The sequence below is a fragment of the Nerophis ophidion genome, linkage group LG07 (assembly GCF_033978795.1).
Source record: "Nerophis ophidion isolate RoL-2023_Sa linkage group LG07, RoL_Noph_v1.0, whole genome shotgun sequence".
Classification (NCBI taxonomy): domain Eukaryota; kingdom Metazoa; phylum Chordata; class Actinopteri; order Syngnathiformes; family Syngnathidae; genus Nerophis; species Nerophis ophidion.
In genome coordinates, this window is record NC_084617.1 from 19,209,559 (window position 1) to 19,281,647 (window position 72,089).

Sequence of the window (72,089 nt, forward strand, 5' to 3'; positions counted from 1 at the left end):
GCTAATAAACAAGCCTTGCCTTTACCGGAAGATGTGCGCGTGACGTCACGGGTTGTAGGGCTCCTCATATTGTTTATAATGTGAGCCTCCAGCAGCAAGAGTTATTCAGACCGAGAAAGCGACAATTTCCCCATTAATTTGAGCGAGGATGAAAGATTCATGGATGAGGAAATTTAAAAGTGACGGACTAGAAAAAAAATGTAAAAAGGCGATTGCATTGGGAGCGATTCAGATGTTTTTAGACACATTTACTAGGATAATTCTGGAAAATCCCATATCTTTCTAATTTGTTGCTAGTGTTTTAGCGAGTTAAATAGTACATGATATTTGGAAGGGTGTGTCCACGGGTGTCTTGACGCCAGTCTCTGAGGGAATTAGTCACGGAAGCTGCAGCACGACAGAAGCTCCGCTGATCTCCGGTAAGAGGCGACTTATTTCCACAAATTTCTCACCGAAAACTGCCGGTCGACATGTAGTCGGGATCCATGTTCGTTTGACCGCTCTGATCCATAGTAAAGCTTCACCTCCGGGAATTTTAAACAAGGAAACACCGTGTGTTTGTGTGGCTAAAGGCTAAAGCTTCCCACCTCCATCTTTCTACTTTGACTTCTCCATTATTAATTGAACAAATTGCAAAAGATTCAGCAACAAAGATGTCCAGAATACTGTGTAATTGCGCAATGAATAGAGATGACTTTTTGCCGCAAGTGTTGCTGCGCTAATATGACCCCTCCAACCCGAGACACCACACACACGCGTCATCATTCCGCGACGTTTTCAACAAGAAACTCCGCGGGAAATTTTAAATTGCAATTTAGTAAACTAAAAAGGCCGTGTTGGCATGTGTTGCAATGTTAATATTTCATCATTGATATATAAACTATCAGACTGCGTGGTTGGTAGTAGTGGGTTTCAGTAGGCCTTTAAGAAAACATAATTACCATATTTTTTGGACCAAAGGGCGCACCGGATTATCTTATACACAGACCATAATAATACTTGTATGCTGAAGCACAGTACAATCCATCAAGCAGTGCTGCTTCATAGCTTACCAAAGTCATACTAAAACATTTTGACAGATTTTTGAGCACCGTGTGTAAGTTCTATATTTTCAATGGAACACATTGTTGTTTACTTGTTGTATCTCTTGTGTGTGACTGCCATTAAATTGCAGTCTACACATATCTCTTATGTTTGACTGCCATCTACTGGTCACGCATAATTACACCATAAAGTTAAAGTTAAAGTAGCAATGATTGTCACACACACACTAGGTGTGGTGAAATGTGTCCTCTGCATTTGACCCATCCCCTTGATCACCCCCTGAGGGGTGAGGGGAGCAGTGGGCAGCAGCGCTGCGCCCGGGAATCCTTTATGGTGATTTAACCCCCAATTCCAACCCTTGATGCTGAGTGCCAAGCAGGTAGGCAATGGGTCCCATTTGTATAGTCTTTGGTATGACTCGGCCGGGGTTTGACCTCACAACCTACCGATCTCAGGGCGGACACTCTAACCACTAGGCCACCGAGTAGGTTAAAAACCAGATAAAATAGCTTCGAGGTCGGTAAGCAAAACCAGAATTATTCTGTATATTAGGCGCACCCGGTTATAAGGCACACTGTCGAGTTTTGAGGGGAAAAAAGGATTTTAAGTGCACCTTATAGTCCAGAAAATATGGTACGTGTTGCAAAAATTCAGTTTTTATGGAAATATTTGTAATATTTTCAGAAGAAAATTGGAGCATTATGATAATATAGTGACAGCAATTTACATTTGTTTTATATTTTTGCATGAATAGAGTTGCAATAATAAAGTCTGAATATGTCAGATTTTTTAAGCGGAAAATTATTTGTAAAAATTGACATCCTTCCTCGGTGTACAGATTTGGAACAAGAAACGTTGGAACAATAAAGGTCGTAGCACGAAATGTCGTCGAACAAACCGTCGTAGCACGAAACGTGACAAAAAAAAAAACCTAACAAGGAAGGCGGAAACATTGTAATATTGTAAAAAAGAAACACACAAGGTGTCGTAACATAAAACATTGTAACACAAAACGTCGTAACACAAAACATCCATCCATTTACATTGTGACACAAAACGTCATAACACAAAACGTAGCGCGAAACGCCGTAGCACAAAACGTCATTGAATGAAACGTTGTAGCTAAGTAAGTTGTAACACAAACTGTTATACCACAAAACACGGGAACATAAAAGGTCGCAGCATGAAAAGTAATAACGAGGTGGCACAAAATATCACAAGAATATTCGTAGAATGAAACCCCAATAAACAACTACCACTATATTTGTGGTATCATCCAAAACTAATGTAAATTATCAACAACAAAAGATAAAGTGATTATTACATTTTAACAGAAGTGTAGATAGAACATGGTGAAACAGAAAATGAGCAGATATTAACAGTAAAGGAACAAGTGGAATAATAATAATTTTTTACAGTTTGTACCTCATAATTTTGACTAACTAGAATGATAAATTACACAATTTGTTACTGCATACGTCAGCATATAAATTTGAATCATTTGTTTGTTTACTTACTACTAAAAGACATGTTGTTTAGTATGTTCACTATTTTATTTAAGGACGAAATTGTTCTTCGACTGCAATAAGAAACATATGTTTTGTCATGACTTGGACTATGGTGCAGTTTGTTTTCCCATGGTGCAAATCGACTGGACTGGACATGGCGTGAAAATAATGACATCTTTTAATTAATCACTCAAAAAAAGGAACAAACGAAAAGCGCTCACAGAGGAGGTACAAAAACTTGACTCTGAAAACAAAAACTTGCACAATGGCAGAACTATGAACAACCAAAACGAAAACACTTACTGTGACCGAGAAAGAGCATGGATCATCGGCATGGATAACATGGGTGTGTAGGAGGTGGTAGAGGGTGATGTCGCCAGGCTGACTGCCTGGCAACTACAGGCTTAAATAATGCTGGGGTGATTAACAGGTGCATGAGTCCAAATGAACCAGATGCATGACATGACAGGTGAAAACTAATTGGTAGTCATGGCGACAAAGCAAACAAGAATGCCCAATGAGTCCAAAACCAAACAGAATGTGACCACAAAACATGACATGTTTGATTTACTGTAAGATTTGTTGTTAAAATAAAGCCAATAATGCCATTTTTGTGGTCCCCCTTATTTAGAAAAGTATCGAAATACATTTTGGTACTAGTACCGGTACTAAAATATTGGTGTCGGGAAAACACTAATATGTAGATGTTGATTTTGATTGTTGTTGTCAAAAGAGAGCTGATGCTCAAATTAAAGGTGCACTGTTGTTGCATTCTGGGACTTCAATTGATGGTGTTTTTGTTTTCTAGGCTGAAATCCAGAAAATATCCTCGCCCTGCTGCTTCTTATCGGGTTAATCGTTTTGGTCGGTCATTATTTCATGTCAAAAAGCTGACAAATGAACAGAATAGTGTCTATTTCTCAGATGACAACACTGTGTATGTTTTGCGCATCTTTCCGGCGTAATTAGACGACGGTGAGAGCCCTTGAGCTTCGACACGAGCCTTTACTATGCAAATGTTTCCGCTGGAGGGGGATTAGCTGTGCCGGGGAGTCAAAAGTGAGCTCAACCTCTGACGGCAGGCCAAAGCGGAGAATCCACTTCACGTTCCTTTAATTAAAATATTAATAATTTGCTGGAGCCAGGCAAACAAACTGCGCTCCTGGCAAGCATATGCTACTTTGCACATAACAAATTGCCTACTTCCCAGGAACACATCTGCAGCCGCACAACTTCCCAAACATAATTAACCTCGGCTTGCACTGATCCCGAATAGAACGACAGAAAGGCAAACGGAAAAGAAGGTCGGCTATGTGAAGCACGCAGGAGAACTCTTGTCTTTTTCATGGAACCGCTCAGGCTTTTTCTTCTTTTTTCATGTACTTTGCCACCTTGATACTTCAATGAATTCTGCTGATGTTGGCAGCGTGGAGATTCCTTCTTCTCTGCGAGCAAATGATCCTTCCTTTATGGTTTCTGTCTTCCGAAGAATGCGTCTAATTGCAAGAGAGGATACTTGGCCTCTGTCCCGTAGGCCCGCGTGAGGAGCTGTTAAATAAAGGTGGCGTGGAACCTTGGGAGATATTGCTTGGCCTCCACTCCGCCAGACACTTCATTAGGTACACCTTACAAAGACAATAACTGTCACTTTGATGAAGGTATTCCTTTAAAGGTCCCCTATTATGCAAACGGGACTTTTTAATGTGCCTAAAATGTGTCCCTAGAGCCCGTTTATGAGCTTCAAACGTGAGGAAAATCTATCATCTATGGATGGGTGCCGTTCACATTTGAACCGATACAGCACTAATTAACGGTACCTAGAAATTGATACCATTACTCAACTGTTTATTGTTTGGTAATAAAATTATTACCAAATAATTAGTTGATTGTGATAACTGTGCTGACCACTTGTTATATCTTATTTTATTATACAATTTGCAATGCACTTCCAAGACATTATAGAGCAATACTGTATAGGATATATATGTATATATACTGTATATGTATAAAGGTTTTGTTGTACTTGTGCAATAAAGACCTATCCTACATATATATATATATATATATACATATATATATATATATATATATATATATATATATATATATATATATACACATGTATACATACATATGTGTATATATATGTATGTATGTGTAATATATACATATATATGTGTATGCATGTATATATTATATATACATGTGTATGTATGTATGTATTATATATACCAAGGGTCGGCAACCTTTGCCACTCAAAGGGCCATTTTGACCCGTTTCACAAACTAAAGAAAACAATTGGAGCCGCACCCATTCTCAAGAATTTCTACTGGTGGTCACCCATTCAACAATAATAAGGGCGTGCCATGAGGCCATTGCCTTTGACACCTTCTACAACATGGGCAGACAGCTTGCCAGTCCAGTAACATGCTGTACGTGGCTTCCGCAGATACACGTACGAGATTGCAAGGCATACTGGGTGATACAGGTTACACTGAAGGTTGTGATATAAATAACTTTAACACTCTTACCAATATGCGCTACACTGTGAACCCCCACCAAACAAGAATGACAAACACATTTCTGGAGAACATCCTCACAGTAACACATTATAAACGCAACATAACAATTACCCGGAATGCCATGCATCCATGACTCTTTCAGGCTGTATTATACACCCCGCTAACATCAAGGATGCGTATAGTTTCATACCACTCACTCCCAGTGCTGGGCCGGTCAGACCACAACCTTGTTTACCTCAACCCCTGTTATGTGCCTCTGGTCAAAAGACTGCCTGTGACCAAAAAAACAGTAATAAGGTGGTCAGAAGGGGTCCAAGAGACACTACAAGGCTGTTTTGAGGTAACTGACTGGCAGGTGCTCATTGAGCATCATGGAGAGGACATTGACGGGCTCACAGAGTGCATCACAGACTATATCAACTTCTGTGTTGACTCAAATGTCCCATCAAGGATGGTCACCTGCTACCCAAACAACAAGCCGTGGGTGACCAAGGACATCAAAGCCCTACTGAATGCGGAGAAGAGGGCATTGAATGCTGGTAACAGGGAGGAGGTGAAAAGAGTTCAGGTGCTGCTGAAGACCAAACTCAGGGAGGCCAAGGAGAACTACAGGAGGAAACTGGAAGGGAAGCTGAAGGATAACAACATGAAGGCGGTTTGGAGAGGTATGCCGACCATCACCGGCCTCAAACCATCGGGGGGCGGGGGTGGACGGAGAAAAAGAGAGGGCCAATGAGCTAAACCAGTTCTTTAACAGGTTTGACACAGTGGCTCCGGCAAGTTGAATGGGTCAAAACACTACTTTCTCAGGAGGCTAGGATCCTTCAACGTCTGTACAAAGATGTTGAAGATGTTCTACGAGTCGGTGGTGGCGGGCGCCTTCTTGTACGCCGTGGCCTGCTGGGGCTGCGGGCTGAGCGTGAGGGACACAAACAGACTGGACAAGCTGGTAGAGAAGACCAGTAACGTGGTGGGAGTAGAGCTAGACTCTCTGGCGGTGGTGTAAAGAGAGGAGAAGTTTGGCAAAACTCCTAGCCATTATGGACAACACCTCCCACCCACTACACTCAGACCTTGCGGAGAGAATGAGCATGTTCAGTGGAAGGCTCAGACTCCCAGAATGCAACACGGAGCGACACAGGAGGTCCTTCATACCGACAGCCATCAGACTGTATAATGCATATGTTCCTTGACTGCACTTAAATGTAGAATATATTTATATTATTCATATATTATATATAATATATGTTATATATGATTTAACATCATTATTGTCTATTGTGAGCGAACTGTGGTGCTGAATTTCCCCCAGGGATCAATAAAGTACATTTTATTCTATTCTATTCTATCATCACCCTCATTTGTTTTCTCTACTTTAGAACGAAGAGGTGGTCGCTTTGAAAGTTGCTTCTTTTCATGTCAATAAAAGACACCCCTTTGTAAACAGGTAGGCTTCACTACATATCTTAAAACATGTCAGTCAACTACGCGCGTGGGAGCAGTTGCCTTGAATATTCAGATTTTCCTCAGTATGGAGTAACGTTTTTGCCTTAAATTGAAACGGCAGATTTGGAACACTGAAAAGTATATTTTGAAGCCACATACATACTATTTTGACAATAAATTAATCTGAAGTGAAAAATGTAATTGTTTGAGCGGATGTAAATGAATTTTGTCCTTAATTAATGTGTCTGCAGGTTTGCTATTATCCAGATTAAGGTACCATAATTACTGCTGTCTGTGCAGGCAGAACACCATGTTGTTGTTGTGGTTGTTATTCCTCATTCATTGACTCCATTAGTGATGAATCAATACTTCCGGGATAATGTAACAGGTGATCTAATTGGATACCAAACAGCCAATCAGACCGCACGTGTCCAGATACATCATCCCGCAACCATTGTGTGACAAGTCTCCAGCCGTCATCGTGTGGGTTTCCGTGACCATCGACGCAAGACGCATGGTAGCAGGTTTGACTCCCATTTATTATTTCAATGAATGAGGTTTCTTGCCAGTTTAGTCGCGCCCTTTTCTAGCGCGCCGTTTCTTCCGGCTCGTCACGGCGCACCTTTCGGAGGTTGGTAGCTGTGTCTTCCGCGGGGGCTCATCTTGTTCTGGGTCGATCTCGTCGCTCTCGTGGTCTTTGTTGTCCGTGGTTTCCTCTCCTACTTCTGCCGCGATTGTTCCTCCTTCTCCCCTTTTATACTGCAGCAGAAGATGCAGAGATTGAGAGCAGGTGTATCGCTTACGCACCTGACTCGGCTTGCTGCAGCGTCGCTCCGAGTGCGCCCCGCCTCTCCTCTCCGCCGCATGCTCCGCCTCCTGGCCGCCATCTCGGGTAGGACCGCTCTCTGTCCTATCCCGCTGTCGGCTAGTCGGCTCCGTCTCTCCACACATTGATTCCCGGCTAATAGAGTCAATGAATGAGGGACAACAACAACAACAACAACATGGTGAAGCATGACCACCTAGCTAAGTTGTTTTATTAATTTGGTTATTTGAACCTTTATGGGTGACATTTTATGAAAATAATGAAGTTATTTGTGCAAATTTGTCCACAATGTAAGAAGTGATCTAACTGGAGACCAAACAGCCAATCACAGCGTACATTTGTACATTACCGTGCGTCGGTTGAGGTGGGCGTGGTTGGGGGAGCGGGGGTGTATAATATAGCCTGAAAGAGTCATGGATGCATGGCATTCTGGGTAATTGTTATGTTGTGTTTATGTTGTGTTACTGTGAGGCTGTTCCCTCGAAATGTGTTTGTCATTCTTGTTTGGTGTGGGTTCACACTGTGGCACATATTAGTAAGAGTGTTAAAGTTGTTTATATCACAACAACATGGTGAAGCACAACCACATAGCTAAGTTGTTTTATTAATTTGGTTATTTGAACCTTTATGGGTGACATTTTATGAAAATAATGAAGTTATTTGTGCAAATTTGTCCACAATGTAAGAAGTGATCTAACTGGAGACCAAACAGCCAATCACAGCGTACATTTGTACATTACCGTGCGTCGGTTGAGGTGGGCGTGGTTGGGGGAGCGGGGGTGTATAATATAGCCTGAAAGAGTCATGGATGCATGGCATTCTGGGGAATTGTTATGTTGCCTTTATGTTGTGTTACTGTGAAGATGTTCTCCCGAAATGTGTTTGTCATTCTTGTTTGGTGTGGGTTCACACTGTGGCACATATTAGTAAGAGTGTTAAAGTTGTTTATATCACAACAACATGGTGAAGCACGACCACATAGCTAAGTTGTTTTATTAATTTGGTTATTTGAACCTTTATGGGTGAAATTCTATGGACATAATGAAGTTATTTGTGCAAATTTGTCCACAATGTAAGAAGTGATCTAACTGGAGAACAAACAGTCAATCACAGGGTACATTTGTACATTACTACAAAAGAGAAACAATTTACAGTGACGTTATAACAGGTTGCATATGCTAGATGAACAATTGTTTTGAATTTTTGTAGGCTGAAATGTGAACATTTCTACTGACACATGATATGAATGTTCTTTTTTGTAGTTTGTAAGTAAATATTGAAGAGTTCCGACCTATCAATTGTTTAACAGATTGGAGTGCGGTCATGTGACTATTTGAGACAAGGTTGGAGACATGTGACAGACGTGTCTCTAAGGACCCAAAGTACATAAATGCCATCCATCCATCCATTTCCTACCGCTTGTCCAAATGGTAAATTGGTTGTACTTATATAGCGCATTTCTACTTTTTTTTAAGGAACTAAAAGTGCTTTGACGCTATTTCCACATTCACCCATTCACACACACATTCACACACTGATGGCTGGAACTGCCATGCAAGGCGCTAACCAGGTTCCCATCAGGAGCAATGGGTGAAGTGTTTCGCTCAAGGACACAACAGACGTGACGTGGATGATAGACGGTGGGGATTGAACCAGGAACCCTCAGATTGCTGGCACGGCCACTCTGCCAATTTTGCCACGCCGTCCACCGCCCCCCTGCATCTTTAAATAATAAATAAATATAATGGTCCGGGGTAGTCTTGAGTTCAATCCCGGGCTCGGGATCTTTCTGTGTGGGGTTTGCATGTTCTTCCCATGACTGCGTGGGTTGCCTCCAGGTACTCCGGCTTCCTCCCACCTCCAAAGACATGCACCTGGGGATAGGTTGATTGGCAACACTAAATTGGCCCTAGTGTGTGAATGTGAGTGTGAATGTTGTCAGTCTATCTGTGTTGGCCCTGCGATGAGGTGTCGACTTGTCCAGGGTGTACCCCGCTTTCCGCCCGAATGCAGCTGAGATAGGCACCAGCACCCCCCTGCGGTCCCAATAGGGACAAGCGGTAGGAAATGGATGGTATAATAAACAACTGTAGCGATTGGAATGGAACTCAATGTAACAGAGTAAAAGTTTATTTTTCACAAAAATACTCAAGTAAAACATATGTTACATTAAAACTATTTTGAGAGTATTACGTGGACCCCGACTTAAACAAATTGAAAAACTGATTCGGGTGTTACCATTTAGTGGTCAATTGTATGGAATATGTACTGTACTGTGCAATCTACTTTTAAAAGTTTCAATCAATCAAAGTTTCAATTCATGTGAAAAGCGGATAAAGTACACAATAGCACTTCTTGGAGACTGATTGATTGAAACGTTTATTAGTAGATTGCACAGTACAGAACATATTCCGTACAAATGACCACTAAATGGTAACACCCGAATAAGTTTTTTAACTTGTTTAAAGGGGAACATTATCACCAGACCTATGTAAGCGTCAATATATACCTTGATGTTGCAGAAAAATATGTTTTGACCATATGTTTTTTTAACCGATTTCCGAACTCTAAAAGGGTGAATTTGGCGATTTAAACGCCTTTCAATTGTTTGCTGTCGGAGCAATGACCTTTCACCCGTGACGTCACAGCATGAAGCAATCCGCCATTTTCTCCACCACATTACACACACCAAGTCAAATCAGCTCTGTTATTTTCCGTTTTTTCGACTGTTTTCCGTACCTTGGAGACATCATGCCTCGTCGGTGTGTTGTCGGAGGAACACGATCAGGGACGGATTCAAGTTGCACCAGTGGTCAAAAGATGCGAAAGTCCCTCGTTTGTTCTGCACACTGTACCGACGACAGCGATGCTACGACAGAGATGGCAAGAATGTGTGGATATCCTGCGACACTTAAAGCAGATGCATTTCCAACGATAAAGTCAACGAAATCACAAAGGTGAGTTTTGTTGATGTTATTGATTTATGAGGAGTGTGCTAATCAGACATATTTGGTCACGGCATGACTGCAAGCTAATCGATGCTAACATGCTATTTAGGCTAGCTGTATGTACATATTGCATCATTTTGCCTCATTTGTAGCTATATTTGCATCCAGCCTTTCCCTCCACCCACATTTAAAGCCAAACAAACACATACCAATCGTTGGTTAGAAGGCGATCTCAGAATTCGTCCGCGCTTCCTCCCGTGCCGCTGTCTGTCGTGATATGGCTCAATAACTTCAGTTTCTTCTTCAATTTCGTTTTTGCTATCTGCCTCCACATTCCAACCATCCGTTTCAATACATGCGTAATCTGTTGAATCGCTTGCGCCGCTGAAATCCGAGTCTGAATCCGAGCTACTATGCTATACCTTTCTGTGCTATCCAATCCAATCCACTTTATTTATATAGCACATTTAAACAACAATAATGTTTCCAAAGTGCTGCACAGCCATGTTAAAAAACAATATTAAAAAAATAATATTGTGCTCCACCAATGACTGAATAAAAACAAAAAATAAAAAAATATAAAACCAATATATAAAAAAAAACAATATAAAAACAAATATGATTAAAAACTATGTTAAAGGGTAAAATCAATTAAAACAGTAAAATATAAAATCAAAGTGTATAAAAAACACAGAGGACAGAGGACCACACAACTCACGTAGTGTTAAAAGCCAAAGAATAAAAGTGGGTCTTAAGACAAGACTTAAAAATACTCCACTGTGGAAGCAGTTTGAACATGGAGGGGCAGAGTGTTCCAGAGCTTAGGGCCGACCACAGAGAAGGCCCTGTCTCCCCTGGTCTTAAGTCTGGTCTTGGGCACCACGAGCTGGAACTGGCTCTCGGACCTCAGAGCGCGCGCAGGAATGTAAATTTGGATGAGGTCCGAGATATATTGAGGTGCCAGTCCATGTAAAGATTTAAAAACAAACAGCGACATTTTAAAATCAATTCTAAAATGAACAGGGAGCCAGTGCAAACTCTGAAGAATTGGGGTTATATGCTGGCGTTTCCTGGCCCCTGTTAAAAGTCGTGCTGCCGCGTTCTGGACTAACTGCAACCGGGAGAGAGCTTTTTGGCTAATGCCAGCATAAAGTACATTGCAGTAGACCAGGCCACTTGAAATAAAAGCATGCACGACTTGTTCAAAAAGGTTAAAAGATAAAAACGGTTTAACCTTTACTAAAAGACGAAGGTGATAAAAACACGATTTTAAAACGCCATTGACTTATTTGTCTTGTTTAAAATCGCTGTTTGTCTCTGGTGGCTTCACGCAGTGACGTCAAAGGACAACAGACGGGTGGATATAATGACGGTTAAAATCAGGCACTTTGAAGCCGTTTTTCGGGATATTGCGTGATGGGTCAAATTTTGAGAAAAACTTTGAAAAATAAAACAAGCCACTGGGAACTGATTTTTATTGGTTTTAACCCTTCAGAAATTGTGATAGTGTTCCCCTTTAAGTCGGGGTCCACGTAAATCAATTCATGGTAGACACACACCTTGTTCGCATTGAAGCCACACACAAAACCTCACGTTCCTAGTAGGGCTTCCTAAAGCACTTTCAACACACTCTGACACTTATTTCGACGGTTAATGTAATAATCCAGCACAAAATCATGTTTTATGTTGCTATATATCATATCCTTGTTCCATCGTTCGGCGAGTCCATCACAGTGAATCATCCTAAACCAAGCATCAGGCATCCATAAAGGACTTGACTACTCTGTCTCACTGTCGTTGTCCATTTACTATTTTTCTTCTTCTTCTGCTTCTTGCTGCCGCACAGCGGTCTGATCTGGCCTGCGGCGCACGGCTGGCGGGTCCCGGCGGAGATGTCGGCCTAAGCTGGCGGGTCTGAAGTGATTATGTGAGTGCCGTGGTAGAGATTCCTTCAGGGCCGGTGGGAGACCCGAGCGCCATTTGTTGACAGTCTCAATGAGAGCCAGGTAGGAGGAGATGATGCAAACACACAATTAAAGGCCTACTAAAACCCACTACTACCCACCACGCAGTCTGGTAGTTTATATATCAATGATGAAATATTAACATTGCGGCCTTTTTAGTTTACTAAATTGCAATTTTAAATTTCCTGCGAGTTTTTTGTTGAAAACGTCGCGGAATTATGTCGCGTACGCGTGACGTCACTGACTGTCAGGAAATATTAGCAGCTGCACCATTCGCGGCTAAAAGTCGTCTGCTTTAACCGCATAATTACACAGTATTTTGGACATCTGTGTTGCTGAATATTTTGCAATGTGTTCATTTAATAATGGAGACTATAAAGAACAATGCTGTTGGTGGAAAGCGGTGTATTGCAGCTGTCTTTAGCACCGAGACACAGCCGGTGTTTCTTTGTTTGTTGTGAAGCTTTAACACGGAGCGGTCAAGCGAACATGTTTTCTCTACGTCAACCAGCATGTTTTTGGATGGGGAAATTGTGATATATATCTTACCGGAGACATCAGTGGATTATTCGTCGTCCTGCAGCAGCTGTTTAAAAGGCAGCTGTGAGCTTGGCTCCTCGGCTTCTCTCTGAGACACTTCGTGTTCACCGCAGCCATCCGACCTCGAAGTATGTCTTTACAATCTTTAAAATCTCACTAAAACACTATTAAAACAATTAGCAGATAAGGGATCTTCCAGAAATATCCTAGTAAATGTGTTTAATTACAATGCTGAGAACAATGCTGTTGGTGGAAAGCGGTGTATTGCAGCTGTCTTTAGCACCGAGACACAGCCGGTGTTTCTTTGTTTGTTGTGAAGCTTTAACACGGAGCGGTCAAGCGAACATGTTTTCTCTACGTCAACCAGCATGTTTTTGGATGGGGAAATTGTGATATATATCTTACCGGAGACATCAGTGGATTATTCGTCGTCCTGCAGCAGCTGTTTAAAAGGCAGCTGTGAGCTTGGCTCCTCGGCTTCTCTCTGAGACACTTCGTGTTCACCGCAGCCATCCGACCTCGAGGTATGTCTTTACAATCTTTAAAATCTCACTAAAAAACTATTAAAACAATAAGCAGATAAGGGATCTTCCAGAATTATCCTAGTAAATGTGTTTAGTTACATCTGAAACGTTCACACTGCCGCCGCCCGGAGCAGTCGCTTTTTTTTGTGGTCGGGGGCCTTGTTGGGGGCGTGGTTAAGAGGGGAGGAGTGTATTTACATCTACAATTCACCAACTCGAGTATTTAATACATATATATATATATATATATATATATATATATATATATATATATATATATATATATATATATATATATATATATATATATATAAGAGGCTTCACGGTGGCAGAGGGGTTAGTGCGTCTGTCTCACAATACGAAGTTCCTGCAGTCCTGGGTTCAAATCCAGGCTCGGGATCTTTCTGTGTGGAGTTTGCATGTTCTCCCCGTGAATGCGTGGGTTCCCTCCGGGTACTCCGGCTTCCTCCCACTTCCAAAGACATGCACCTGGGGATAGGTTGATTGGCAACACTAAATTGGCCCTAGTGTGTGAATGTGAGTGTGAATGTTGTCTGTCTATCTGTGTTGGCCCTGCGATGAGGTGGCGACTTGTCCAGGGTGTACCCTGCCTTCCGCCCTATTGTAGCTGAGATAGGCGCCAGCGCCCCCCGCGACCCCGAAAGGGAATAAGCGGTAAAAAATGGATGGATGGATATATATACGAAATACTTGACTTTCAGTAAATTCTAGCTATATATATTTATTATATATATAAATAAAAGAAATAGTTGAATTTCAGACGGCACCTATCACATACACAGCAGTAAAAACACAGTTGTTCTACTACTGTTCTGTGCTTGCTGGTTACTAAAAAAACAACGACAACACTTACCTTTCACTATTTGAGTAACCTTTGTTCTGCCATTTATTTCTTCATTTTGCTCGGTGTAATATATTGGGTTGGAGTCAATAACCAGGCGAGGTGATGAAGTTACGTCTCTTTACTTTGGGCTTCAGAACAGACTCCCTCACTTGCCGTCAGGTGCCCAACACCACGTAAATCATTGGCCGATCCAGAAGCAACCCCATAACGCTATAGCCAACATTCACCAGGAGATGGCAACAGACAACATAGAATGACTCTATTACAGACGGCGTCGCCATGGCTGTAACTTCCTCGTTCTTCCGCTTCGTCTCCTTGTGTGTGCATTTTTTATTGAAATCCATAGATGTTGTAACGTGATTGGGCAGGCAAGCTGTTTATATAGTGGGAAAGCGGATATGGAAAACAGGCTGTCCCCACTCAGGTCCGCAAGGAGCTGAAGGGGGCGTGGCCTCCAGCTCCAGCTGAATTTCGGGAGATTTTCGGGAGAAAATTTCTTCCGGGAGGTTTTTGGAAGAGGCGCTAAATTTTCTCCGAGAGGGTTGGCAAGTATGATGTAAGTTGTTGTGCCAAAGGTTGGTCAACTTGACGATCATTAGCTGTGTTGTTAGCATTCCTCTACCCGTATTGTCATTCTACGTCGCGCCACGTCAAAGGCTGACCGATGTCGGGATGCATTTTTGACGAGGCAGTAGGTAATGATGAAGAGCATCAAAAAGTCGGTCAAACTGAATGTGACGGTGAGGATGGAGTAGCGGCAAGATTAGCCGCAGTGTTGTTAGCATTGTTCCCTCTGAACGAAAGTCCCACTTATTCGGTCGCCACAACATAATCAATCAATAAATCAAACTTTATTTATAGAGACCTTTATCACCAATGTCTCAAAGGACTGTGGTATATAAATGAGGGCATTGTAATAAACATACATACAGATACATAAGACTTCATTTAAAATTGTTATCGTGCAAGCATGCTATCTTTACCATGCTAAAGCTTTGCAGCAGCATTTTAGTTAATTTAATTTGTATAAACCTAAAAATTATGGATTTTGATATTTGGCGACATCTTACATGTATGCTAACTTCTCCTGGGTCAGCATGCTAACGTTGTGATGCTAAAATTTGCTATTAGCATTTTTGCTCATTTTATTTGCTAACGTAAGCATACCAGCATTTTATGCTGGCCATTTTTGCTTAAGAATCATGGCTTTTGATATATGGCGCCATCCTAAAAATATGCAAACTTTTCCAATGGTGTCATGCTAACATTAGCATGTCAGCGTTTTATGGTAGCATTTAGGCTTATTTTGAACATTTAAACCAGGCCTGGGCAATTATTTTACTCGGGGGGCCAGATTTAGATACAAAAGTATGTCTGGGGCCCGGTATATCTATTTTTAGGAACACTAATAAAAAAAACTCACAATAATGATTGAAAGCTAAAAACGTTATGACAGACCGCCTTAAAAAAACAGAATGGAATTTGAATTTTTTTTAACTGAATGAGACACCCAGAATATACATGAAAATAAAGAATGTGGGATTTACAATATTAACTATGAATGATAAAACACTGAATATTGACAACATATTTTACAATCAACCGAAATCCATCCAAAATGCAAAAAATAAAAATAGAAATAAACACCTACAATCTGAGATATCTCATAGTGACCATAATCACTAATTAGATGACCAGAGTAACTATTGTAAAGTGGGGCAAAAAAGTATTTAGTCAGCCACCGATTGTGCAAGTTCTCCCACTTAAAATGATGACAGAGGTCTGTAATTTTCATCATAGGTACACTTCAACTGTGAGAGACAGAATGTGAAAAAAAATCCAGGAATTCACATTGTAGGAATTTTAAAGAATTTATTTATAAATTATGGTGGAAAATAAGTTTTTGGTCAACCATTCAAAGCTCTCATTGTTGGAAGGAGGTTTTGGCTCAAAATCTCACGATACATGGCCCCATTCATTCTTTCCTTAACACGGATCAATCGTCCTGTCCCCTTAGCAGAAAAACAGCCCCAAAGCATGATGTTTCCACCCCCATGCTTCACAGTAGGTATGGTGTTCTTGGGATGCAACTCAGTATTCTTCTTCCTCCAAACACGACGAGTTGAGTTTATACCAAAAAGTTCTATTTCGGTTTCATCTGACCACATGACATTCTCCCAATCCTCTGCTGTATCATCTATGTATCCTCTGAGGTAAATATCAAAATAAACTTTTTCCACAGGCTAGTAATACATTTGCAAATAAAATAACAATAATGAATGAATCAAACATTCAAGCCTTGAAGTAGCAAGAGAACGTGCATGAGTAAAACGTTAATTATTGCTGGGGGGGGTGTTATATTGTAGCGTCCCGGAAGAGTTAGTGCTGCAAGGGATTCTGGGTATTTGTTCTGTTGTGTTTATGTTGTGTTACGGTGCAGATGTTCTCCCGAAATATGTTTGTTATTCTTGTTTGGTGTGGGTTCACAGTGTGGTGCATATTTGTAAGATTGTTAAAGTGGTTTATACGGCCACCCTCAGTGTGACCTGTATGGCTGTTGAACAAGTATGCATGCATTCACTTGTGTGTGTGTGTGTGTGTGTGTGTGTGTGTGTGTGTGTGTGTGTGTGTGTGTGTGTGTGTGTGTGTGTGTGTGTGTGTGTGTGTGTGTGTGTGTGTGTGTGTGTGTGTGTGTGTGTGTGTGTGTGTGTGTGTGTGTGTAAAAGCCGCATATATTATGTGACTGTGTTGGCACGCTATTTCTATGTAGAAAAAGAGGACGAAATGACAGGTTGTAGAGGACGCTAAAGGCAGTGCCATTAAGGCACGCCCCCAATATTGTCGTCCGGGTGGAAATGGGGAGAAATTCGGGAGAATGGTTACCATGGGAGATTTTCGGGAGGGGCACTGAAATTTGGGAGTCTGGGAAAATCGGGAGGGTTGGCATGTATGAGTATTAGCGGTGAATGTGGTGTTACAGCGGCGCCGCCGCTGTATAATACCGGAGGGCCAGCTGTAATGTTAATTTCATATTGCCTCAGGGGCCAAATTAAATTACAGGGCGGGCCAAATTTGGCCCGCAGGCCAGAGTTTGACACCCATGATTTAAACCAAAAATGTCTCCATCTTGCAAGTATACCAACTGTCCCTATTATACCAACTGTCTCTAGTATACCAACTGTCCCTATTATACCAACTGTCTCTGGTATACCAACTGTCTCTGGTATACCAACGGTACCTATTATAAACGGCTTATGTTAGCATGCTAATGTTTTACACCAATTCTTTAGCATTTTTTTTTTTTTTTTTTATGTTTAAACCTAAATATCAAGGTTTTTGATACTTGGTGTCAGCCTAGAAATATTCCAACTCCTTTGATGTTATAATGCTATTGTTTTTTGCTAGCAATTTAATTTAAAAAGCATGGCTTTTACCATGTTGCCATGCTAACATTAGCATGTTACAGTTTTATGCTGGCATTCAAGCTCACGTTGGTCATTTAAACCAAAGATTCCTGTTTTTTTAAATCGGTGTCCCTCTTGCAGGTATACAAACTATTCCAATTACAACAAGCTTACGTCATCATGCAAATGTTTTATGCTAACGTTTTAGAATAGAATAAAATAGAATAGAATGGACTTTATTGTCATATTTGCATATAACAAGATTAAGGTGCGGTAGTGGAAACACAAATAAATCACACAAGTAGCAATAAAGATAAAAAATAAGGTATATTGAATTATTTGTTACAAGTTCTTAGCTACCTTTGTATGTTTACACCCAAAGCTCATGGATTTTGATACTTGGCATCAATTTAAAAGTGTGCTAACTTCTCCTATATTAGTTTGCTAGCGTTAGCATACAAGCGTTTTATGCTAGTCGTTTTTGGTTAACAATCATGGTTTTTGATACTTGGAGCCATCCTAAAAATATGCTAACTTTTCCAATGGTGTCACGCTAACATTAGCATGTCAGCGTTTTATGGTAGCATTTAAGCTTATTTTGATCATTTAAACCCAAAATGTTTCCATCTTGCAAGTATACCAACTATCCCTATTATAAACAGCTTATGTTAGCATGCTAATGTTTTACGCTAATTCTTTAGCATTTTTATTTTTTTATTTTTTTATGTTTAAACCTAAATATCATGGTTTTTGATACTTGGTGTCAGCCTAGAAATATTCCAACTCCTTTGATGTTATAATGCTATTGTTTTTTGCTAGCAATTTCGTTTAAAAAGCATGGCTTTTCCCATGTTGCCATGCTAATATTAGCATGTTACGGTTTTATGCTGGCGTTCAAGCTCACGTTGGTCATTTAAACCAAAGATTCCTGTTTTTTTAAATCGGTGTCCCTCTTTCAAGTATACAAACTATTCCAATTACAACAAGCTTACGTCACCATGCAAATGTTTTATGCTAGCTTTTTAGAATAGAATAAAATAGAATAGAATGGACTTTATTGTCATATTTGCATATAACAAGATTAAGGTGCGGTAGTGGAAACACAAATAAATCACACAAGTAGCAATAAAGATAAAAAATAAGGTATATTGAATTATTTGTTACAAGTTCTTAGCTACTTTTGTATGTTTACACCCAAAGCTCATGGATTTTGATACTTGGCATCAATTTAAAAGTGTGCTAACTGCTCTTATATTAGTTTGCTAACGTTAGCATACAAGCGTTTTATGCTAGTCTTTTTTGGTTAACAATCATGGTTTTTGATACTTGGAGCCATCCTAAAAATATGCTAACTTTTCCAATGGTGTCACGCTAACATTAGCATGTCAGCGTTTTATGGTAGCATTTAAGCTCATTTTGATCATTTAAACCCAAAATGTTTCCATCTTGCAAGTATACCAACTGTCCCTATTATAAACGGCTTATGTTAGCATGCTAATGTTTTACGCTAATTCTTTAGCATTTTTTTAATTTATTTTTTTATGTTTAAACCTAAATATCATGGTTTTTGATACTTGGTGTCAGCCTAGAAATATTCCAACTCCTTTGATGTTATAATGCTATTGTTTTTTGCTAGCAATTTCGTTTAAAAAGCATGGCTTTTCCCATGTTGCCATGCTAATATTAGCATGTTACGGTTTTATGCTGGCATTCAAGCTCACGTTGGTCATTTAAACCAAAGATTTCTGGTTTTTGAGACCTGTGTCCATCTTGCAAATATACAAACTGTTCCCATTATAACAAGCTAAAGTCACCGCGCAAACGTTTTTTGCTAGCTTTTAAGCTACTTTTGTACGTCTACACCTACAAATCATGGCTTTCGATACTTTGATACTAACATTTTATGCGAGCATTTTTGCGCATTTTTATTGATGGCTTGTGTGGATGTAGAAGGCCGTCGTTCGCATTGAGAGAATGACGCAGTAACTGAGAGCCCGTAGTCCTTGTGTAATGTACACTTTATAAGCAGTCTAATTGAAGTGCAAATTCAATAGTCCCTCATCAGCCATAGACCGGCTGCAGCCGTCAGTTAATTAAAACATCACCACGCTGAGCTCCTCGGTCTGGCTGGAGTCGTGTGACATTATAAACAATACAGAGCTCGCACCGTACATTGGGCTGTGAGAGAAGGCAAACAGGTACAATGGACGCTCGCAAATCTACTCAGTCGCAGCTTGTTGAAGTGCATGCATTCATTTATTGGATCGTGCGTGTGTGTGTGTGTGTGTGTGTGTGTGTGTGTGTGTGTGTGTGTTCTTGTATTTCTACCCTTCTTGAGACAACAAGGAAAAGTACCTTCAATATATGGACAGGTGAACAAGTTAGGACCGAAATCATGGTCCCAATACTGAAAACCAGGGCCAATTAGTAGAGTCTGTGAACATTGCTCCAAAGTCAGGATTTTTTGTTGATTTAAAGGCCTAATAAAACTCACTACTACCCACCACGCATTTTGATAGTTTATATATCAGTGATGAAATATTAACATTGCAACACATCAGTGTTAATTTTGTTGACGAATTTTGTGGACTAAGACGATGACGAGGTGTATTGACATATTCGTCAACGAATAAAAACGAGACGAAAATGTCTGCCAGAGACGAGATTCAATTGGAACTCATCTCGTTAGGAAGAGGCGGGAGGAGTTGGGAAGAGAACCAATCAGAGCGACGTGGTAAGGAAGTTACGTAGACGTAGTTTGCGTTTGAGACTGACCCGGGAATGCGCTGCAGAAGACAACATGTCAACGCCGGGGAGGAAGAGGAGAGAGGACATATGGGGAAATTTTATATTTGACGTCAAAAATAACAAGACGCAGTGTAAGAAATGCAGCGCGAGGATTACGGGGAAAAACACAACAAACTTGAAGCGACATTTACAGTCGAATCACCCCGAAATCCACACACAGGCAAGCATTTTCCACAACATACAACTCACTCGACGTTATCCCGTTTATTACACGGCTTACTCGTGAAATACTAAATTTGAGACATGATTTTCATCAAAATATGACTTGTATCGGTGATTTTTCCGCTGTTTTGCTTTGACTTTCAGAAATTGAAGGGAAAGTTTACATATTACTTAGTCGACTAAATCCACTGTAGTTTTGGTCGACTATAATCTTGTGATATTTCGTCAACTAAAACTAAAGCAATTCAAATAACTAAATTATGACTAAAACTAAATTACATTTTAGTCAAAAGACTATGACTAAAACTAAATCAAATTTTGTTGTCAAAATTAACACTGCAACACATGCCAATACGGCCTTTTTAGTTTACTAAATTACAATTTTAAATTTCCCGGGAGTTTCTTCTTGAAAACGTTGCGTAGTGATGACGTGTACGCGTGACGTCACGGGCTGTTAGGATATATGAGCGCTGCACACACACACACACACATACGTGTTTGGGTGACATATGAGGACTTATGACAAAAACGTGACATATGGGGACATGCCTTTCCAATGGTCCTGCAGGCCTGGGAATCAGACGGTTAGTGAACCAGAATTTTAGAAACACAGTGGTCTATTGAGATTTTTGCAACTCTTTTGTTTTTTTCTGAACCTGATTTTTATGGTACATATGAGGACTTGTCAGGTTTAGGTGCCATATGAAGACCAGAGTGTTTAAGATTTCAAGTTTATGTGACATATGACGACCATGACGTCACAGAGTGTTTAAGATTTCAGGTTCATGTGACATATGATGACCATGACATCACAGAGTGTTTAAGATTTCAGGTTCATGTGACATATGATGACCATGACGTCACAGAGTGTTTAAGATTTCAGGTTCATGTGACATATGATGACCATGACATCACAGAGTGTTTAAGATTTCAGGTTCATGTGACATATGATGACCATGACATCACAGAGTGTTTAAGATTTCAAGTTTATGTGACATATGACGACCATGACGTCACAGAGTGTTTAAGATTTCAAGTTTATGTGACATATGATGACCATGACGTCACAGAGTGTTAAAGATTTCAGGTTCATGTGACATATGAGGCTAATGACATCAGAGACTTAACAAAACCACCTGAGTTGGTTTAGTTGATGTGTTGTCATTTTAAAAAATCCCAATCCCATGCTACTGTAATCTAAAACCAAGAAGAGTTTAAAAGAAACATGGGTATAAATGTAATTGTCGACTAAGTGTAACTGAATTGTTTTTGTGGATTTTGTCGCTAAGAATTATCTGGAATAAATACAAAACGCTTGCTGTTTATTTTGCTTTTTTAATTGCTGGTAACATACTCAAACTACCACAGAAGATGTGGGAAAACATTTTTTTCCCCTTTTTTTAATATAATTCTGTTATGGATGTAGTACTTGATGGCAAGCCAATCTCTGTCCTGTAGAGCTACTAGTTCTTTATGGAGGCAGGCTTCACAATCTTTTTTACCTGGTACTTTGTTGCCAGTTACAAAATGCAACATGTGTCATTCAACTGCTTCCACTTCTTCCCCTTTGCAGCTGTCATAAAGGAGACAAAATACAATTTCTTACTGAAGGAAAAATGACTATAACACAGTGAAAAGGTGCAAAACGTAATATAATATTCTAGTAAATGATGTGGATTATTTATTTACCCCGCTTTGGAGTGGACCAAGTGGAAGAAGCTTGAGACATACCTACTTCCAGCGATTTGTCCTGCTGTCAATCTGAAAGGAAGAATTAGAAAACTGTAAAAGTAAACATTTAACATATTGTGCTTTGTGAAGCAGCGGAGTATATGTGTTGTCCGTCTATTTATCAATAATGCAGACAAGGAGTGTTGGCTGAGTTCTTAACATTTACTTTCAGAGCCTGCATATCACAACATACAAGATGCCGTCATGGCGACACAACCTATCCCGGGCTACCGCGCATGCTCGTCACTCCTGTTGCATGCTGGGTAGGGTAGTTCTTTTTTCCCCTGGCTCATAACATCACAATATAGTACCATGTATATGCGTTCAGTTTATCAAAGCACCAAGCAAACAGATATGGTCATAATTATTTTAAGTCCACTACGCAGAATAAACACAACATTATTAATATTGCTACTACGGATAATTTGATCAAAAATTCCCTAAAACAGCCCACTACCTATAATATAAGTTTTTTAAACATAAGATCCCTGATAAAAAAAAAAATGTTTCTGCTGTTACCTCAGAAATTGCCTGTTCAGATGTTATGATTGTGGCTCAGATATTTGTATGTAGATTATATTTATTTTCCATAACAAACAGGATAACTTAAATACCCTGGCAGTGGCAATAAGCTTAAATGTTTGTATTTACATTTTTGGAGTTGATTTTCATAAAATTTGCTATTTAACTGCTACTGTTTAACAAGGACTGATTTAAATTGTGTTTGCACAACAAATGTTTTGGCGCTTTTGTTCATGTGGGAGAATATTCCAATAAAGGTGCACTACACACTACTTTTGAATTCATTATTGGGCTTTGCGTATACAATGCAGTTAATCGCGATTAATAAGAGAAATAGTGCGATTAACTTCGATTAAAAATGTTAATCATTGCCCAGCACTAATATATATACAAACCCCGTTTCCATAAAAGTTGGGAAATTGTGTTAGATGTAAATATAAACTGAATACAATGATTTGCAAATCCTTTTCAACCCATATTCAATTGAAAGCATTACAAAGACAACATATTTGATGTTCAAACTCAAACTTTTTTTTTTTTGCAAATAATAATTAACTTTGAATTTCATGGCTGCAACACGTGCCAAAGTATTTGGGAAAGGGCATGTTCACCACTGTGTTACATCACATTTTCTTTTAACAACACTCAATAAACGTTTGGGAACTGAGGAAACTAATTGTTGAAGCTTTGAAAGTGGAATTCTTTACCATTCTTGCTTGATGTAAAGCTTAAGTTGTCGTGTTTTACGCTTCATAATGCGCTACACATTTTCGATGGGAGACATGTCTGGACTGCAGGCGGGCCAGGAAAGTACCCGCACTCTTTTACTACGAAGACAAGCTGTTGTAACACGTGGCTTGGCATTGTTTTGCTGAAATAAGCAGGGGCGTCCATGATAATGTTGCTTGGATGACAACATATGTTGCTCCAAAACCTGTATGGACCATTCAGCATTAATGGTGCCTTCTCAGATGTGTAAGTTACCCATGCTTTGGGCACTAATACACCCCCATACCATCACACATGCTGGCTTTTGAACTTTGCGCCGGATGGTTATTTTCCTCTTTGTTCCGGAGAACACCACGTCCACAATTTCCATATATAATTTGAAATGTGGACTCGTCAGACCACAGAACACTTTTCCACTTTGCATCAGTCCATCCTAGATGAGCTCGGGCCCAGCGAAGCCCGCGGCGTTCCTCTGTCTTGTTGATAAATGGCATTTGCTTTGCATAGTAGAGTTTTAACTTGCATTTACAGATGTAGCGACCAACTGTAGTAACTGACAGTGGTTTTCTGAAGTATTTCTGAGCCCATGTGGTGATATCTTTTACACACTGATGTCGGTTTTTAATGCAGTACATCGCTTACGTGCAGTGATTTCTCCAGATTCTCTGAACCTTTTGATAATTTTACGGACCGTAGATGGTAAAATCCCTAAATTCTTTGCAAAAAAAATGTTTAGCAGTTTTAACATCCAATATGTTGTCTTTGTAGCATATTCAACAGAATTGGGGTTGAAAATTATTTGCAAATCATTGTATCCTGTTTATATGTACATCTAACACAATTTCCCAACTCATATGGAAACGGGGTTTGAATGTATTTATATAAATATAGCCTATTATTTGCGCACTATTTACAAGTTATGTACCAAAAACACGACCACCGAAAAAATACTTTGATCAATGAAAACAGCGCTGCAAAAACCGGCTGTAAACAAGAGGCACTGCATTTTCTGAATTGAAACACTCATTTTAAAGCTTTGACATTAACATTTTAACACACACTAATCTGGTTCAGAAAATATGAGGACCTTATATGAAACACACTTTCTTGGTTCAAACAATATGAGGACATGACGAGTGCTCACATGTAGAATTTATGTTGTTGACTTGTAACATCTCCTGTTTTGCTAAACATGAGTTCCAAACTCCCTACTGACTAACATGGATGTACCCTTACGAAAATGTTGTCATATAAACTGATCTGTGAGAGATTAAAATTAAATGTCTTTCAAAATATAGGTTGGGTCAAATTTAGAGCAGATATAGTAAAAATAGACATGTAATAACCTGTTGGAGGGATGAAGTCGGTTTATGGCTGTCATCTGAATCTAGAGAATGTTGAGATAGAACCTCAACAGTTGGTTTCTGCAACAAAACACAAAAATATAATGTCATAACTAATTAATTATAACATTCTCACCACTTTTTGTTGATAAAAATCTGAGCATACAATGCCAGATAAAGGGTAAAGATTATTACAGAGTTTCAGCTCTTAGACAATTCATTAAGAATGTAACACACACAAAAATCTGGTTCAGAAAATATGAGGACCTGAATTGAGACACTCATTTTAAAGCTTTGACATTAACATTGTAACACACATTTTCTGGTTCAGAAAATATGAGGACCTTATATGAAACACACCTAAGTCTTTCTTGCTTCAAACAATATAAGGACATGACGAGTGCTCACATGTAGAATTTATGTTGTTGACTTGTAACATCTCCTGTTTTGCTAAACATGAGTTCTAAACTTTCTACTGACTAACATGGATGTACCCTTGCGAAAAAGTTGTCATATAAACTGATCTGTGAGAGATTAAAATAAATAAATGTCTTTCAAAATATAGGTTGGGTCAAATTTAGAGCAGATATAGTAAAAATAGACATGTAATAACCTGTTGGAGGGATGAAGTCAGTTAATGGCTCACATGTGAATCTGGAGAATGTTGAGATGGAACCTCAACAGTTGGTTTCTGCAACAAAACACAAAAATATAATGTCAGAACTAATTAATTATAACATTATCAGCACTTTTTGTGGATAAAACTCTGAGCATACAATGCCAGATAAATAGTAAAGATTATTACAGAGTTTCAGCTCTTAGACAATTAATTAAGAATATAAAACACACTAAAATCTGGTTCAGAAAATATGAGGACCTGAATTGAGACACACATTTTAAAGCTTGGACATTAACATTGTAACACACACTAATCTGGTTTAGAAAATATGAGGACCTTATATGAAACACACCTAAGTCTTTCTTGGTTCAAACAATATAAGGACATGACGAGGGGTCACATGTAGAATGTATGTTGTTGACTTGTAACATCTCCTGTTTTGCTAAACATGAGTTCCAAACTCCTTACTGACTAACATGGATGTACTCTTACGAAAATGTTGTCATATAAACTGATCTGTGAGAGATTAAAATTAATAAATGTCTTTCAAAATATAGGTTGGGTCACATTTAGAGCAGATATAGTAAAAAATAGACATGTAATAACCTGTTGGAGGGATGAAGTCAGTTAATGGCTCACATCTGAATCTGGAGAATGTTGAGATGGAACCTCAACAGTTGGTTTCTGCAACAAAACACAAAAATATAATGTCAGAACTAATTAATTATAACATTATCAGCACTTTTTGTGGATAAAACTCTGAGCATACAATGCCAGATAAATAGTAAAGATTATTACAGAGTTTCAGCTCTTAGACAATTAATTAAGAATATAAAACACACTAAAATCTGGTTCAGAAAATATGAGGACCTGAATTGAGACACACATTTTAAAGCTTGGACATTAACATTGTAACACACACTAATCTGGTTTAGAAAATATGAGGACCTTATATGAAACACACCTAAGTCTTTCTTGGTTCAAACAATATAAGGACATGACGAGGGGTCACATGTAGAATGTATGTTGTTGACTTGTAACATCTCCTGTTTTGCTAAACATGAGTTCCAAACTCCTTACTGACTAACATGGATGTACTCTTACGAAAATGTTGTCATATAAACTGATCTGTGAGAGATTAAAATTAATAAATGTCTTTCAAAATATAGGTTGGGTCACATTTAGAGCAGATATAGTAAAAAATAGACATGTAATAACCTGTTGGAGGGATGAAGTCAGTTAATGGCTCACATCTGAATCTGGAGAATGTTGAGATGGAACCTCAACAGTTGGTTTCTGCAACAAAACACAAAAATATAATGTCAGAACTAATTAATTATAACATTATCAGCACTTTTTGTGGATAAAACTCTGAGCATACAATGCCAGATAAATAGTAAAGATTATTACAGAGTTTCAGCTCTTAGACAATTAATTAAGAATATAAAACACACTAAAATCTGGTTCAGAAAATATGAGGACCTGAATTGAGACACACATTTTAAAGCTTGGACATTAACATTGTAACACACACTAATCTGGTTTAGAAAATATGAGGACCTTATATGAAACACACCTAAGTCTTTCTTGGTTCAAACAATATAAGGACATGACGAGGGGTCACATGTAGAATGTATGTTGTTGACTTGTAACATCTCCTGTTTTGCTAAACATGAGTTCCAAACTCCTTACTGACTAACATGGATGTACTCTTACGAAAATGTTGTCATATAAACTGATCTGTGAGAGATTAAAATTAATAAATGTCTTTCAAAATATAGGTTGGGTCACATTTAGAGCAGATATAGTAAAAATAGACTTGTAATAACCTGTTGGAGGGATGAAGTCGGTTTATCGCTCACATCTGAATCTGGAGAATGTTGAGATAGAACCCCAACAGTTGGTGTCTGCAACAAAACACAAAAATATAATGTCAGAACTAATTAATTATAACATTAACAACCACTTTTGGTTGATAATATTCTGAGCATATAATTATACATAAACAGTAAAGATTATTATAGCGTTTTAGCTCTTAGACTATTATTTAAGAATGTAACATTCACTAAAATGTGGTTCAGAAAATATGAGGACCTGGATTGAAACACTAATTTTAAAGCTTTGAATTAAACATTGTAACACACACTAATGTGGTTCAGAAAAATATGAGGACCTTATATGAAACACACTGAAGTCTTTTTTAGTTCAAACAATATGAGTACATGACAAGTGATCACATATAGAATTCATGTTGCTGACCTGTAACATCTCCTGTTTTGCTAAACATGAGTTGTAAATTCCACAGACTAACATGGATGTACGCTTAAAAAATGTTGTCATATAAACTGATCTGTGAGAGGTTAAAAGGATTAAATGTCTTTTGAAGTATAGGTTGTGTCAAGTTTTTAGCAGATATAGGGCAGCACGGTGGAACAGGGGTAAGTGCATGTGCGTCACAAATCGAAGGTCCTGAGTAGTCCTGAGTTAAATCCTGGGCTCGTGATCTTTCTGTGTGGAGTTTGCATGTTCTCCCCGTGACTGCGTGGGTTCCCTCCGGGTACTCCGGCTTCATCTTACCTCCAAAGACATGCACCTGGGGATAGGTTGATTGGCAACACTAAATTGGCCCTAGTGTGTGAATGTGAGTGTAAATGTTGTCTATTTGTGTTGGCCGTGTAATGAGGTGGCGACTTGTCCAGGGTGTACTCCGCCTTCCGCCCGAATGCAGCTCAGATAGGCTCAAGCACACCCCGCCAACCCAAAAAAGGGACAGGTAGTAGAAAATGGATGGATGGATGGATAGTAAAATAGTCAAGTAATAACCTGTTGGAGGGATGAAGTCGGTTTATCGCTCACATGAATCTGGAGAATGTTGAGATAGAACATCAACAGTTGGTGTCTGCAACAAAACACATAAAAATAATGTTAGAACTTATTAATTATAACATTATCAGCACTTTTTGTTGTTAACATTATGAGCATATAATGCCAGATAAATAGTAAAGATATTTATAGAGGGTTTCTGTCTCTTGTCCCGCTCATGTCTTGAGATGAACTTCCCTCGGTACTCGACCACAAAAGAACCTTTTTAAATTGATGCAAGAGCAAATACACCATATCCTGATAAAACAGTTTATCAATTAACAATGTTTGGAATATCTGTTTTAAAAAGCAATAATAATAGTCGTTACTTGACTAAAAATTATATTACAAACAGAATTACTCTTTCATAAATGTAAATAATTATTAAATTAAGTACAAACCCCGTTTCCATATGAGTTGGGAAATTGTGTTAGATGTAAATATAAACAGAATACAATGATTTGCAAATCATTTTCAACCCATATTCAGTTGAATATGCTACAAAGACAACATATGTTTGCCTGTGTATCGGCTGGGGACATCTGTGCGATGCTGATCCGCCTCCGCTTGGGATGGTTTCCTGCTGGCTCCGCTGTGAACGGGACTCTCGCTGCTGTGTTGGATCCGCTTTGGACTGGACTCTTGCGACTGTGTTGGATCCATTGTGGATTGAACTTTCACAGTATCATGTTAGACCCGCTCGACATCCATTGCTTTCCTCCTCTCTAAGGTTCTCATAGTCATCATTGTCACCGACGTCCCACTGGGTGTGAGTTTTCCTTGCCCTTAGGTGGGCCCACCGAGGATGTCGTAGTGGTTTGTGCAGCCCTTTGAGACACTAGTGATTTAGGGCTATATAAGTAAACATTGATTGATTGATTGATATTTGATGTCCATCCATCCATCCATCATCTTCCGCTTATCCGAGGTCGGGTCGCGGGGGCAGCAGCCTAAGCAGGGAAGCCCAGACTTCCCTATCTCCAGCCACTTCGTCTAGCTCTTCCCGGGGGATCCCGAGGCGTTCCCAGGCCAGCCGGGAGACATAGTCTTTCCAACGTGTCCTGGGTCTTCCCCGTGGCCTCCTACCAGCTGGACGTGCCCTAAACACATCCCTAGGGAGGCGTTCGGGTGGCATCCTGACCAGATGCCCGAACCACCTCATCTGGCTCCTCTCGATGTGGAGGAGCAGCGGCTTTACGTTGAGCTCCTCCCGGATGGCAGAGCTTCTCACCCTATCTCTAAGGGAGAGCCCCGCCACCCGGCGGAGGAAACTCATTTCGGCCGCTTGTACCCGTGATCTTATCCTTTCGGTCATGACCCAAAGCTCATGACCATAGGTGAGGATGGGAACGTAGATCGACCGGTAAATTGAGAGCTTTGCCTTCCGGCTCAGCTCCTTCTTCACCACAACGGATCGATACAACGTCCGCATTACTGAAGACGCCGCACCGATCCGCCTGTCGATCTCACGATCCACTCTTCCCCCACTCGTGAACAAGACTCCTAGGTACTTGAACTCCTCCACTTGGGGCAGGGTCTCCTCCCCAACCCGGAGATGGCACTCCACCCTTTTCCGGGCGAGAACCATGGACTCGGACTTGGAGGTGCTGATTCTCATTCCGGTCGCTTCACACTCGGCTGCGAACCGATCCAGTGAGAGCTGAAGATCCCGGCCAGATGAAGCCATCAGGACTACATCATCTGCAAAAAGCAGAGACCTAATCCCGTGGCCACCAAACCGGAACCCCTCAACGCCTTGACTGCGCCTAGAAATTCTGTCCATAAAAGTTATGAACAGAATCGGTGACAAAGGACAGCCTTGGCGGAGTCCAACCTTCACTGGAAACGTGTCCGACTTACTGCCAGCAATGCGGACCAAGCTCTGACACTGATCATACAGGGAGCGGACTGCCACAATAAGACATTCCGATACCCCATACTCTCTGAGCACTCCCCACAGGACTTCCCGAGGGACACGGTCGAATGCCTTCTCCAAGTCCACAAAGCACATGTAGACTGGTTGGGCAAACTCCCATGCACCCTCAAGAACCCTGCCGAGAGTATAGAGCTGGTCCACAGTTCCACGACCAGGACGAAAACCACACTGTTCCTCCTGAATCCGAGGTTCGACTATCCGGCGAAGCCTCCTCTCCAGTACACCTGAATAAACCTTACCGGGAAGGCTGAGGAGTGTGATCCCACGATAGTTGGAACACACCCTCCGGTCCCCCTTCTTAAAGAGAGGAACCACCACCCCGGTCTGCCAATCCAGAGGTACCGCCCCCGATGTCCACGCGATGCTGCAGAGTCTTGTCAACCAAGACAGCCCCACAGCATCCAGAGCCTTAAGGAACTCCGGGCGGGTCTCATCCACCCCCGGGGCCTTGCCGCCGAGGAGCTTTTTAACTACCTCAGCGACCTCAGCCCCAGAAATAGGAGAGTCCACTACAGATTCCCCAGGCACCGCTTCCTCAAAGAAAGACGTGTTGGTGGGATTGAGGAGGTCTTCGAAGTATTCCCTCCACCGATCCACAACATCCGCAGTCGAAGTCAGCAGAACACCATCCGCACCATACACGGTGTTGATAGTGCACTGCTTCCCCTTCCTGAGGCGCCGTATGGTGGTCCAGAATCGCTTCGAAGCCGTCCGGAAGTCATTTTCCATGGCTTCCCCGAACTCTTCCCATGTCCGAGTTTTTGCCTCCGCGACCGCTAAAGCTGCACACCGCTTGGCCCGTCGGTACCCGTCCACTGCCTCCGGAGTCCTATGAGCCAAAAGAACCCGGTAGGACTCCTTCTTCAGCTTGACGGCATCCCTCACTGCTGGTGTCCACCAACGGGTTCTGGGATTACCGCCACGACAGGCACCAACAACCTTGCGGCCACAGCTCCAATTAGCCGCCTCGACAATAGAGGTTCGGAACATGGTCCACTCGGACTCAATGTCCCGCACCTCCCTCGTGACATGTTCAAAGTTCTCCCGGAGGTGTGAATTGAAACTCTCTCTGACAGGAGACTCTGCCAGACGTTCCCAGCAGACCCTCACAATGCGCTTGGGCCTGCCAGGTCTGTCCGGCATCCTCCCCCACCATCGCAGCCAACTCACCACCAGGTGGTGATCGGTAGAAAGCTCCGCCCCTCTCTTCACCCGAGTGTCCAAAACATGAGGCCGCAAATCCGATGACACAACTACAAAGTCGATCATGGAACCGCGGCCTAGGGTGTCCTGGTGCCAAGTGCACATATGGACACCCTTATGTTTGAACATGGTGTTTGTTATCGACAAACTGTGACGAGCACAAAAGTCCAATAACAAAACACCACTCGGGTTTAGATCCGGGCGACCATTCTTCCCAATCACGCCTCTCCAGGTTTCACTGTCGTTGCCAACATGAGCGTTGAAGTCTCCCAGTAGGACAAGGGAATCACCCGGAGGAGCACTTTCCAGTACTCCCTCGAGTGTACCCAAAAAGGGTGGGTATTCTGAACTGCTGTTTGGTGCGTAAGCACAAACAACAGTCAGGACCCGTCCCCCCACCCGAAGGCGAAGGGAAGCTACCCTCTCGTCCACTGGGTTGAACTCAAACGTACAGGCTTTGAGCCGGGGGGCAACCAGAATTGCCACCCCAGCCCGTCGCCTCTCACTGCCGGCAACGCCAGAGTGGAAGAGGGTCCAGTCCCTCTCGAGAGAACTGGTTCCAGAGCCCTTGCTGTGCGTCGAGGTGAGTCCGACTATATCCAGCCGGAACTTCTCTACCTCGCGCATTAGCTCAGGCTCCTTCCCCCCCAGTGAGGTGACGTTCCACGTCCCAAGAGCTAGCTTCTGTAGCCGAGGATCGGACCGCCAAGTGCCCTGCCTTCGGCTGCCGCCCAGCTCACAATGCACCCGACCTCTATGGCCCCTCCTATGAGTGGTGAGCCCATTGGAGGGATGACCCACGTTGCCTCTTCGGGCTGTGCCCGGCCGGGCCCCATGGGAACAGGCCCGACCACCAGGCGCCCGCCATCGTGCCCCAACTCCGGGCCTGGCTCCAGAGCGGGGCCCCGGTGACCCACGTCCGGGCGAGGGAAATCTGGGTTCATTTCGTTGTAATTCCATAGAAGTCTTTGAGCTGCTCTTTGTCTGATCACTCACCTAGGACCTGTTTGTCTTGGGAGACCCTACCAGGGGGCATGAAAACCCCCAGACAACATAGCTCCTAGGATCATTGGGACACGCAAACTCCTCTACCACGGTAAGGTAGCAGCTCAGAGAGGAGTGATATTTGATGTTCAAACTGATAAACATTTTTTGGTGCAAATAATCATTAACTTTAGAAATTGATGCCAGCAACATGCAACAAACAAGTTGGGAAAGGTGGCAATAAATACTGATAAAGTTAAGAAATGCTCATCAAACACTTATTTGGGACATCCCACAGGTGTGAAGGCTAATTTGGAACAGGTGGGTGCCATGATTGGCTATAAAAACAGCTTCCCAAAAAATGCTCAGTCTTTCACAGGAAAGGATGGGGCGAGGTACACCCCTTTGTCCACAACTGCGTGAGCAAATAGTCAAACAGTTTAAGAACAACCTTTCTCAAAGTGCAATTGCAAGAAATTTAGGGATTTCAACATCTACGCTCCATGATATCATCAAAAGGTTCAGAGAATCCGGAGAAATCACTCCACGTAAGCGGCATGTCTGGAAACCAACATTGAATAACTGTGACCTTCGATCCCTCAGACGGCACTGTATCAAAAACCGACATCAATCTCCAAAGGATATCACCACATGAGTTCAGGAACACTTCAGAAAACCACTGTCACTAAATACAGTGTGTTGCTATATCTGTAAGTGCAAGTTAAAGCTCTATTATGCAAAGCGAAAGCCAATTATCAACATCCAGAAACGCCGCCGGCTTCTCTGGGCCCGAGATCATCTAAGATGGGCTGATGCAAAGTGGAAAGGTGTTCTGTGGTCTGACGAGCCCACATTTCAAATTATTTTTGGAAATATTGGACACCGTTTCATCCGGACCAAAGGGGAAGCGAACCATCCAGAATGTTATCGACGCAAAGTTCAAAAGCCAGCATCTGTGATGGTATGGGGGTGCATTAGTGCCCAAGGCATGGGTAACTTACACATCTGTAAGTTACCCATCTGTTTGGAACAACATTTGCTGCCATTTAAGCGCCGACTTTTTCATGTACGCCCCTGCTTATTTCAGCAAGACAATGCCAAGCCACATTCATCACGTGTTCAGCTTCATAAAAAAAGAGTGCAGGTACTTTCCTGGCCGGCCTGCAGTCCTATCAAAAATGTGTGGTGCATTATGAAGCGTAAAATACGACAGAGGAGACTGAAGCTCTACATAAAACAAGAATGGGAAAGAATTCCACCTTCCAAGCTTCAACAATTAGTTTCCTCAGTTCCCAAACGGTTATTGAGTGTTGTTGAAAGAAAAGGTGATGTAACACAGTGGTGAACATGCCCTTTCCCAACTACTTTGGCACGTATTGCAGCCATGAAATTCTAAGTTAATTATTATTTGTAAAAAAAATTATTCCGTTTGGATTTACATCTAACACAATTTCCCAACTCATATGGAAACGGGGTTTGTAATTAATGTGTTACTTGAAAAAGAAAAGTTTTAAATATCTAGCATATGCAGTTGAGAGACATTTCATGAGAGCAGAGTGTGTGTGTGCCTTTAAAAAGCTGTGCCTTTTGCCAAGTGACGTGGGACTTCAGCGCCCAGACATAGCAGAATAGTTCAGCTGTATTTTTTAGCTTAGCAGTGGCAGTTAAGATAGTTCTGTTGAATGTTTTTGTTTGTGTGTGGATGAGGCCTCTTTCTATTTGATATCGTGTTCGTAATTACTTCCGGGGGTTGCTTTCATTAGTAAAAAGATATTACCTGCACTAACCCTTTTGTGCTTCTAACGCTGTCTTGTTGACATACAATCACATCAAAAGTAGCATGCCACATTACATAAAACGCATCGTAACAGCGTTGTAGCGTACATAAAAGTTATTAGCTTACTCGTTACCGGTAAAAGTAACAGCATTAGTAACATCGTTTTCATATACCGCTGTTATACCATCCATCCATCCATCCATCATCTTCCGCTTTTCCGAGGTGGGGTCGCGGTGGCAGCAGCCTAAGCAGGGAAGCCCAGACTTCCCTCTCCCCAGCCACTTCGTCTAGCTCTTCCCGGGGGATCCCGAGGCGTTCCCAGGCCAGCCGGGAGACATAGTCTTCCCAACGTGTCCTGGGTCTTCCCCGTGGCCTCCTACCGGTTGGACGTGCCCTAAACACCTCCCTAGGGAGGCGTTCGGGTGGCATCCTGACCAGATGCCCGAACCACCTCATCTGGCTCCTCTCCATGTGGAGGAGCAGCGGCTTTACTTTGAGTTCCTCCCGGATGGCAGAGCTTCTCACCCTATCTCTAAGGGAGAGCACCCCTACCCGGTGGAGGAAACTCATTTGGGCCGCTTGTACCCGTGATCTTATCCTTTCGGTCATGACCCAAAGCTCATGACCATAGGTGAGGATGGGAACGTAGATCGACCGGTAAATTGAGAGCTTTGCCTTCCGGCTCAGCTCCTTCTTCACCACAACGGATCGATACAACGTCCGCATTACCGAAGACCCCACACCGATCCGCCTGTCGATCTCACGATCCACTCTTCCCCCACTCGTGAACAAGACTCCGAGGGGCCATAGAGGTCGGGTGCATTGTGAACTGGGCGGCAGCCGAAGGCAGGGCACTTGGCGGTCCGATCCTCGGCTACAGAAGCTAGCTCTTGGGACGTGGAACGCTGTTATTCCAAACACTTCTAATTAAAGCCATATAATACAACCTCTATTAGACTGTAAGGAAATTATCCAAATGAGATGTTGATACAGTTACCATTGATATGATACATAACAAGACATACCTTTCCAATCATTGATCCACTGGGCCTTAAAACAAGACTTGTCACATCCAGATCAAATAAACTCGGTAGCTTCAGCCTCAGGATTACGTCTCGCTCTTCTTTTGGGCACGATGTCTATATCATGTGTTGATGCGCCTAACAAATCCACACATAAAAATGAAAAAAGTCAGTGACGCAGAAATAAAACAAAGAACCAAACCCTTCAAAAACTGTTAAATTTAGGATCAGTGCAGACATGAAGCTTCTCAAACAAAGTACTAATGTAACAATATCAGTAACATGCCAAGTCCACAGTGCTTATCAGATTGACATATTTGTATTTGAGAAAAAGTATAAACAATTTGAAGAACTCTAGTCTGTCTTGTTTAAAATTAAGAAAAGGTTTACTTGCATAGTGATCAAGGGTGATGGGTCAAATGCAGAGAATAATTTCACCACACCTAGTGTGTGTGTGACAATCACTGCTACTTATAATCTTCCATGCAACTTTAAAAAAAAATTTTTAAATGCCTTGGCCTTGGCCCAGAACTGAAATGCTTAATTTGACCTCATAAAATCAAATCTGATTGCAATTAATAACAACAAACATTTAACTGTTGTTTACAATGAACTATTTTCCTATGTTAAAAAACATTGGTCTATTTAATTACGTTAAACTTCATTTTATGCTCACCTGATTCAACCATGCTGCCGAAGACTGTCAAAGATGGTTTGTGGCCAAGATAGATGTCCCCCTCCGGTGATGCAGGTCCCGGAAGTGCTGTTCACTGAGCGCTCTGTTGTGCTCAAAATCGTGTGTGAAGTTTTGTATTTCGATTATAAATGGTCCTTTTGGAAAACCCTTTTTATATATATTCAATATTAAGTGTGATACGTGAGCTGTATAACTTCCATGAGGAAAATAATTAACTAGTGATTTAGCCATCTGTTAGGATCAGACATCATCCAACGGCCAATCAGGCGGCGCCTAACTGAAAATTGGACCAATCAGACGCCGAGACTCTTCACAGTGGGCGGAAGTAACCATCTTGAATACAATGTGAAGTGAATACCTCCAAAAACAATCCCCAATTGAATCCAAAATTTGTCCCAAAGATAAAAATACCAAAATCATGTGCTATTGTAACCATTTGAAAATATTGAATACTGTATGTAGTTTGAATTCCATTTGAATTATCGCCTTTGTCTCAATCAAGGTTGAAAGTTTTTTTTCAGGCACATTTAAAGTAATTATTGTGCGGCATTGTATTTTAGACAACAGAATAGAAAAAAGCCCAATACAGTAAAATACTGAATCAAACCGATTAAATCATCACCATAATCCCTTTATTATTGATTGTCTAGCCCAAATCCTCTCCAGATAAACCAAATGAATAGATAAAACTAACATAAAAAAGGTTGAGATCATCAGATCAGTTGAAAATGTGTTACTTGATTTAGATTTCAAAAGTATGTTCATTGCTGTAATGATTATATGTTTTTCAAATGTTGGAGTGTGTGAGTTTCTGCCCCACACGACATATGAGGACATATGACATATGAGGACAAGTGTGTGTGTGTGTGTGTCATAATAGCAAAGATGGCCACTAGGGGCAAAATCGAAAGTGACCCAAAAAATTACACACACTTTCACACACTTTTTCTGAAAATTTGACAAATGAAGACTTTAGAGATTTTTGGTCTGGGAACATGCTGGGAGGGTCTAGAACACGATAGCATTGCGGGAAATATGGGGACATGGAAAATGTCCCCATATTTCAACAGGTCCTCATATGTAAGGTGAAATTTCATAAAAATGTCCCCATATGTCACTTTGACAAACGCACACACACACACACACACACACACACACACAGCTAAAAGTCGTCTGCTTTAACCGCATAATTACACAGTATTTTGGACATCTGTGTTGCTGAATCTTTTGCAATTTGTTCAATTAATATTGGAGAAGTCAAAGTAGAAAGATGGAGTTGGGAAGCATTAGCCTTTAGCCACACAAACACACGGTGATTCCTTGTTTGAAATTCCCGGAGGTGAAACTTCACTATGGATCGAGCGCGGTCAAGCGAACATGGATCCCGACCGAATGTCAACCAGCAGGTTTCGGTGAGAAAATTGTGGTAAAAAGTCGCTTCTTACCGGAGCTTGCGCCGTCCATAAAGCTGCCGTCGACTTCCCTGAGACACTGGCGTCAAGACACCCGTGGACACACACCTCCGACTATCAGGTACTGTTAAACTCACTAAAACACTAGCAACACAATAGAAAGATAAGGGATTTCCCAGGATCATCCAATTAAATGTGTCTAAAAACATCTGAATCCGTCCCAAAGCTATCACATTTTGTTTTGTTTTCTAGTCCGTCGCTATCAATATTCTCAAACACGAATCTTCCATCCTCGCTCAAATTAATGGGGAAATTGTCGTTTTCTCGGTCCGAATAGCTCTTTTTATTGGAGGCTCCCATTAAAAACAATGTGAGGATGTGAGGAGCCATCAACGGGTGACGTCATTGTCTGCGACTTCCGGTAAAGCCAGGGCTTTTCTGTCAGCTACCAAAAGTTTCGAACTTTATTGTCGATGTTCTCTACTAAATCCTTTCAGCAAAAATATGGCGATATCGCGAAATGATCAAGTATGACACATAGAATGGACCTGCTATCCCCGTTTGAATAAGAAAATCTAATTTCAGTAGGCCTTTAATGTGCATACAAAAGTAAACATTGACAGGTGCAAAGGCAGCAATATATGATAAAACAAGACGGCAGCTAAAGAAGGACTTCCCAATTCATCCCCGAAAAAACCCGCCATGTGAACAACTGATTTTACGACTTCCGGTGCTGACGTAAGACAACCCATATGTGACCATAGGATGAACAAAAAACCTACGGTACTAAGACTATGGTGGCTGTTAACAGTTCTTCGACAGCTTGGTCGGCCAAAGTGCGGCACAAGGGCCATCTGTGGTCCGTGTCCCGTTCGTTATCGGCCTTAAGTACATTACAAAAAAAAATAAAAAATACTCGATAATGAAATATATCAAAATGAGGGTGGTCCTAAAAAGGAAGGATTTTTTTCAAATTGACTGTTTGTCAGTTTTAAAAGTCAACCTATGGTCAACCTATGAAATAACAAGTGTGTGTCAAAATTAGAAGTGCTCCCCCTCTGGCCAACATATTTCGCCCCCTTAATAATAATAGATATGTAGATAGAAACATACTGTACCTTAATTACTTGAAGTAAATAATGAAGATTAAAAACCAAATACAAATAAAAAATAAAGATGAATTAAATGGTAAATGGGTTATACTTGTATAGCGCTTTTCTACCTTCAAGGTACTCAAAGCGCTTTGACACTATTTCCACATTCATCCATTCACACACACATTCACACAGTGATGGTGGGAGCTGCCATGCAAGGCGCAAACCACGACCCATCAGGAGCAATGGTAAAGTGTCTCTCTTAATTACACAACGGACGTGACGAGGTTGGTAGTAGGTGGGGATCGAACCAGGAACGCAGTCACCTAATTCTCTTAAATCTTTCTAAAGTCTTTTTTCTCACGATATGTCAACTTTTTCTCTTAGAAAATTGGGACCAATTTCTCATATCCTCTCTTTCTGTAATATTACAATATTTTCTCGTAAAACTTTAAAAATGTTGGCAATGTTATAATGATAATCAGTTTTTTTTACTTGGCAAAATGATGACAAAAGTCCTTATTTCTTTTTGAAAAAGTGTCACTATTTTACAAAAAAAAAAAAAATGGCAATATAGTGATACAAGTCAGTTTTATACAACACATGTCACCATTTTGCATTAAAAAGTAATAATTTTACATAAAAAATAAGTAATAATTTTTCTATGTAAAATTATTACCGATAATCACATTTTTTTATTTGGCAAAATTATGAAAAAAGTCCTTATTTTTTTCTTGAAAAAGTGTCACTTTTTTACAAAAAAAAAAAAAATGGCAATATAGTGATACAAGTCAGTTTTATACGACACATGTCACCATTTTGCATTAAAAAGTAATAATTTTACATAAAAAAGTAATAATTTTTCTATGTCAAATTATTACATTTTGCATTAAAAAGTAATAATTTTACATAAAAAAAAGTAATAATTTTTCTATGTAAATTTATTACTTTTTAATGCAAAATGGTGACATGTGTCATATAAAACTGACTTGTATCACTATATTGCCATTTTTTTATTTTTTTTGTAAAATAGTGACACTTTTTAAAGAAAAATTAGGACTTTTGTCATCATTTTGCCAAGTAAAGAAATCTGATTATCATTATAACACTGCCAACATTTTTAAAGTGTTCTTAAAAAAATGTGACTGTCATTGAGTAGAATTCCAACTTTTACCATTACATTGCACAAATGTTCAGTTTTTCTTGTAAAATGTAAAATTACAACTTGTATTAGAATACTGCCAAAACTCTAAGGTTTTCTTGCGAAATTGTGACCTTTTTCCTGTGAAATTCTAACTCATTTTCCACAACAAGCTTTTTTATATTTCCATAGTATGTATACCATATTTCCTTGAATTGCCGCCGGGGCGGTAATTAATTTAAAACCTCTTCTCACTCCTGCGCTTACTAAAGACATGCGGTAAAAGTAAGCATGGGCTAATTATTTTAAAACCTCTTCTCACTCTGGCACTTACCAAAGGTATGCAGTAAAAATTTCAGTGTGATGTGAGCTTGGACCTTAAATCCTACTGAATATCTCTTAATCATCTTCCCATTATGCGATTTCAAATTACCGGTATTAAAATCAGCCTCCTCCATTTTGAAAATGATGACAGGGGAAGTGTCACGAGTTTGACCAGGCGGTAATACTAAGCATGCGCTAATTATTTTGGGAAGCGAGTTTGACCCGGCAGTAATTCCAGGCAGGCGCATACTATATGCCCTGCGGCAATTCAAGGAAATACGGTATATAATGGCGAATTGTCCAGGGTGTACCCCACCTTCCGCCTGATTGTAGCTGAGATAAGCCCCAGCGCCCCCCGCAACCCCAAAGGGAATAAGCGGTAGAAAATGGATGGATGTATATATTATTAATGTTGTAAATACAAATAATTATATATCTTCAAAGGGTGGTCCTAAAGGGGTAGGCAGTTTCTGGAAGTCTCAAGAAGGTAACAAATACAAGTAAAGTGTGTGTGTGTGTGTGTGTGTGTGTGTGTGTGTGTGTGTGTGTGTGTGTGTGTGTGTGTGTGTGTGTGTGTGTGTGTGTGTGTGTGTGTGTGTGTGTGTGTGTGTGTGTGTGTGTGTGTGTGTGTGGGAGCGAAGCTTGCAGCTTTAATTAAACTCTCTGCTTTCTCTCAGCGTATCCCCTCAGAGCCGACCACACGCTTATTTTATTTATAATTGCATTAAACTCCAGAGCCCGGCCTCCGCTCGACACGGCGCCAAACCGAGACAGGCGGCGCCAGGACCACCGGGTTACGTTTTCAAGCCTTTCACTCCCCACACACCCCAAACTGCCTAACGCCTGGTCGGGAAGAAGAAAGTGGAAAGGAGTCAAGACGTGGTGTAAAAGTGTAACAAGGAATCGTCCCGACAGGAGAAAGATGGCGTGGGGGAAAACAATCCAGGTGTCCTCTTTTCTGCTGCCAGGTCCCTCCTCCGCCTTTTTCCCCCCCTCGCTCGCCTTAAATAATACGTCCCACAGGGTTGACTTTTGGACGAGCATCACAGCAAATCTGCTCTTCATCCCGAGTGCTTTTGTTCACGTCAGATGATCTGAATCTTCAAAGGATGATGAAAAAATATATAATTTACATTAATTCTCTTCTTTTTTTGCAGTCGCCATGAAGGCCGACACGGGTTGACTGCGGGGACTCGGTGTGTGCGACTCGGCTTCTCAAGGCCCGATCGGCTGCTAAACCACACTGTTTTTGCCAAATAAATCTTTTTTCACTGAGCTGCAATGACAGTGGCTTCACGGTGGAAGAGGGGTTAGTGCGTCTGCCTCACAATACGAAGGTCCTGTAGTCCTGGGTTCAAATCCAGGCTCGGGATCTTTCTGTGTGGAGTTTGCATGTTCTCCCCGTGACAGCGTGGGTTCCCTCCGGGTACTCCGGCTTCCTCCCACTTCCAAAGACATGCACCTGGGGATAGGTTGATTGGCAACACTAAAATTGGCCCTAGTGTGTGAATGTGAGTGTGAATGTTGTCTGTCTATCTGTGTTGGCCCTGCGATGAGGTGGCGACTTGTCCAGGGTGTACCCCGCCTTCCGCCCGATTGTAGCTGAGATAGGCGCCAGCGCCTCCCGCGACCCCGAAAGGGAATAAGCGGTAGAAAATGGATGGATGGATGCAATGACAGTTTAAAGGCCTACTGAAACCCACTTCTACCGACCACGCAGTCTGATAGTTTATATATCAATGATGAAATATTAACATTGCAACACATGTTAATACGGCCTTTTTAGTTTACTAAATTACAATTTTAAATTTCCCGCTGAGTTTTTTTATTGAAAACGTCGCGGAATGATGTCGCGTGTGTGTGACCAGCACCACTTACGGCTAAAAGTTGTCTCTTTTCATCGCATAATTACACAGTAATTTGGACATCTGTGTTGCTGAATCTTTTGCAATTATTTCAATTAATAATGGAGACTATACAGAAGAATGCTGTTGGTGCAAAGCGGTGGATTGCAGCTACCTTTAGCAACCGAAACACAGCCGGTGTTTCTTTGTTTGTTGTGAAGCTTTAACACGGAGCGGTCAAGCGAACATGTTTCTTTACGTCAACCAGCAAGTTTTTGGATGGGAAAATTGTGATATTAAGTCGGCTCTTACCGGAGACTTCAGTGGATTATGGGACCTCCTCCTGTAGCTGTCAAAAAGGCAGCTGGTGATCTTGGCTCCTCGGCTTCTCTCAGAGACACTGGCGTTCACCGCAGCCACCCGACTTTGAGGTATGACTTTACAATCTCACTAAAATACTATTAACACAATTAAGAATTATCGTAGTAAATATGTCTAATTACATCTGAAACGCTCTCACTGCTGCCGCCAGGAGCCGTTGCTTATTTTATTTATTTTTTTCTTCACTCTAACTTTCCTCATCCACGAATCTTTCATCCTAGCTCAAATTAATGGGGAAATCTTCGCTTTCTCGGTCCGAATAGCTCTTGCCGTTGGAGGCTATGATTGTAATCAATGTGAGGATGTGAGGTGCTCTACAACCCGTGACGTCACGCGCACATCGTCTGCTACTTCCGGTAAAGGCAAGGCTTTTTTGTTAGCGACCAAAAGTTGCAAACTTTATCGTCAATGTTCTCTACTAAATCCTTTCAGCAAAAATATGGCAATATCGCGAAATGATCAAGTCTGACACATAGAATGGACCTGCTATCGCGGTTTGAATAAGAAAATCTCATTTCAGTAGGCCTTTAATTTACTAGGTGGTGATCAGCCATAAATACCCCCTCTAGTGGTCAGTTAGAGTAAGTACAACTCGATTTGCCGCTCAGTTTCTCGTTATATTTCGGACCGAATGATACAGATGTCAGAAAAGTTCCAGTTCACTGCGTTGCAATGACAAATTGATCCACTAGATGGCGATCAGGCTTGTATTTGTGCTAGAAAGTTGGATGTTAGCCCCCAGGCTGGGCGATACTACACAATTTGGTATTGATACGATACCAAGCAGATACAGTTCCTGTGTAACAGATACTTTTTAAACTTGAAAAAAAAAAAGTGTATTAGATTAAGTCTTATGTTCAAAACCCAAAACCAGTGAAGTTGTCACGTTGTGTAAATGGTAAATAAAAACATAATACAATGATTTGCAAATCCTTTTGAACTTACATTCAACTGAATAGACTGCAAAGACAAGATATTTAACATTCAAACTGAAAAACACAATACAAGGAAATGGGATAAGATTGCTATGGTATGAAAAGGGGTAGGATTAAATAAACTCAGCTTCGTCCAACTCCTTTTCGAACGTGCTGTAAGGAAACAACGGGAAATATGTGATGCATTACATTGTATCGTACGCATGCTTGAAATAAACTGAAACTGAACCAAAATTTGAGACCAACTGCTCTAAACCAAGGGTGTTTAACTCATTTTAGACAGGGGGGCCACATGGAGAAAAATCTACTCCAAAGTGGGCCGTACTTGTAAAATCACGCCACGATAACTTATGAATAAAAAAAACTTTAGATTCTTTTCGTTGTTTAAAAATACTGACAAGCTCATTCTGAAAATGTACAAATCATAATGTTGTTGGGTTTACACGTACATGTTGTACTAGTATTCAAACTTTATTTGTTGTTATTTCTGTTTTCTAAATAAATTAAGTCTCAAATGGGGGTACTTGAAGGTATGCCAAGGGGTATGTGAGATTTTTTTTAAAATATTCTAAAAATAGCAACAATTCAAAAATCCTTTATAAATATATTTATTGAATAATACTTCAACAAAATATGAATGTAAGTTCATAAACTGTGAAAAGAAATGCAACAATGCAATATTCAGGGTTGACAGCTAGATTTTTTGTGGTCATGTACCATAAATATTTATTTTTTTGTCAAGAAATGTTTGGAATTAAGTTAATGAATCCAGATGGATCTCTATTACAATCCCCAAAGAGGGCACTTTAAGTTGATGATTACTTCTATGTGTAGAAATCTTTATTTATAATGGAATCCCTTGTTTATTTTTCAACAAGTTTTTAGTTATTTTTATATCTTTTTTTCCAAATAATTCAAGAAAGACCACTACAAATGGGCAATATCTTGCACTGTTATACAATTTAAAAAATCAAAAACTGATGACATAGTGCTGTATTTTACTTCTGTATCTCTTTTTTTCAACCAAAAATGCTTTGCTCTGATTAGGGGAAACTTGAATTAAAAAAAAAGTTCACAGGGGGTACATCGCTGAAAAAAGGTTGAGAACAACTGAATTAAGTGATAATGTTCATCAGTCAACTCATTGGTGTTAATTTTCAATCTATCAAGATGAAAATAATATCAAAATCAAATTACAGGATGTTATATATGTAGTTTGATCATTTTCCTTGACAGGGGTGGCTTATTTTGTACATATGTAGCGTCAGGGGCGTCGCCAGACAGATTTCACTGGGGCACGTGCCCAACTGTTTCACCAATTTTCACCAATAAATAAAAACGCTTCAGAGTTTTAAGTCTTCATAACATAGACAACAGCGCATGGTATGGTAATTGATTGCTACTGTATTCACTCCACGTAACAATGAGCACATGGCTAATTAATATGGTAATTTATTCACGTGTGGATGGGACTTCAGTTGAGAGAGAGAGAGAGAGAGAGAGAGAGAGAGAGGATGAGATTCACTGCTGAGGTAGGTAACGTTAGCCAACAGCGATTTGTTAATTACATTATTTTGATTTTGATTTGACTCAAACTGTAACTCCTAGATGGATTTAAGAAAGTTATTCGCCCGCAGCAGTGAAGAAGCAGCAGGAATGAGAGATGTAAGTGAAGTCCTCGCTAGCTAGGCAACATCATTGTCTTAAGTTGATGCTAAGTTAGCTAACGTTATTCCTTGTATCAAGACAAACATATTCATTTGCTGTACGAGCTGTCGGGGGAATTTCCAATGAACATGAAACATAATGTTGGTTATTGTCTGCTGGTTCTGCATCAATGATGATTTGGAGTAAGCATGTGTGAGTTGAGTGCTTCTTAAATGGTTTATCTTCAGGAAGAAAAACATTTTTCCATGTCATCAAATCGTGAGCCAAATTTTTTAATCATTCAAGTTTATTTCACATAAAAATAGCACAGTAGACTTGTCTTGTTAATCGGTGTGACTTTGACTAAAATAATCTTGTTTTGTCTGTCCAGAGTGATTGACCACTTTTCAAAAATGAAAACGAGACGTTACAGTTTACTTCTCAGAAAATGATTCCCTGAACAGACACACAACAGTTGTTCATTTATTCTACTACTGTGGCTTGATTGTTTTGTGTATATTTTATAGTTTTGTGTATCTGAAATAGGATTAGCCACATTGCCATAAATGGAAATTAAATATAAAAAAAAACAGAGATGTAGAGGTGCTTTTTTTTTTTTTTTTTTACTTTTGTAGATGTTAAATTTGCAAATGATTACTGCAATAAATATTTCAAAAAGATTCATTGCTCTTCCTTTTTGCTTTTACCAGTAGCAGTTTAGAAGTCTGGAGTAAAAAAGTGCACAAGTAGGTCAAATGCATTAGTTAATTTCAGGTGGTTAATCAAAGATCCATACAACATAATCTGAAATGATTTCATAGTTTAAAGCACTATTTATGTATTTTTTATGATAAATAAGTGCTAAAAATGTTTTTGTTTGCGCGCTTTGCACGCTCACATGAATTATTTGTGCCCCAGGTGTGCCCCAGGTGTGCCCCAGTACAGTATTAGGTCTAGTGACGCCCCTGTGTAGCGTCATCTACAAAGATACAGAGAACTGCTATTGTGACATCTAGTGGACACATTAAGAACGGCAATTACTTTTGTTAAGAATTCTCCATGTTATTTACGTTTCAAATACTTTATTTTGAAGCATTTCTTGACAGTGTCACTTCCGCTTCCTTCCTGTAGGTGTCACTTCCGCTTCCTGTTCGACGTGTGTTAATATGTGCTGACTTGTTTCTCTGTTATGATTAATCGGTGCTCTAGTCCTTGACGATGTGAGTATGTTAATTATTATATAAGAATCATTTAGTTTATTAATAGACATCACTGTGTTTGTGTGACATTTACTGGGGTTTTATTAATATCATTAGTGCTGTGTTGTCAGAATGCTACGAGCTAACATCTCCCTGTTTAGCATAGCATTGCTGCTACTATAGCATTGCTGCTACTAATGTGGCTAGCTCATGTGCCATTGTGAAAATGCAGTATATTATGTCTCTAGTACTTTACTTAGAGCATATCTATAGGCATAATATATATATATATATATATATATATATATATATATATATATATATATATATATTGTTGTTTAGATAAATTACATAAATGTTGATGGGTGTTTGTTTGTGGTTTACAGATACTAGCTGCACCTAATATAACCCAATATGCACCATTAAAGTTGGAAGAGTCTAAATGATGACCGTGTGTTCTCTGACCGGAACCCCAACGTGGTCAATATCCAAAAAAACCAGTCGCAGAGTTTAATACTCAACAACTTTCATTCAAAAACTTCAGGTTCATTTTTATACTTAGAACATCCATCCCGCGGGCCGGATAAAACCTATTCACGGGTCGTACGTTTGAAACCCTCTGCTCTAAATGCACAAAGAGAATAAATATCACAACAATTTTCTGACTCGGTGTCGATATTGATGATCATTCAGTATGTGGGATCACGTGAGAAGAGCGGCGTGAAGTTAAATGGAGGAAGCTGATGCGAAAGAAAAATAATTAGAGTGTTGGCCTTTTCAACCACAGCCACTTGGCAGTTGTAGAAAGACGCAACCTTTCCTTTACTTTGTAAAGTGTGTGTGCGTTGGTTTGTGTGCCCGACTGTCTCCTGGATGCTTGTACAGGAAGCGTAAGTCAAATTTAAACGCTGAGGCTGACGAAGGACAAACCGCCCGGGTCCATTCATCTTGGTCCTGCGGGTTAAATTATCCAACGCCATGTTTGGGTCCTTTTTTTTTTCCCCCCTCATGCGCGGAGAGTCCCTGTTTTCATTTACTACAAGACGCGGCCATTTGGTTTATTTACGGGAGGCGCTGGCGGAGCCGCTGGGAATAGGCGGCGAGCCAATGGAGGAGGCCCGAGCTAATAGATTGTGACAGCCGGCGAGTCGTACAGGCCACTCAGGCGTCGTAAAGCTGTCGCAAGTCGAACCTCTAAATTTGTCCCAATAACCTGCTGACTTTTCCCGCCACGCCGGCGGCCCTCGCTACTTTAAAGTGACACTGCATCGCTCGGGTCACTGTCACAACTCGTGGCCCCACAGGACTAATACCTTAGACTCCTGGGAGCTTTTTAACAAACTCAGAACTACAGTCCACAAACTAAGCAGACATAAGATTTTTTTTTTAAATGACGACCGCAAATTTCGGGCTATATAGCACAGCGGTATTTAAGCCACACACACTAAATTTTAGAATCAATAAATATCACATATACTAGCCATGCCGGACCATAAGTCGCGGACGTAACAACAAAAATGTAAGCTTTTTGGCCGCAAAACCCAGCAATGTGTTTGGATGGGAAAAAGTGAGGCCTTTAATCCCCCAACACCATACCTACTGTCAAGCATGGTGGTTGTGGTATTATGCTCTGGGCCTGTTTTGCTGCTAATGGAACTGGTGCTTAACAGATGTTAAATGGGACAATGAAAAAGGAAGAATACTTCCAAATTCTTCAGGACAACCTTAAATCATCAGCCCGGAGGTTGGGTCTTGGGCACAGTTGGGTGTTCCAACAGGACAATGACCCCCAAACACACCTCAAAACTGGTAAAGGAATGGCTAAATCAGGCTGGAATGAAGGTTTTGGGATGGCCTTTCCAAAGTCCTGACTTAAACATGTGCACAATGCTGAAGAAACAAGTCCATGTCAAAAAACCAAAACATTTAGCTGAATTGCACCAATTTTGTCAAGAGGAGTGGCCAAAAATTCAACCAGAAGCTTGTTGAGGGCTACTAAAAGCGCCTTATTGCAGTGAAACTAGCCAAGGGACATAACCAAATATTAACATTGCATACAAACATAAACATACATATTTATGTATACGTGTGTGTGTGTGTGTGTATATATATATATATATGTATATTTATATATATATATATATATATATATATATATATATATATATAAACATACCGTATTTCCTTGAATTGTCGCAGGGCATATAGTATGCGCCTGCCTGGAATTACTGCCGGGTCAAACTCGCTTCGCAAAATAATTAGCGCATGCTTAGTATTACCGCCTGGTCAAACTCGTGACGTCACGAGTGACACTTCCCCTGTCATCATTTTCAAAATGGAGGAGGCTGATTTCAGTACTGGTAATTTGAAATCGCATAAAGGGAAGAAGATTAAGAGCTATTCAGTAGGATTTAAGGTCCAAGCTTACATCACACTCAACATTTTTACTGCATGCCTTTGGTAAGTGCCGGAGTGAGAAGAGGTTTTAAAATAATTAGCGCATGCTTACTTTTACCGCATGCCTTTGGTAAGCGTAGGAGTGAGAATAGGTTTTAAATTAATTAGCGCCCCGGCGGCAATTCAAGGAAATATGGTATGTATATATGTATGTAATGTGTGTGTGTGCGTATATATATGTATACATATACACACACACACACACACACACACACACACATATATATAAACAAGTGTGTGTGTGTGTGTATACAGTATATGTATTGTGATAGCAAAATTACTTATACTCGCTTAAATAAATGATCTTCTTTCAACTGGGTGCCAAAAGTTGTTTATTGGGCTCAGGAATGTGACACTTAGCCAGAGATCTCTTTTCTGATCAAGCTCTGTCTCCTGTGTCTTTGATGTGACATGTGGACTCCAGTTGACCGGGCATATGTGTCATCTATTCTTGACCCCCCTCTGGGCTAAATTGGTCCCCTTTCCTGAGTGACCCCCCTCCTTCTGGGCAAACGACACCCTCTCCCCTTCACAGGACCTTGGGCATTCATTCCACTGGGGTACTGTATGTTAATGAGCATGGAGGGTGGAACTTCTGAGAATGTATAATTGTCATGACATATTCCAAGGCAGGTAGAACAAGCTGGAACGAGCGGATGTGTCCTTCTTGTTTGTTACTTTAATAAATCATTTTAAAGCTATTTGTCACTAAAGGATCGTCTCTAAGAAATTTCCACGACAGTATACATATATACACACACATATATACATTACTATATGGAAAAGTGTGTGTGTGTGCGTGCGTACGTGTGTGTATATAAAAAATACTGAACTCGTCAAGCGTTACGATCCTATCACAGTCGGTAGAAAGAGAGGTTTAACAACATAAACATAACGTCGTCTTTAAGTCCTAAGTGCTCTGCTAATCAATTAGCTGCTTTATGATCATTCATGTTTGCGGGGACAGTAGCAGCAACATAAGGCCCGGACGTGGCGTTTAAACCTGTTGTCTGCTTATTTACGGCCCGCATGTGTTTGCTGCGCATAAATGACACTTCTTGCTTTAACGAGTGCCACACAAATGAATGTTCTTCTCTCCACTCACTCTGCTGATTATGAGCTGCAATCTCCGTGTCTAATTATATCAATCAGCGGCGGCGTGGCTAGCAGGCACGCGTAATGCCGCCTATTCCCACTGCATGCATATACATGACGCGCCTATGGGACTCTGCCGTGGTTATTTCATATTTATTGTGCCTGATATTTGACCAAAAAAACAGCATCTGCTAAATGTAGTTTTGATGCACATTTGAAAGACTGATCAGCTCCACATGTTCGTTCAATTTGATCGATAACATCTTGGACGCATGATCAGTAACATGTTATTGTTAGCATGATAAAAGTTAGCTTGCGGGAAATAATTAAACATTTGACTCTGAGATGCATACAGTGGGGCAAAAAAGTATTTAGTCAGCCACCGATTGTGCAAGTTCTCCCACTTAAAATGATGACAGAGGTCTGTAATTTTCATCATAGGTACACTTCAGGGCTTCACGGTGGCAGAGGGGTTAGTGCGTCTGCCTCACAATACGAAGGTCCTGCAGTCCTGGGTTCAATTCCAGGCTGAAGATCTTTCTGTGTGGAGTTTGCATGTTCTCCCCGTGAATGCGTGGGTTCCCTCCGGGTACTCCGGCTTCCTCCCACTTCCAAAGACATGCACCTGGGGATAGGTTGATTGGCAACACTAAATTGGCCCTAGAGTGTGAATGTGAGTGTGAATGTTGTCTGTCTATCTGTGTTGGCCCTGCGATGAGGTGGCGACTTGTCCAGGGTGTACCCCGCCTTCCGCCCGATTGTAGCTGAGATAGGCGCCAGCGCCCCCCGCGACCCCAAAAGGGAATAAGCGGTAGAAAATGGATGGATGGATGGTACACTTCAACTGTGAGAGACAGAATGTGAAAAAAAATCCAGGTGTAAGAATTTTAAATAATTTATTTGTAAATTATGGTGGAAAATAAGTATTTGGTCAACCATTCAAAGCTCTCACTGACGGAAGGAGGTTTTGGCTCAAAATCTCACGATACATGGCCCCATTCATTCTTTCCGTAACACGGATCAATCGTCCTGTCCCCTTAGCAGAAAAACAGCCCCAAAGCATGATGTTTCCACCCCCATGCTTCACAGTGGGTATGGTGTTCTTGGGATGCAACTCAGTATTCTTCTTCCTCCAAACACGACGAGTTGAGTTTATACCAAAATGGATACATGGATGATACAGCAAAGGGTCAGATGAAACCAAAATAGAACTTTTTGGTATAAACTCAACTCATCGTGTTTGGAGGAAGAAGAATACTGAGTTGCATCCCAAGAACACCACACCTACTGTGAAGCATGGGGGTGGATACATCATGCTTTGGGGCTGTTTTTCTGCTAAGGAGACAGGACGATTGATCCATGTTAAGGAAAGAATGAATGGGGCCATGTATCGTGAGATTGTGAGGCAAAACCTCCTTCCATCAGTGAGAGCTTTGAATGCTTAACCAAATACTTATTTTACACCATAATTTACAAATAAATTATTTAAAATTCTTACACCTGGATTTTTTTTCACATTCTGTCTCTCACAGTTGAAGTGTACCTATGATGAAAATTACAGACCTCTGTCATCATTTTAAGTGGGAGAACTTGCACAATCGGTGGCTGACTAAATACTTTTTTGCCCCACTGTACATCCAAAATTCCAGGTGCAGGCTGAGAGAGAAACCATATTTTGATTATTTTGTATTGTATGGAAAAATTGACACAAAAAAAAAATCCTTGAAGTCCTTGAAAAAGCTGTTATGCTAACAGTTAGCACACTGGCCAAATAGTGTCTAGTAACAAAGTATTCAACTACGCCTGCAAAATTACAAACTCCAAAACCAGTGAAATTGGCACGTTGTGTAAATCGTAAAAAAAAAAAAAAAAAAAAAAAAGAATACAATGATTTGCGAATCATTTTCAACCTATTTTCAATTAAATAGACTGCAAAGACAAAATACTTAACATTGTAACAGGAATTTTTTTTGCAAATATCAGCTCATTTGGAATTTGATGCCTGCAACATGTTTCAAAAAAGCTGGCAGAAGTGGAAAAAAAGACTGAGAAAGTTGAGGAATGCTCATCAAACACTTAATTGGAACATCCCACAGGTGTACAGGCTAATTGGGAATAGGTGGGTGCCATGATTGGGTTTAAAAGCATCCATCCATCCATCCATCTCTACCGCTTATTCCCTTTGGGGTCACAGGGGGCGCTGGTGCCTATCTCAGCTACAATCGGGCGGAAGTCGCCACCTCATTGCAGGGTATAAAAGCAGCTTCCATGAAATACTCAGTCATTCGCAAAAAAATGATGGCGCGAGGGGTCACCACTTTGTAAATAAATGCGTGAGCAAATTGTCCAACAGTTTAAGAACAACATTTCTAAACCAGGGATTGCAAGGAATTTAGGGATTTCACCATCTATGGTCCGTAATATCATCAAAAGTTTCCGAAAATCTGGAGAAAACACTGCATGAAAGCAGATATATTACGGCCGTTTGATTCCTGAGGCGGTACTGCATCAAAAAGAGACATTGTGTGTAAAGGATATCACCACATGGGCTCAGGAACACTTCAGAAAACTACTGTCAGTAACTACAGTTTGTTGCTACATCTGTAAGTGCAAGTTAAAACTCTATTATCTACTCATCTTAAAACTCATTTGTATACTCTAGCCTTTAAATAGACCCCCTTTTTAGACCAGTTGATCTGCCGATCCTTTTCTTTTCTTTTTCTCCTCTGCCCCCTCCCCCTTGTGGAGGGGTTGGGCGGGGGGGGGGGGGGGGGGACAGGTCCGGTGGCCACGGATAAAGTACTGGCTGTCCAGAGTCGGGACCCAGGATGGACCACTCGCCTGTGTATCGGTTGGGGACATCTCTGCACTGCTGATCCGCCTCCGCTTGGGATGGTTTCCTGTTGGCTCCACTATGGACGGGCCTCTCGCTACTATATTGGATCCACTTTGGACTGGACTCTCACCGTTAGGTTAGATCCACTATGGATTGGACTTTCACAATATCATAATAGACCCGCTCGAGATCCATTGCTTTCCGTCCCCTGGGGGGCGGGGGGGGGGGGGGGGGTTGCCCACATATGCGGTCCTCTCCAAGGTTTCTCACAGTCATCATTGTCACTGTCACAGACGTCCCATTGGGTGTGAGATTTTCCTTGCCCTTATGTGGGCTCTACCGAGGATGTCGTTGTGGTTTGTGCAGCCCTTTGAGATACTTGTGATTTAGGGCTATATGAATAAACATAGATTGATTGGTTGATTGATTGATACTATGCAACGCGAAAGCCATTTATCAACAACACCCAGAAACACCGCCAGCTTCACTGGGCCAGAGCTCATGTAACATGGACTGATGTAAAGTGGAAAACTGTTCTGTGGTCTGACGAGTCTACAGTCTACTGTTTTTGGAAACTGTGGACGTCGTGTCCTCCGGACCAAGGAGGAAAAAAAACATCCGGATTGTCATAGGCGCAAAGTTAAAAAACAGCATCTGTGATGGTATGGGGGTGCATTAGTGCCTAAGGCATGGGTAACTTACACATCTGTGAATGCACCATTAATGCTGAAAGGTACATACAGGTTTTGGAGCAACATATGTTGCCATCCGAGCAACATTGTCATTGACGCCCCTGCTTATTTCAGCAAGACACTGCAAAGCCATGTGTTGAAATAGCGTGGTTTCATAGTAAAAGAGTGCGGGTACTAGACTGGCCTGCCTGTAGTCCTGACTTGTCTCCCACTGAAAATGTGAGGTGCATTATGAAGCCTAAAATATGACAACGGAGACCCCGGACTGTTGAACAACTTAAGCTGTACGTCAAGCAAGAATGATAAAGAATTCCGAATTCCGCCTGAAAAGCTTCAAAAATTGGTCTCCTCGAAACGTTTATTGGGTGTTGTTAAAAGGAAAGGCCATGTAACACAGTGGTAAAAATGCCCCTGTGCCAACTTTTTTAATTTGCAAAAAAATATATATGTTTCTCAGTTTGAACATTAAATATCTTGTCTTTGCTTATATTCAATCGAATATAAGTTGAAAGGAATTTGCAAATCATTGTATTTTGTTTTTATTTATGAATTATAAAACACGAAAACTTATCTGGTTTTGAAGACAACAAAAGCTAGCACACTCACATCTTAGCGCTAACACGTTAAAAGTTATCATGCTTAAAGTCAGCTTGATAAAAGTTGTGTTAAAAGTCGGCATTGTGCGATCCATTTGTACTGGGAACTCGGAATTTCCGAGATTCTCGTCGGTAGTTTCAACTCGAACGCCCCTCAAAGGTCATTTTACTTACTCAGAAGGTTGGCGCCTTCTCACCATCCCCGAGTTGGCTTCAAAGATGTCTGCTATAATGTAAACGATAATATAAGCTTCTTTAACATCCGTTATTAGCACTTGTGATTATTTTCAACCATATACAATGTATTGTAGGATGTTTATAAATCCGGTAACGTTACTGTATTGTAAAATAAATAAATGTTCATGTGGTTATACGTTCTAAATTGCTGGCAGTAGAGTCATTGTTTTCACTACTTCCACCATGTTTGAAAGTTTCAAAAATAGTGCATATTTTCCCATAAATTGTCATTGAGGCCGCCGTCTTGAATTCCGACCTCTGACTTCCAACTTCTGACATAACTGTAACGAACCATAAATTCCCTAAAAAGCTAACATGCTAACTATTAGCATTCATGAAGTAACCAAATATTATAATAATGAGGTGTATGTATGCAAAAAAATAACTTCAAAAGCTTGCATGTTAAAGTTAGCATTTGTCAAGTAACAGAATATTTGACTGAGGTGGACACCAGGAGAAATTCGCTAAAAAAAAAGTAGCATGCTAACATTAGCATGATAACATGTTAACACTCAAGGTTTTTATAAAGTAACAAGATATTTGATCCTGGGGTGTATACCTTTAAACTAATCTAAAATTATATGCTAATATTAGCATGCCAGCGGGCTAACGTTGGCTTACTGGCAATTTAACATTATTAAGGAGTATTTTGACTTTGGATCGGTTTAAATGGGTCGAGAAATGTGGACATTAGAAAATGTGTTTATGTTTATTCATTTCTAATAGAAAAAAATGGCACAGAATATGTGGAATTACTGGAAATGTGAATTTTTTTTTTTTTTTTTTTATTTAAAATGCTCAACACTTTGAAATAATGTTTTGTTGGACGTTTATATCGCCGGTAACATTACTGTATTGTAAAATAAATAAATGTTCATGTGGTTATATGTTCTAAATTGCTAACAGTAGAGTCATTGTTTTCACTACTTCCACCATGTTGGAAAGTTTCAAAAATAGTGCATATTTTCCCATAAATTGTCATTGAAGTCGCCGTCTTGAACTCCGATCTCATAACTGGAACGCTCACTACTCGGCTGTGACGTCATTCATAGCTCTGACTTCCAACTTTCGAGGTAACTGGAACAAACCATAAATTACCTAAAAAGCTAACATGCTAACAATTAGCATTCATGAAGTAACCAAATATTTTAATAATGGAAGTGTATGTATGCAAAAAAAACAGCTTAAAAAGCTTCATATTAAAGATAGCATTTGTCAAGTAACATTTTTGATTCTGACGTGTACACCAGGAGAAATTTGCTAAAAAAAAAGTAGCATGCTAACATTAGCATGATAACATGCTAACACTCAAGGTTTTTATAAAGTAACAAGATATTTGACCCTGGGGTGTATACCTTTAAACTAAGCTAAAATGATATGCTAATATTAGCATGCTAGCGGGCTAATGTTGGCTTACTGGCAATTTAACATTATCAATGAGTATTTTGACTTTGGAAAGGTTTGAATGAGTGAAGAAATAAGGCTATTTTTAAAATGTGCTTATGTTTATTAATTTCTAATGTAAAATAATGTCCTGGAAAATGTGGAATTACTGGAAATTTGGAATTGTTTTAAAAAAAGACATTTAAAATGTTTAACACTTTGAAATAATGTATTGTTGGATGTTTATATAACGGTAAAGTTACTGTATTGTAAAATAAATAAATGTTCATGTGGTCATACATTCTAAACTGCTAGCAGTAGCATCTGTTTCCTCTACGTCCTTCATGTTTGAAAGTTTCAAAAATAGTGCATATTTTCCCATAAATTGTCATTGAAGTCGCCGTCTTGAATTCCGACCTCGTAACTGGAACGCTCACTAGTCGGCTGTGACGTCATTCACAGCTCAGACTTCCAACTTCGAGGTAACTGGAACGAACCATAAATTACCTAAAAATCTAACATGCTAACAATTAAAATTCATGAAGTAACCAAATATTTTATTAATGGAGGTGTATGTATGCAAAAAACAGCTTAAAAAGCTTCATATTAAAGATAGCATTTGTCAAGTAACAACATTTTTGATTCTGAGGTGTACACCAGGAGAAGTTTGCTAAAAAAAATGTAGCATGCTAACATTAGCATGATAACATGTTAACACTCAAGATGTGTAAAGTGACAAGATATTTGGTTATATGTTCTAAATTGCTAACAGTAGAGTCATTGTTTTCTCTACTTCCACCATGTTGGAAAGTTTCAAAAATAGTGCATATTTTCCCATAAATTGTCATTGAGGTCGCCGTCTTTAATTTCGACCTCGGAACTGGAACGCTCACTACTCGGCCGTGACGTCATTCACAGCACTGACTTCCAACTTTTGACATAACTGGAACGAACCATGAATTACCTAAAAAGCTAACATGCTAACAATTAGCATTCTTGAAAAAAACATATATTTTAATAATGGAAGTGTATGTCTGCAAAAAAAAACAGCTTAAAAAGCTTCATATTAAAGATAGCATTTGACATGAGGTGGTTCGGGCATCTGGTCAGGATGCCACCCGAACGCCTCCCTAGGGAGGTGTTTAGGGCACGTCCAGCTGGTAGGAGGCCACGGGGAAGACCCAGGACACGTTGGGAAGACTATGTCTCCCGGCTGGCCTGGGAACGCCTCGGGATCCCCCGGGAAGAGCTAGACGAAGTGGCTGGAGATAGGGAAGTCTGGGCTTCCCTGCTTAGGCTGCTGACCCCGCGACCCGACCTCGGATAAGCGGAAGATGATGGATGGATGGATGGATGGATTGTCTTTTGAGCTCGCCGTCTTGAATTCCGACCTCGTAACTGGAACGCTCACTACTCGGCTGTGACGTCATTCACAGCTCTGACTTCCAACTTTCGAGGTAACTGGAACGAACCATAAATTACCTAAAAAGCTAACATGCTAACAATTAGCATTCTTGAAAAAAACATATATTTTAATAATGGAAGTGTATGTATGCAAAAAAAACAGCTTAAAAAGCTTCATATTAAAGATAGCATTTGTCAAGTAACATTTTTGATTCTGAGGTGTACACCAGGAGAAATTTGCTAAAAAAAAGTAGCATACTAACATTAGCATGATAACATGCTAACACTTAAGGTTTTTATAAAGTAACAAGATATTTGACCCTGGGGTGTACACCGTTAAAATAAGCTAAAATTATATGCTAATATTAGCATGCTAGCGGGCTAACGTTGGCTTTCTGGCAATTTAACATTATCACGGAGTATTTTGACTTTGGAACAGTTTAAATGGGTTGAGAAATGTTGACATTTGAAAATGTGCTTATGTTTATTAATTTCTAATAAAAAAAAATGTCCTGGAAAATGTGGAATTACTGGAGATGTGGAATTGTTTTAAATGTTTTTTAAAAATGCTGAACAGTTTGAAAGTGGACGGTTTTGAATCAAATGACAAATGTGGGAAAAGGCGGACGAAAAAAGGGCGGAATAATAACTGGAATAGATAAAAATTCAATGGAAATTTCTGAATTAAAAACATTAAGAAGAAAGTTTCATTAATCCTTCCTCTTCTAAAAACAAGAAATTGCTAAAATGATCGTAAATATTAGACTCTATTAGGTTTCTAACGCAATAATATTTGTGTTATTCCGTTTGAAAGGTCATATAAAGTAGAATGTTCTTCTTATGATCATAAATGGTGATAGGTGGATATTATCCTTACGAGAGGAGACAAATGTCACAAAAATCTCCTTTGATTCCTTCTAAATTCCCTTGCCGCTTTATTGCCGCCATTTGTCAGCACGGCCGGCGTTTATTGGCAGTCCCGACAGATTCTTTTTGGAAGGCGCCACCTTCTATCGGCTCGCATCATCCGTTACGTGTGAGGGAACATATTGGATTATTGATCCTGTCGGGGGATGCGTCTTCATCGGCGTTCAAAGCCATCACGGCCGTCAAAAACGAAACATCCCTCCACCTTTGAGACGGCGGACATGTCACCAATGATTTGTCAGCCAGATGATCCGAAGGTTAAAGTGCACGCAAACAAACAAAAATCTAAAATCTTAGAACGTTCCTGTGTTGGTTTCATGGATGAGTAGATGGTGCAGAATGTAAAAGTTCGGTCACACTTTTCCAGCAGATATATTTCTCAGATTTAACTCACTTTTCTCAGATTTAGCAAATTTAAATTAAATATTTACTCTAAATAATATATTTCAATGTTCAATCTGAACCCAAATCTTAAGTATAAATCTATAACAAATCTAAGCCTAAATCTTAAATCCAATTGGCTTTGCCTCTGAAAATGACAAAATTCCAGACATGGCCTGCTAAAGCTAGCATGCTGGCATGTTAACATTAGCATGCTAACTCTTTTTTGACTAATTTTGCTATTCTTTTCCTCAGATTCATATAACTTGGTACTTGACATATGCTAACCGTTAGCATGCTAACATTATCATGCTAGCCTATCTAATTTGCTAATTTTGCAACCGTTAAACAAGAGTTAAATAAATTGAGATTTGACAATGTTCGGAAAAACGACGTACTATTATAGTCACAAGTAATCTAATGAATTACTTTTAGGTCCGTTACGACGCAGTGTCACACCCATGGGATCAGGTTTTGTTTCGGTCATGTTCGGTTTGTTTTTTAGGACATTCAGTTCTTGCTTTTGCACTTCCTTGCTTTCTTTGTCACCTTGCCAACTTGTTGATTTTCACCTTGCCCTCATGTCACGCCCCTATCCCCATGTCATGCACCTGTTTTCAATCATCGTAGGTATTATTTAAACCGGAAGTTGCCAGGAAGTCAGTCTGGCAACTTTACATATCCCTCAACTCCTTTCATGCCATGCCATGCCTAGTTTCCCTACTGCTCATGCCACGTAAGTTTTTGATTTTTGTTATGTCACAGTTGTTGAGTTTTGTTAGTTTTTTCTATAGTCATGCCATAGTGCTAGTTTTTGTTCTCTAGTCAAGTCTGTTCTCCGCCCTCGTGTGCGCCTTTTGTTTTTCTTCCTTTGTTTGAAGTTTATTAGTAGAAATAAACATGTACTTACATTCACGTCTCGCTTGTACCAATTTTTCTTTGCGTTAGAAAAAGAAACTATCCCATAGTCCAAGTCCTGACACGTAGTGAGCGATATCCTGATGTAACGTGGCATGCTACTTTTGATGTGGTTTTAAAGCATCATGAGTGCAGCAAGATCAGATCCGGGAAATATATTTTTACTAATGAAAGCAACGTACAGTATGGCACTAAAATGAACTTGATTTAAAATAGGAAGAGGCACCATCACACTGTGACACAGCAGACACAACATACACACAAAATGCGAATAATAAACAACAAATCAATGATTGAAGTGACAAACTTGCCATTCAAACAATACCCCGTTTGTTGACAAGAAGATATGACCACACATACGCACATGTACGCGATGGGAATAATGTACAACAACTCAAGGATTGACGTGACAATCTTGCCATCCAAACAATACCTCGTTTGTTGACAATAAGATATGGCCGTCATCGAAGCACATTCAATCTCTTTATCGAGCAGATCCGGTGAAAATATTCAAAAGAGCTGGCACCAAAGTGCGCTGCTAACTGCTAAAGCTAAAAATCCCAGATCCGTTGAAACCCTCGATGACGTCACACATCACGAGGCAACAGGCCCCGCCTTTTAAAAGCACAGACACTGTGTTGTTATATCAAACACTTCTCAAATGTGTGTGTGACAATCATTGGTACTTTAACTTTAATAAATACATATGCCAGATTTAGATATTGGGTTTCACTATGTAAAGCGCTTTGAGTCACTAGAGAAAAGCGCTATATAAATATAATTCACATCACACACACACACATATTTAAAGTATTATTTTAAGTAACGTAGAAATTGCTTTCCCTTGTAAATAATTACATTTATCCATCCATCCATTTTCTACCGCTTGTCCCTTTTGGGGTGGCGGAGTGTTGCTGTTATCAAAGAGTAATCCATTAGTAATTTCATTACTTTTTTGGTAAAGTAACAAGTAACTATAATTAATTACTTTTTAAAAGTAATTTTCAGAACGCTATAATGTTCAAAAGTAAGTATAGCATGCTAACTTTTTTTCTTGCCAATTTTGCCGCTGTATAGTAACTTGGTATGTGACATAGGGCTGGGCGATACAGTGGGGCAAAAAAGTATTTAGTCAGCCACCGATTGTGCAAGTTCTCCCACTTAAAATGATGACAGAGGTCTGTAATTTTCATCATAGGTACACTTCAACTGTGAGAGACAGAATGTGAAAGAAAATCCAGGAATTCACATTGTAGGAATTTTAAAGAATTTATTTGTAAATTATGGTGGAAAATAAGTATTTGGTCAACCATTCAAAGCTCTCACTGATGGAAGGAGGTTTTGGCTCAAAATCTCACGAAACATGGCCCCATTCGTTCTTTCCGTAGCACGGATCAATCGTCCTGTCCCCTTAGCAGAAAAACAGCCTCAAAGCATGATGTTTCCACCCCAATGCTTCACAGTAGGTATGGTGTTCTTGGGATGCAACTCAGTATTCTTCTTCTTCCAAACACGACAAGTTGAGTTTATACCAACATGGATACATTGATGATACAGCAGAGGATTGGGAGAATGTCATGTAGTCAGATGAAACCAAAATATAACTTTTTGGTATAAACTCAACTCGTCGTGTTCGGAGGAAGAAGAATACAGAATTTGTTTATGTTTGCAGGGATATGGTGAAAACTCTCAACCCAAAATACATACCACCTTCCAGGGACTACCTGGCAAACACATTGATCCCGGCATGGTACAAGAAGAATCGGAATCGAGAATCGTCAGGAATCGGAATCAAAACAAAGAATCAGAATTGGAATCGTTCGAATTCAAACGATACCCAGCCCTAGCAACGACAAGAGCGACATCGACAAATCAATAATCCAGCCTGGACTATAGGGGAAGGCAGGTTAAAATAGGAGCGGGCTGATTGACACCACGTGTGGCCAGGTGCCAATCAGCCACAGCTGAGGGGAAACAGCGCTTAGGCAGAAACACAGGAAACAGAAAAAATAAGAGCGCTGACAGGAAATATCAATCAATCAAAATTCATTTATATAGCCCTAAATCACGAGTGTCTCAAAGGGCTGTACAAGCCACAACGACATCCCCCAGATCCCACATCAGGGCAAGAAAAAAGTCAACACAATGGGCTACAATGAGAAACCATGGAGGGGACCGCAGATGTGGGGATCCCCGGACGTCGAGTGGATCTAGTTAATAGTGTGAGAGTCCAGTCCATAGTGGATTTAGCATAATAATACTACACACACACACAGAGGAAACAAAGACAAATGCAGAGGAAAAAACTAAACCATAACCAAACTGTCAGGGACAAACCTGACAGCAATCGACCTAATGGGCCCCCCTGGCCCAGCATTAATGTGACATATGCTAACTGTTATCATGCTAACCTCTGATATTTAAAGGCCTACTGAAACCCACTACTACCCACCACGCAGTCTGATAGTTTATATATCAATGATGAAATATTAACATTGCAACACATGCCAATACGGCTTTTTTAGTTTACTAAATTACAATTTTAAATTTCCCGGGAGTTTCGTCTTGAAAACGTTGTGTAATGATGACGTGTACGCAAGACGTCACGCGTTTTTAGGAAGTATGAGCGCTATGCACACACACCGCTAAATGTCGTCTGCTTTAACGGCATAATTATACAGTATTTTGGACATCTGTGTTGCTGAATCTTTTGCAATTTGTTCAATTAATATTGGAGAAGACACAGTAGAAAGATGGAGTTGGGAAGCTTTAGCCTTTAGCCACACAAACACAGGGTGATTCCTTGTTTAAAATTCCTGGAGGTGAAACTTTCCTATGGATCAGAGCGGTCAAGAGAACATGGATCCCGACCACATGTCAACCAGCAGGTTTCGGTGAGAAAATTGTGGTTAAAAAGTCGCTTCTTACCGGACAAAAGCTGAGCTTGGGCCGTCCATGAAGCTGCCGTTGACTCCCCTGAGACACTGGTGTCAAGACACCTGTGACGACACTCTTCCGGCTATCAGGTACTATTAAACTCACTAAAACACTAGCAACACAATAGAAAGATAAGGGATTTCCCAGAATTATCATAGTAAATGTGTTAAAAAACATCGGAATCCGTCCCAATGCAATCACGGTGTTTTTTTGTTTTTCTTGGTCCGTCGCTATCAATATCCTCAAACACAAATCTTTCATCCTCACTCAAATTAATGGGGAAATTCTCGTTTTCTCGGTCCGAATAGCACTTTTTGTTGGAGGCTCCCATTAGAAACAATGTAAATATATGAGGAGCCCTCACACTTGCGACGTCATCGTCTGCGACTTCCAGTGGAGGCAGGGCTTTTGTCTTAGCACCAACAGTTGCGAATTTTATTGGGGATGTTCTCTACTAAATCCTTTCAGCAAAAATATGGCAATATCGCGAAATGATCAAATGTGACACATAGAATGGACCTGCTATCCCCATTTGAATAAGAAAATCTCATTTCAGTAGGCCTTTAATGTCTCAGTCACTCATCTCAAAGTCATTTAACTTGGTACCTGACACACACTCATCGTGTCAGGTACCTACACTAGCTGCATCATTTCAGTTAGTGTATTTCTTTTTTCATAAGAACTTTTTTCACGCAACATTTCTGACAGTTTCCCACTGAATATTACCTACCGTTCAACATTGCTATGAAGATATTTGACTCTGCCAAAACGCAATCATTCCTCTTTTTATGGCGATAACGTGTGACAGAGCGTGTCATAGCACCTGAAATACATATTTCCACCTAAGGTCGTATGTCAATTATTAGAGGCGGCATCCTTCAAAGTTCGGCAAAGCTTAAGATTAATTGGGGAAGTGAAGAAAACAATCAGAAGGGTGTCGGGTTATTAATTTCCATGCAGTATTTGCGATCGAGCGCTCTGCATTGTAACACGCTGCACATTTTCCTCAACATAAAGCGTCCTTTTTCCTTCTGCAGCCATTAGTCTGCTTCATGAAGCCTTATTGCAGCAAATTGCAAAGGCGGGCGATGTAATCAGAGACATTTAAATATAGATTGCATACAAAACAGCTCTTCCTCGTGCGCTTGGAAATGTCATGGCGACCAAGCGAGCTTATTGCGGCCTAATGTATGTCATAACGGAGTACATCAACAAACACGGCCCGAGTGCGCGTCTATTAGGCCTAATGACAGCCAATGGATGGACGCCGGTGTCCGCAGAGAGAAGAGATGAAGCCCAGCAGGCTACCGCTGCAAACAAAACGCCGCCCCGGCACTAATATGCCGGCGGAAAACAAATTTAGAGGGAATATTATTTCTCATCTGATGGTCCGTTCGTCTCGTTCCGTGACCGCCGATGTTCTCTGATGGTAAATTTGTTGTTGTTCCACGTGAGCGTGACTGTTTGTGTCACTCGCGTTGGCGCGACGTGGGCGCCCGCTAATGGGGAAAGTTAGGCGAGATGAAGGAGTTGAAAATTCTTTTGGATGTTATGATGGTGGGGGAGGGCTCATGAGAGCGCTTCATTACAGCGTGGAAAGGGGTACATGATATGTGTATGTGTGTGTGTGTGTATATATATATATATATATATATATATATATATATATATATATATATATGTATATATGTATATATTTACTGTATGTATTAGAGATGTGCGGTTTGCGGTCTCATCCGCGGAGTCCACGGATAAACCGCGGGTCGGGCAGGTGACATGACGAAAATATAGATTTTAATTAGATTCGGGCGGGTGGCGGTTGAACCATCCGGAAATATTGGATATACATGGTTCTGTGATCGGTATCCTTTACCATTCGAAGAGCCATTTAAGACCCATGTCATAAAGCGAAGAAGACAAAAGGAGACGCTATTATTCTCTTGAATGACTGCCAGTAGTCACCCAGATAATAAGTATTAGGGCGTGCTATGACGCCATTGGCTTTGTCGCCTTCTACAACATGAACGATCTGCTTGTCAGTCCAGCAACATGTTGTGTGTGGCTTCCGCGGCAACACGCACACGACTGCAAGGCATACTGGGTGACACAGAGTACACTAATGGTTGTGATATAAATAATTTCAACACTCTTAGTAATATGCGCCACGCTGTGAAGCCACACAATACAAGAACGACAAACACATTTCGGGAGAACATCCTCACAGTAACACAACATAAACGCAACACAACAAATACCCAGAATCGGTAAGGTGGGCGGGGTTGGGGGCGCGGGGGTGTAAAATATATTCAGGGAGTCTCACGGATACAAAGGATTATGGGTAATTGTAGTGTTGCGTTTATGTTGTGTTACTGTGAGGATGTTCTCCCAAAATGTGTTTGTCAATCTTGTTTGGTGTGGCTTCACAGAGTGGCGCATATTAGTAAGTGTTAAAGTTCTTTATATCACAACCATTAGTGTACTCTATGTCACCCAGCATGCCTTTCAATCTTGTACGTGTGGTTGCGGAAGCTGCACACAACATGTTGCCGGACCAACAATAGGTCCGTACATGTTGTTGAAGGTGTCTAAGGCAATGGCTTCACAGCACGCTTTTATTCTTGTCATCAGGTTGAACGCTATTGGATAGTCGGGAGAACGTTAGCGGTTCCAATTGTCTGCATTACTCTGTGAAACAGGTTAAAATAACTCTGTGAGTGGTAAAGGCGGCCGACCTCTGATGGGTTTCAGCGGGCGGTTGGCGGGCGGGTAGAGTCCTAATTAAATGTTGGTTCGGGTGGATGACGACTTTGGTGACGCGGTTGCGGATGATATGATTGCCTATCCGCGCATCTCTAATATATATATATATATATATATATATATATATATATATATATATATATATATATATATATTAGGGGTGTGGGAAAAAATCGATTCGAATACGAATCGCGATTCTCACGTTGTGCGATTCAGAATCTATTCTCATTTTTATTTTTAAAGATCGATTTTTTTTTTTAATCAATCCAACAAAACAGTACACAGCAATACCATAACAACGCAATCCTTTTCCAAAACCAAACCTGACCCAGCAACACTCAGAACTGCAATAAACAGAGCAATTGAGAGGAGACACAAACACGAAACAGAACAAACCAAAAGTAGTGAAACAAAAATGAATATTATCAACAACAGTATCAATATTAGTTATAATTTCAGCATAGCAGTGATTAAAAATCCCTCATTGACATTATCATTAGACATTTATAAAATTTAAAAAAAAAGAACAATAGTGTCACAGTGGCTTACACTTGCATCGCATCTCATAAGCTTGACAACACACGGTGTCCAATGTTTTCACAAAGATAAAATAAGTCGTATTTTTGGTTCATTTAATAGTTAAAACAAATTTACATTATTGCAATCAGTTGATAAACATTGTCCTTTACAATTATAAAAGCTTTTTTTTTAAAATCTACTACTCTGCTAGCATGTAAGCAGACTAGGGTAGGTCCTGCTGAAATCCTATGTATTGAATGAATACAGAATCTTTTTAAATCGGAAAAATATCGTTTTTGAATCGAGAATCGCGTTGAATCGAAAAATCGTGACCCCAAGATTCGATATTGAATCGAATCGTGGGACACACCAAAGATTCGCAGCCCTAATATATATATATATATATATATATATATATATATATATACTGTGTGCGTGCGTGCATGTGTGTGTGTGTGTGAATGTTGTCGGTGTATCTGTGTTTGCCCTGCAATGAGGTGGCGACTTGTCCAGGGTGTGACCCGCTTTCTGCCTGAGTGCAGCTGGGATAAGCTCCAGCATCCCCGTGACCCCGACAGGGACAAGCGGTAGAAAATGGATGGATGGATATCCAGTATATATATGTGTATATAAATATAAACACACATGTACACAGCTAGCTCGACAGCGTATGTACTGTAGTTGTAATAACAAGCATGGTGTTCTGCATGTATCATCATCAACATTAAAGTGACTCACTCACAGTTGTCTGCGTGGTTAAGCTGGACGGGGATTTTTTTCAAGTTAACTTTGTGTAAGCACGCCTGTGTAGGGAGGCGTGGCCTACCGCAGAACGGGGTGTGCCAGGACCGGCCTCGAAGACACCGACAGGAGCGTAGAGGGCCCAGGTGGGCCTTGTTATCTAATCACCTGTCGCCTTTATTAGCAGCAGCTGTAATGAGACGAGTTAGTCGGGGTTGGAGGTGCTGCTGAGCGGATGCAGCGGACAAAGACACTTTGCTGAAAAGCAAAAGCTTCTGCACCTGTTATGAAAATAAAACAGTGTTATACCCTGAAATTCCTGGTTCGCCTGGCAGTGTGTGGTGGTCCGTAGAACCCACTAGAGCACGGGTGTCAAACTCTGGCCCGCGGGCCAAATTTGGCCTGCCGTGTAATTTCATTTGGCCCTTGAGGCAATATCTAATTAACATTAGAGCTGGCCCGCCGGTATTTTACAACTGTGGTGCCGCTGTAACACTGCATTCACCGCTAATACTCATACTTGCCAACCTTCCCGATTTTCTCAGGAGACTCCCAAAGTTCAGTGTCCCTCCCGAAAATCACCCGGGACAACCATTCTTCCAAATTTCTCCCGATTTCCACCAAGACAACGATATTGGGGGCGGGCCTTAAGGGCATTGCCTTCAGCGTTCTCTACAACATGTCTCACGTCCGCTTTTCCTCCATACAAACAGCGTGCAGGTCAGGTCACATAGTATTTACGGCTTTTACACACACATAAGTGAATGCAAGTCATACTTGGTTTACAGCCATACAGGTCACGCTGAGGATGGCCGTATAAACAACTTTAACACTGTTACAAATATGCGCCAAACTGTGAACCCACACCAAACAAGAATGACAAACACATTTCGGGAGAACATCCGCACCGTAACACAACATAAACACAACAGAACAAATACCCAGAACCTTGCAGCACTAGCTCTTTTGGGGCACTACAATATACACCCACGCTACCAACAAACCCCACTCCCTAGCGCAGGAGTAGGGAACCTATGGCTCGCGAGCCAGATGTGGCTCTTTTGATGACTGCATCTCTTGGATAAATTAGTATTTTTCTCTTTTGTTCTCGCTTGCGCTCTGACTCCAGCCCCAACCCCGTCTCACCTCCTGGCTGCTGGTTATAACAGAGTGACAGGTGATTAGAATACAAGAACCAGGTTGGCCTTTTGCGCACCTGTCGCTGATTTCGAGGCCGTTCCTGGCACACCCCGCTACGCTGCAGGCCTGCAGGCCACGCCCCCTACACAATGCGCTTCATAATAACAATGTTATTACAAAGAGTAAGAGACCTATTATACTCTAGAACAGGGGTAGGGAACCTATGGCCCTAGAGCCGGATGTGGCTCTTTTGATGACTGCATCTGGCTCTTAGATAAATCTTAGCTGACATTACTTAACACGATGAGTAATGAATAATTACGCTGGTAATCACAGTGTTAAAAATAACGTTCAAAATATAAAACATTCTCATGCATTTTAATCCATTCATCCGTTTTCTACCGCACCTGTTCGAGTATTTTTTATTAATCATTGGTTTGCTTAAAAATAACAATGTTATTAAAAGATGCAAGACTTAATATACTCTAAAAAATGTTGGTCTTACTTATTATTATTACGTATTTAGTTGTATTCAGGGTTAAAAAAAAATATTATATGGCTCTCATGGAAATACTTTTTAAAATATTTGGCTTTCATGACTCTCTCAACCAAAAAGGTTCCCGACACCTGCTCTAGAAATGTTGGTCTTACTTAAAAAGGCACGCTTTTAGTTGTGTTCAGTGTTAAAAAAAGATTTTATGGCTCTTACGGAAATACGTTTTGAAATATTTGGCTTCTTGGCTCTCTCAGCCAAAAAGGTTCCCGACCCCTCCCTTAGCGTGTTCAATATTCAATGCAAAACTTGTTTGGGTCTTATTAAAAGGTTAATTTGTTCAACCTTGGCCCGCGGCTTTGTTCAGTTTTAAATTTAGGCCCACTCTGTAATTGAGTTTGACACCCCTGCACTAGAGGGCAACCTCTACAACGCCATTTATGTCTGCATGTCACGCCGGCCTCACTCTCTCGGCTTCCATCTCCTCCAACATTTCACCCTCTTCTTTGTGTTTGCTTCTATAACCATTAGTTCATCCTCTGTATGTTCAGCTTCAAAAAGATAAGGCTGTGAATCCTCTTTTGTCCCAAAAAAATAGTCCTCTTTTTTGTCTGCTACTAAGTCTGCCATGATTACAACACACTCGCGTTTGTTTCCGGAAGTAGCAACACACATCTGTAGCCGGAAGTCGGAAGTGCGCTGCCATGGCAACGGAAATGCATTGAGGAAAGAAGTTCCGGGAATGCATAAAATAACCAAAATACAGTAAATATTGAACATATAACATATTGTTATGAACATGTCTGTTACTACATTTTATATATACTTACAGTGTGTATAAAACGTTGGAAGTTGTTTGAAAGGGCTTTGAAGGCTCCAATTGCCTCCAATAGCCGCATTTTGTCTCTCATAATGATTGCGAATAATGAACTGCAAAATTCCAAGTGCAGTTCCCCTTTAAATCTACCCGTCAATTCTGAGTTTTTATTACCTTTATTATCAAAGTAAAGGGCACAAACAAAAGCAGCATTAGTGCGAACATGAATGTGAGCGAACGCAGCAATGCGGTCATAATTATGTCGCCCCCCCACCCCTCACCCCAGCAGGCATAATGTGCTCGCCGCGCCACTTCAGACGAGGGCCAGCAGGCCTAATTGGCAACACGCGGCCTAATCAGAGCGGCCGCATTGTCTTGCTTGGTATTTTATCCCCATCCTTGTATCAATTTTCAACTAAATTAGCCCGCTCCACCGGAGAGAGTGCGGAGTTAGAGCGCGAGCAGAGGCAATCACACACGCTATCTGCCAGAGTAAGGCCGCTTGAAGTAAATAAAGTCTTTTTTACTTTTTTCTGTGCAAAAAGCACACCAGGCTTCACCGAGCACTCACAAGTGAAGAAAAAGCTAGGCATAATGTGGAGAAATATTAGTAAGCAATACACGGAACTTGACTTTAACACTCAAAAAGATTTTAAGTGAGCCCCCTGGTGGTCGGAGGAACTCACCAAAAAGTAGGAAAATCACGCTACGTTTACCCGCTTAAATGCAAAATACTTTTTTACACTTACTAGAGTTTTTTGAAGAAGAACAAAAACATTTACTTTATTTCATTCTGATGGGACCCAGTCTTCGAGAGGAAAGAGTCCACCCAGATCCTTCAGGTCTAAGGCGGTCTGAAATACAAACCCTGTTTCCATATGAGTTGGGAAATTGTGTTAGATGTGAATATTAATGGAATACAATGATTTGCAAATCTTTTTCAACCCATATTCAATTGAATGCACAACAAAGACAAGATATTTGATGTTCAAACTCATAAACTTTGTTTTTTTTTTTTTTGCAAATAATAACTAACTTAGAATTTCATGGCTGCAACACGTGCCAAAGTAGTTGGGAAAGGGCATGTTCACCACTGTGTTACATCACCTTTTCTTTTAACAACACTCAATAAACGTTTGGGAACTCAGGAAACTAATTGTTGAAGCTTTGAAAGTGGAATTCTTTCCCATTCTTGTTTTATGTAGAGCTTAAGTCGTTCAATAGTCCGGGGACTCCGCGGTCATATATTAAGCATATTAATGCGCCACACATTTTCGATGGGAGACAGGACTGGACAACATGCGGGCCAGGAAAGTACCCGCACTCTTTTTTTATAAAGCCACGCTGTTGTAACACGTGCTGACTGTGGCTTGGCATTGTCTTGCTGAAATAAGCAGGGGGCGTCCATGAAAAAGATGGTGCTTAGATGTCAGCATATGTTGTTCCAAAACCTGTATGTACCTTTCAGCATTAATGGTGCCTTCACAGATGTGTAAGTTATCCATGCCTTGGCCACTAATGCACCCCCATACCATCACAGATGCTGGCTTTTAAACTTTGCGTCGATAACAGTCTGGATGGTTCGCTTCCCCTTTGGTCTGGATGACATGATGTCGAATATTTCCAAAAACAATTGAAATGTGGACTCGTCAGACCACAGAACACTTCTCCACTTTGCATCAGTCCGTCTTAGATGATCTTGGGCCCAGAAAAGCCGGCGGCGTTTTTGGATGTTGTTGATCGATGGCTTTCGCTTTGCATAGTAGAGCTTTAACTTGCACTTACAGATGTAGCGACGAACTTTATTTAGTGACAGTGGTTTTCTGAAGTGTTCCTGAGCCAATGTGGTGATATCCTTTAGAGATTGATGTCGGTTTTTGATACAGTGCCGTCTGAGGGATCGAAGGTCACGGTCATTCAATGTCGGTTTCCGGCCATGCCGCTTACGTGGAGTAATTTCTCCAGATTCTCTGAACCTTTTGATGATATTATGGACTGTGGATGTTGAAATCCCTAAATTTCTTGCAATTGCACTTTGAGAAGCGTTGATCTTAAATTGTTTGAGTATTTGCTCACGCAGTTGTGGACAAAGGGTTTTACCTCGCCCCATCCTTTCTTGTGAAAGAATGAGCATTTTTTGGGAAGCTGTTTTTATACCCAATAATGGCCCCCACCTGTTCCCAATTAGCCTGCACACTTGTGGGATGTTCCAAATAAGTGTTTGATTCCTCTAACAATTCCAATCGCTTCATTTATTTCTATCATTATTTTGGCTTCAGTCACGTGACCACACACTGTAAAAAGTGACATGACGTCATAACTCTTCAATATTGCAATGCCGAGCTAGCAAAGAGGCAGCATTTAAATGTTAGAGATGTTGAAGTGTGATGATAATCTCTCGTCGGCTCATTTAAAAATAAAATGACCGCTATATATCGCTCTTAACAGTGAATGTTTAGATGGACACATTTTTTAAGTGTAAAATACACATAGAGTCTGAAGACTAAGTTGAAGTCTTTTCTTCTGAAATCCATAATGAACGATCATTATTAGTTATAATTAGGGCTGTCAAAGTTAACGCGATAACAACTTTAACGGCGATAATTATTTTAACTGGCGATTGACCTCCTGACTTCTTTCTGACCTTGGCCCGTTCCGTAGCTTGTGGAAATTTAATGGCGTCCGGTTACTGTGGAGCCACAAGGAATATAGCAAGCAGAAATGCATAAAGAAAGCGGGACATTATAGAAGTTTAAGGCCTAAAGCCATGGCAAGTCATTCTAAGGACAAGACAAGACAATTTAGGAGGAGCTTCACGTCTGCGTTTACATTTAAGTGCATTAAAAAAAAATGTGTAGATTGTTACTAAAACTGCCTTATTAAGATAGACTAAAAACTCATCGGTAAAAAGATGGTAGTGAGGAAGTCCAAAGTCACTTTAATCTGAGATTTTCGTCAATACATTTTACCCAATTACACGTCACAATAATAGCACTCCGTTTCACATCCGGTTTAACCAACAAAACAACAAAAAATTATCTTACAATATGATCATGCTTTGTCAAAGACGTTTAAAACTTGAAAAATATCTGTCTAGAGCAGGGCTAGGGAACCTATGGCTCTAGAGCCAGAAGTGGCTCTTTTGATAACTACATCTGGCTCTCAGATCAATCTTAGCTGACATTGCTTAACACGGTAAGTAATGAATAATTCCGCTGGTAATTAGTGTCAAAAATAACGTTCAAAATATAAAACATTCTCATGCATTTTAATCCATCCATCCGGTTCTACCACACCTGTTCAAGAAGTAGCAAGAAGAAGTAAGAAGTATTTTATTTATTATTGGTTAGCTTAATAGCTTAATTCTCTAAAAATGTTGGTCTTACTTAAAAATGCACGCATTTAGTTGTATTCAGTCTTAAAGAAAATATTATTGTCACACTTGGACTTGGATGTGTTTTGCTTTTTCCACGCAAAGTATGATTTGCAAGAGCCAGACGTGAATATAAGTACATATTTGATTTATTTAAACACGATATTTATTTAAACAGGAAAACAAAGGGCGCGCACAATGGCGGATAACAAACTAGACTATACTCAAACAATAAACAGCACAATGGCATCACTATATACAAATGAAAAAAAGACACTAACTGTGGCACAAAACAAACCAAAACTTACGTGGCGTGGTCAAAAAACGAACAGCAAGGCGTGAAGGTCGGTACATGAAACTGTGGTAAAAGGATTTGAGAGGGCAAGGTAGGTAGGTAAAGTTCAAAGTTGCCAGGACGAG

At 40.5% G+C, this 72,089-nt stretch overlaps 2 long non-coding RNA genes across 3 annotated transcripts; both read right to left on the reverse strand.

Moving 5' to 3' along the window:
- Positions 1-21,882: 21,882 nt before the first annotated feature.
- On the reverse strand, positions 21,883-25,468 carry LOC133555978 (uncharacterized). Of its 2 annotated transcripts, XR_009807426.1 has the most exons (3): positions 24,890-25,468; positions 22,251-22,322; positions 21,883-22,134 (listed from the first exon to the last, which is right to left on the reverse strand). It is a non-coding gene; the product is annotated as an uncharacterized LOC133555978 (long non-coding RNA). The 2 variants fall into 2 exon arrangements; XR_009807425.1 differs by lacking the exon at positions 24,890-25,468 and having other exon boundaries at positions 22,251-24,278.
- Positions 25,469-26,723: 1,255 nt separating this feature from the next.
- LOC133555979 (uncharacterized) lies at positions 26,724-37,141 on the reverse strand. Its single transcript, XR_009807427.1, has 5 exons — positions 35,966-37,141; positions 35,293-35,427; positions 28,329-28,404; positions 27,335-27,412; positions 26,724-26,801 (listed from the first exon to the last, which is right to left on the reverse strand). It is a non-coding gene; the product is annotated as an uncharacterized LOC133555979 (long non-coding RNA).
- Between the last annotated feature and the right edge of the window lie 34,948 nt (positions 37,142-72,089).